The sequence below is a fragment of the Gallinula chloropus genome (genome assembly GCF_964237585.1).
Source record: "Gallinula chloropus genome assembly, chromosome: 6".
Lineage (NCBI taxonomy): Eukaryota > Metazoa > Chordata > Aves > Gruiformes > Rallidae > Gallinula > Gallinula chloropus.
In genome coordinates, this window is record NC_140091.1 from 17,468,033 (window position 1) to 17,540,121 (window position 72,089).

A 72,089-nucleotide genomic window follows, 5' to 3' on the forward strand; every position below is an offset into this window, starting at 1 on the left:
CATGGCTGCCCTTGACCATGGCTTTATTATTCTCACCTTCCCAGATCCAGCACTCGCCCCAGCCCTGATCTTCTCCTGCCTTGCTGTTTTCATAGCTTCTCTGTTGAGTAAGATCAAAATAATTTTGACTGCTAATGAAGGCAAAACATCGACGTGGTGAAAGGCCACACATACACCTATTGTTTTGCTGGGGTTAGGTCCTAGGTACAGTTGGGCCTTGCAAACTCATGCAGGCAGGGAGCACCTTGGGGTGGGATGTAGTTCAGACCTGCAGGGTAATAGAGGGTAAGAAACCTCTGCAAGGCTTCTGGAGTTAACATAGACTTTTAATAAGAACCCTTCTAGTTCTTACTAATGCTTCCCTCGAGGCAGGGGAAGGGGAGTGAAAGTAAAAAAACATTAGGGAAAGCACTCAGATTTTCTCTGGCAACAAACGAGCTCCCCACAACAGCAGCAAATCCGCGTGTGAGCTGCACATGCTGCCATTTGCAGGCAGCTGGAACATAAAGCAGTCGAGGCTCTGACTCCATCTGGTTGTTTTCAGTAACTACTCCATTTTTGGTTTGGGCCCAAACCGGTCAGAGCTTTCTCTCCACACACAGTAATAACAGCAGTGGGATGGATTTGCCCCTCACCCACCACTGAGGGGTCTCTCCGGGACCAGGACACTTGCTAAGTGCCTACCACTAGGTAGCCAGGATTGGCATTTTCAGTCTGTTAAGGTAGGGAAGACACTTGAAACCTGGAAGGTTTTTACCAAGGTAAGCCCATGCTGCCCCAAAAGAGAAAGAAAATAGATCACACACATCTATCCTGTAGATACCCCTGTATAACATACCTGCTGCTCTCAGCTTCCGAAGTAACACAAAGAAATCGTAGTCCAGACCAACACACAACTTCCCCAGCCCAGCACAGAGAGCAACTAGAAGGCAGGACTTCCCCCTCTGTTCCCCACCCCCGGGTGCCAGCTGCCACACATTACAAGAGATCACAGAAACCTGAAGGCCCCTGATTTTGTTTGCTGCTGGCAGTAGTGGGGGTGGGGGGATTGCTCACATGCTCCTGGCACATCTCTACATCTTAATCTGAAATCACAGTTTAATTTCCTAAGAATATCATTCTACCTATCTCATCCATCATTTGCCACTAAAAGGACTGAGATTCTTATCTCCAATATGTTTTTACCAGTTTGTAATAGATATCTGTTCCCCTTTGCTCAAGGCAGCCAGCCAGCTGCTTGCTAACAAAACACTCAAGCAAATGCTCCATTTTTGAAAGACTCGTACCATGCCAGTAAGGCTGTTGGGGGGGGTGGGGGAGAAAGAAGGAAAAATAGGAAAGACAGCAACCCACCTTTATGCAGAAAAAACTGAAAGAGGGCACAAGACATTCCCTTTCCCAGATGGGCTCATGCTACATGAGGTAATTGGTGAGGCAGGTGTTCAGCTCCCAACAGCAAAGTCTACTCCAGAGTCCTTGGTTTGGTAACAATGGTAGAACCTGGGATTTTTGTTCCACGTACTTTCTCTTCCAAAGTCACTCTACAATCTAAACAGCTCCTCCTCCCCTCACCTCTCAGGTGCAGACAGCTACTGTCTCCATGTAAAATAAACCAGGAATCAAGCCATTAGCTGTGTTTTTAAGAATACTAAGCAGTATTCTATCTGTGTTTGCATGTGATAAGGCTTGTAGGACTTCCCCCAAAAAGCTTCATCACTGGTAGCCAGCACTAAAATGAAGTCCTGCAGAACTGGAGAGACAAAAAATGAAGAAAAAGCAAACATGGATATAAGCAAAAGCTGAGGAAAGGGAAAACAAACCAAGCTAGGCATGAAGATAATGAAAGCAGTCAGGTTAGCAGCCCAGCGAGAGGCAGCTAAGCACCGTCCCCAGATGGGAACCTGGGCCTGAGGGCAAAGAAATGAGTTTGGGATCCTGGAAGAATACTCACATTCTGGGTCAGGGTCTTTCGTCATTTGTTAGCAGTCCTGATCTGCTGCAGCCAGAGAACACCAGGCTGAGTAGTGGAGGCTATTTCACAGAGAAGAGAATGCTATAAAACCACAGAGGCCAAAGAGTAATGAGAGGTTTTTGGAGGTGCTGAATGGCATAGCCCCACGGGAACAGAACCTGGAAATTCAGATTTTGGTACCAAATTTGTGACTGAGGCCATATGAGGGAAGCAGCTCACGCTCCTTTGTGACAGGAGCAAGTGTCTATGGATTTATATGCAGCCCTTAAAAAGCATTGGCAAACATACTTCAGATGGCAAAGGGAATGGCTACAGTTGACTTTCAATGCAAGAAGTTGGATTCAAAGCCTCTTTTCCCTGTCACCACCTATTTCCTTAGCAGTTTGGGGTTAAAACTTACTCCTTGGCTGTTCAGCTAAGGGTATTTGCCCTAACCTCCTCTGTGCCAGGAACCCAAACGCACCCCTGAAGATTTAGAGGCACAGCAAATGCAGCCATCAGCCAGATTTCAGGGACTACAAAACAAATGTCATCCTCAGGCTTAGACTGTCTTCCCCTGTTTGCAGCTTCTGCTTCAACCGATGGGGTTTTGTTTGTTTTAAAAAGATTTTTTTTCCCCCTGTGTCTTTATCCAAATAAGGTTATTTTCTTTCTTCTACTTTCACACAACTGGTTTTTTTTTTTGTTTTGTTTTTCAGGGAAGAGACAGATGAAAGAATTATTTCTTGTCAGCAAGACGTGTACCTGGGTGACACACCATTCCTTATTTGGTTAAAACACAGGTTAATGGTGCTCGCTTGCATCCTGCTTCATCAGTCACTTATTTTCTGAAGCCATTTCAAAGAGCACAATGGGATTCAAGGCTTCAGCATTTGCCACTACAGCAGTGAGGATGGATTTGGGTAAGTTTCCCAGCAAGCTACAAACATGCTTCACAGCTGCTGTAATCAAATGTCAAGGTGGAGCTTCCAAAGGAGAAAACATCTATGTTAAGTTTGATAAAATTTCTACTGTTCTGTTCCCCGAGTGTGCGTGGGAGAGGTTGCGGTGTGGCCCTGAAACCTTCCACACAGCAGCAGGCGGCTGTGGGAAGCACAGGGACACACCAGTTACATCAGCTGGAGCTTCAGAGTATGCCGTGCCCAGGTAGGTCCCGCTGTGTCCAGGTAGGTCCCACTGTGCCCAGGTAGACCCTGCTGCACCCAGGCAGGCCCTGCTGCACCCAGGTAGGTCCGGCTGTGCCCAGGCAGGCCCCACTGTGCCCAGGTAGGTCCGGCTGTGCCCAGGCAGGCCCTGCTGCGCCCAGGTAGGCCCCGCTGTGCAGGGAATGCTGCAGGGAAGAGCGGCCTCCAACTGGGACAGGAGATGGCAGCAAAGCCAGATTGTGCAGGGCGAGAAGTGGGATGACATGTGCCCAGGTCTGGAGCTGGCTCTGGCCATGCTGTCTCCATCTCAGTCCTCATTCTTGGCCTCCAGTGCCAGAAAGCAAATGCCTTCTCCCTGCCTCTCCCCTTTCTGAGTTTTCAGAGGGCTACAGCCAGCAATCTGCCCTCTGCCCTGCCACGCAGCTGGGAGCTCAACCTCCGATCGACGGGAAGAACACCAAGCAGCCTGCCGTGTTAAAAAGGAACATTTTATTGCAAGAGATTACAGACCCGGCACGATGGCCCAGAAGTTTCCATTACATCAAAATTGCTACCCCATGTATCAGGCAACAGCACCTACAAAGCACGGTGGATTGAAGTATCCGAAATCATAATGCAGTCAGGTTTTTTTAAGTAAGTACCACCCTAAACAGGTTTTTTTTAAAAAAAAATGAAGTCAAAACTATATAAACCAAGTTTTTATTTAGTATGAAACTGATGTTTAAGTATCCAGACCATAACCTACTGTGATAAAAAGTGGAAAAGTCTGTTAACCACATTGCTCAACTGAACAGCCTCGTCCACAGCCCTCACCATTTAGTTAAAAGCAAATACTTGTTATTTGCTGTTAATTTTTCAGCCAAAATTTATCTTCTGAGGGTTTTCAGAATCAGGCAGACAATGGAGCAAATAACCCTCTTTAAAGCACTAGTGACATACAGGATAATCTACACCCACAACCAGCCCAGGAAAAGCCCTGGTGTCAAAACAGCTTTGCAGAAACTCATCTCCCCATCTCAGTCCTGTGAGGCTGACCTTTCCAAACCCTGGGTAGATGCACTTCTCTGTGCCCCAATTCACAGATCTCAATCCTCCTACGACCCACTTACCTCAATGACCTCAGTGATTTCCCTGCACGAGGCCAAAAAGGCAGGACTTTGAGCAGGCACAGAGCTCAAACACGCAAAGGACACAACCCCCGGCTGTTACAGTCCCACCCCACCAGCTAGGGTTGGCTATCGCCTGCTCTCCGCTTCTCCCCACGGGGAAGGCTGCTCCTTTCCTGACACCACTGCCCGGGTAAGGTGAGCCCTGGGGAAGCACAAGTCGGATCTATGGGAAGAGCTGTGGATGCAGTCCACCTAATGCAACTTGCACCATCCATCCAAAGAGGCACATGGCAAACAGGCGAGCATGCCCCAAGATTTCTGTGAGCCAGGTTGTTCCCTGCTTGCCTCCATCTCCCACTTTACACACCTACAGCCTGGAGACACCACCACCTCGCAGTGGCTACCACAGGAACTTTACAGTCATCCTTCCAAGCTCCAGTAGAAGCTTCTTTCAATGAATTCAAACAAGAATTTTAATTTTTTAAGATGACTTGGAACTATCACTGGAATTTGGGGATATAGGCCATCAGCATACAAAACATGGGGGGGGGGTGGGGTGGTCTTCTACAATTTCCCAGGCTTCTCTAAGCATTCTGAGAAGTCCTTTGTAATTTTCCTGAGGCTGCTACTTGGAGACCTTCACCAGAAACCAAAGTAACTCCAGAAACATGTCAGGTTGTGATAAGGAACCAAAATGAACCGAACACGTATCACTATGCCACTGCAGCCTCTAGCCTAAACAATCTAGCCAAAGCAAACAGACCAACGCTTGTGTTTGCATGTGCAATTCTGGAAGTCCAGCTCTTCAGCAGGCTGCCAGAGCCTCTCAAGCCACACATCTCAAAATGAGACTGACATAATAAAGTGACTGATTTAATTAACTCTCTTCTACCAGATTATTTAGAATCTCTATAACTCTGGAAAGGGGATTTATATTCCCATATAGGTAGTGACAGAAGATCTGTACTTCCGAAAACCAGAAGCCAAGACAACAAATAGCCCCACTTGAGAACCAGAAGCTAAAGAAAGCTTAGGAGTACTTTATTATTATTAAAAATATGCAGTCCTTATCAACCATAAACACAGTTAATAATCAGAAGAGTTCACGGTTCAAGCTATGCTGCTGAGGCTCTGATGCAAGTAGGTCACACAGCTCCCGTGCACCCACGCAGAGCCTGCTGCTCAAACCTGCTGCTCCACAGCTCGAGGATCTCACGTTGGAAACTTATCATGCCCCGAGCTCCCTGCTCTTCAGACGCAACCCTGCATTTCAGTGTTACACCAAGCAGCTCGCTACTGGGGTTTAATGAATTAAATAGGGTTTTTTACTAATATTATGAACCTAATAGAGTTTTTTTGCTACTGCTAAATTCTGCACAGTATGGCTTTACCTTACAAGCATTCTTAACAATACTAGGTTAATATCATTTGCACTTAATTGATTTTGTCATCTGTTAAACAGCCACAAAATATGGTGCTCTCACAAGCACCTTTTTTTGGTGAGAAGGGTAAACAAGCACTCTATTAAAGCATTATAAACATTCAAGGTGATTTGATCACTTCCCTCTATCCTGTTTCACCACACTGCTGTAAGTTTCCATTTTCACAGCATATAAAAAAATTCCCACGATCACCCACAAATTGAGAAGTTTGTCAGTCTGCACACACACCATTTGCCCGCAATACACTTCAGTTATCCTTCCCCAAAGCTCTAAAGCATGTTTTTCCTCCAGCCTTTAAATGTACTGATGTTGATCTTCCAGTTGAAAAGGGAGTTAAGTTTTGACCAGAAAAGCTACAGCTACCTGTAGTAACCTGCACAGCCCTGCACCTGGCAGCACTAATTCAATGACAGCCTCGACAGAGCTAGGATGGCCTTGTCTCAGGACACTGTCCTGCACAGCGGTGGATCTTCTGCCCATGGGCTTGACCAGAACGTTAACCAGCCTCAGGCGTTACCCCTGACCTGCCCCACACAGGAAGACAGACACTGATCCAGATGCTCCACCAATCACAGGTAATGCATCGCATCTCTGAGCAACTCCGTTTATTGCAAGTAAATGTACTTTTACTTAAGATCATGAGAAGATTCTAATCTCAAGCAAGACAAATCAATTCCACAAACTTAATTCACACAATGCAAATAAATGCTTCACATTATAGACATTTAGATTTTCTTTAAACCTTTTTATTTAGAGATTTTTCTGGTAAGGAGATATACCATAGGAAAGCAATTTCACTGGCAGTGAGGTATGTATATACTCTACCAAAATACTCCTCTTGTTTTAACTGTTTTAAACTTTATTTACATATAAAGAAAATATCAATGCATATCCTTGGCTTAACTACAGTATCTGTTACCCTATATGAGCAAAATGAAATGTTACTTGCATACAAAATTGATTTGTAGAGGAACCTGGTTTGATTTAAACAAAAAATCATGTTTTGAAGACAGTTTAAATGAACAAACACAATTCATCATGACCAAGACACCTGCACCATATTTCCATCCTCACAGCACATTTATTTCAGTAATTCTGTAAGTAGGTCCTTAGCATGAGCATAGTGTTACAGTTTTCATACATATAATCACATCCAAAACAAGCTCTAAAATTTAAGTTGTAAACATTCTCTTCATATGTAGAAACATTTCAACCTGTGTTCGAATTTTCTAAAATGATCAATCTTTTAAACAGAATTATAAATGAAAAGTCTACTCTAACCGTGTAGTGAGCAATGCTTATTAGTACATTTCTACAGTGTTAAATAAAATAGTAGAGAGGCAAACTTCTGTAAGCAAGTCAGACTTTTAAGTAAATCATCAAAAAGAAACAAACTTGTTAACAAAAAGATGCTTTGTAATAAAGAAAGTTGGACTGAGTCTACTATGATACAAAAACGTAAGGGTAAATACCATCTTTGTTGACAAGTAGGAGGTAGCATGGATGCACCACTTTATTGTCAGTGAGAAATGCAACTGAAGTAAAGAATATTTCCTTACCACAAATTTCCAGTATTATGTACATATTTCTCTTAGAAATTTGTTTAAACAAGTTTCCCTCCACTGTTTAGTACAAAAAGCCTCATGTGATTTAAAAAAAACACTTACACACCTAGATAGAATAGTACTAATTGCCCTATTTGAATGAAACAGTCTCTTGAACTATGAAGTACATGATATTTAATGCCCTAAGTTGAGTAAATTGTATTAGCAGTTCTTGGTATTATACAAAACACTACATACATACAAACAAAATATAATAATATCTTATTTTACTATGTAATTCTTTTTGGAATAAACAGAGCCTTGATTTGGGTAACACTGAAGAGAACATGGTTTCTTTGTTTTATGAAAATCTGTTTTTTAAGTACCCATGTGCAACAATTTAAAAATGGCTGCCATACATGTAATGGTCTTGTACTGATAGTGAACACAGTAACTGACAATAACATAATAAACCTTAAAAACACATCTTCCACCCTATATAAAATATAAAGACTACTTACTGTAACTGTTAAGTATTCAATTTATTTTGATGTTACTGTAATCCACTTTCTCTATTTTTCCATCTTTAGCATTTATAAACATAATTTAGTGTAGCAATTTATTTTAAAAAATGACAAAGTATTTCAAATTTACATCCAATTAAAATTTAAAATGTTTCCTTGTTCTATGATGCTGCTTCTGCCATCAGTAAAGAAAATGAAGTTTCAGTAATTGAAGCAGGCTTTTTAAGTAGTGATGTGACTTCAACCATGCCAGCTCCAGTCCGTGGAAGATTTGCGTTGACAATGTGTCGCTGCAAGTGCTTTATCCAGTCTTCTTGAACAGACAAAGGTCCTCGAAAGACCAGACCACAAAACCTATGCAAATATTAAAGTTATTGCACCAAGATATATCTAGGTCTACTCCAACAACATAAAATAAAGACATTAAGTGCAAAGTCTTAATTTTCTTTAGGTTTCTTTCTACATATTTTACCTGAAAACTTCGGTAACTGAGTTAAATTATAGTAACTGGGAGGACAAAAAAATTGGCAGTTTATACAGTTTACCCTCTTACATTTTTAATACTGGCAGTATCAATCTGCTGTTTGCACGTGAACTTTCTTTTGAAGGGCTGAGTATTACTCAGACATGACCAATGAGATTTCAACTAAACAGCTGGCAACCTAATACCCAAGTATGACTGATTCAAGTCCTCTTGTTCAAATTAATTAAAATAAGCAACTGCTCCCCCCACTGTTACTCAATTTAATCACAAACTTGTTTACAGGATATGATCTTAAATCTTATGACTGAGATTAGCAAGTTCTTAAGAACACATTCTCTCAATTAAAACAACCCTATGTACCTGCATCTGAGTATGTAAACTTCATCAGCACTATGAGGTAATGGCAGCATTTTTTTCTTGCTTCCAGATCTTGACCTTGACTTCTTTTGCTTACAGTCTAAAGCTAAGAAAAGAGAAATTTCCATATGTGAAAGTGATACTTCAATGAGCGTTAACCAAACAGAGCTATTTAGTAAGCATCCCCTATAGCAGTAGTGAAAAGACATCTACCTCGTTATTCTACATTTAATTATAATGTAAATTCAAAACAATTACAGTGTACTCTGAGAAATTTATTGGCAAAACACATGAAGCTATTTTTTAGATCAGCACAGCGCCTGCTCTTTAAAAGACTACATAATTGACATTCAGCATTAAACTGTTGTTTTAATATCAGCAAGCACCTACTAACCTATGGCAGAATTACACAGAGGCAAAGCGCCACTGGAAATTCCCTTTCATGCATAAACTGCTGTCAAAATCTTGGAACTTCATTTGTAGTTCAAGTACCATCATAAAACCACTTATGTTCAACCAAGTTACAACTTCACAAAGTTGTAGCTTTCAGCTAATATAATCAAGAACCTCTAGTTTGAATAAACCACCGTCCGTTTGTTTCAACACAAAGCAGAAGTTTGTCCTCTTATTCTAAGAATTTTAAATGAAGCCTCCCCCTCACTCCTGTCTGAATTCTAATGCATCTTGCAAAAATTGTGTATTAACCCTTGGCAGTGGGAGCTGGTATCAGGACAATCAACAGGGGCAGCAAGGCCACTTCTTAAATTCAGCCTAAGCATTTGAAACGATATGAGAATAATGTGTGTGAACAGAAAACACATAGCAAATGGGTTCAGTTAGCACTGAGATCTGTATCCCCCATAAACAGATTTAGTAGGAATCTGTAACAAAACCTGGAGATTCTAAGCAGCAGCCAAAGTTGGAAGATGAGGGGGTTAAACTGAGTTAATATTGTTATGATGAAAACAGGTGAAAAAGCTCAAGAAAATCAAGAAGTTTGGGACTGGTTGGACGGAAAAATATTATCTAGCTACATTCCATTCCAAAACACAAGACACTGACACTATAACTCCACAGAAACCTGAAAGACAGTAACAAGTTGCATTATTGATTCCAAAAAGGCATAATGCTACACTACTGATGCACCTTAACAGTAAAATAAATATTAAAGAAAAAAAAATTAAATCGTTACACTTGTCTAAGTTTTGGCTCCTGTAATATAAAAAAGAATAAACCTCTTCGCATTCTGAAGCATAAGACATCATCTGGTGAGGCAATACCCGCTGATTTAAAGAACGCATAGTCTTGATTGCATCCTTCATTTTTCTTATGTCCTCCAAATGAGCACCTCTCAAGCTTTTACCCTGTTGCCAAACTTTTAACTTGTAGATACACCAGACATTTCCCAGTTCCATCCCCAGATTTTAAAGATTCCTAGAGTATCTAGAAAAAATAGAATGAGTTTTTGAGGTTTGAAGGTAACAGAGAACTAATCAAACAAGCAGAAAGCAGATACCAACCTAAAGAGACTTCTTTCAGAACCTGGGCCAAGCCATCATTAGGAAGATGAGGCCCAACAGCATGTTTTCTGATAGCAACAATAGAAGTAGTCTGGATATAAAGGCAGTAACCCAGGGTTGGGGGGTGTGGGGGAAGAGAAATGGCCAAGATAATTTGTGGAAAAGCGAATAGGTAAGGGATTCTTCATGCTTTATGCTCTCATCAAAAGCATATTTTTCTAATTAGGAAGAAAAAAGCTAACTCATTCATACTGTAGGAACTACCAAGTAGTATAAACATTTCACATACTGCAACATCAGTAACAACATTACCAGAAATATAAGCAGATAAAATACTGAAACCCAGACATCCATTCCCTGAAGAAAACTATTTGCATGAGAGGCAACTTATCCGAAGCAGTTATTACATCAGAAGCTTTGCCATTGCCAATTTCGCAGAACATCACGGGAAGCAGGGAAACAGAAGTCAGTATTATCCAAATGCAAACGCATCCATGAGTTGCATCTGGTGTCAGTTAGTTGAATGAGTAAAACAAAAAAAAACCCCCACCCAGTAGACAGCAGGGTTCTTCTAGAGAAGCCTACATGCATTTGAAACAAGAACTAACTAATTTCCTTCATGTTGGCAAACTTAAGACATTAATTCCCATTATGAAATTTGATTCTACTCACATACATCCCAAGCATTTAGGAGATCTTTCACTTTCTCTCTAGACCTGAATTGGTCTACTGCAACAGAGGTTCCTGAAACCTAATGGTTTTGTGTGTGACTGATCTTCTAGGACTCCCTCTCTGAGCTACCATGCAATCAAAGAGCAACACAAACTGCCATAATGTACCAGGAGATGTAGTTTCTACTTCCTTGAAAGGTACCCATTCCAAGAACAATGAGAAAACAAGGAAAACAAAACAATGGGCATCTCCTGAGCCATTTACAAGGGGTGCTCTAGACAGAGATATTACAAAACAAAGAACAGAAAATATCACAGTAAAAGACATCAAGAAAAAAACATTCAGATCACACTGTGCATTCTCAGAGGAACTTAGCCAAGATTGAAAGTAGGTTTGCCCAAGCAAGAAGCTGTTACAACAGACAGAAAATACTATGAATACAAAACCTGTGTTTTGCAAGGTTTTTGGGGTTTTTTTTGTTCCCTTTGTCACTTGATCTAGTGAATATATTCCTGTATGTTTTATGGGGCACAAAACAGCACAAGTACATTTTGATGCTACTCCAATGAAGCAGGAAAGTAAGTGGAGAAAGAGTAAAACCTGGGTAAAGCTGATGAAAACCGTAATTCCAACACCAGTTACCAGAGACATGGATCAGTAACTGCTGCATTAATTTTGGCTTTGTCTACCCAGAGAGTTACAAGTTTAAATGAAAGTCACATGCACACTTAAGCATTCTGCTGATATGATGCTTACAAGTGCTTGTAAGCATCAAGTCAGTCACACCATTGTCTCACTCATTGTGGTGGTTTAGCCCTGGCTGGAGGCCAGATGCCCACCCAAGTCAGTCTATTACTCCCCTTCTTAGTTGGACAGGGGAGGAAATATATATTAACAGGCTCAGGAGTCAAAATAAGGACAGGGAGAGATCACTCTGTCATCAATGACGTGGGCAAAACAGACTCAACACAAAGTGAAGGAGAACCTACTCTATCACACTACACTACAAAGAACAGTGAAAAAAACGGAGTTGGGAGCACAACCAGATCTTAAAACAAACACAACCAGATCTCAAAACAATTTCCCTCCCCTTCTTAGCAGATTTCAGTCAGGATTTTGCTCCCTTCTTCCCCCCACCCTGTTCACAGTAAAGAGGGGCAGGGAGTGCAGACAATGGGGTTCTTGGTAGCACCTTCCCCCACCCACCCCTCCATTCTAAGCAGACTTCCCTTTAGCCATGATTTTGCTCCCTTCTCCGGTGGCAAAATGCAGCTGCTTCTGGGTTGTTTTCTCCTCTATGTGACTCTCAGAGGCGCTTGACTATCTCTTGGGCCGCGACTTTGGCCTTGAATTGCTCGTTGTTTATAGTTAAGGCTGGCAGAAAACTCTGCTGCTTAAAGAAACCAGCTCAGCAGCCTCACAAAACTGCAACACCCACAAGAAGCGTAGCTGTGTTCTGACCAAAACTCAGTTACTGTTTGTCCAATACCTCGTTGGAATAAAGCACGCCTACCTCAAAAAGTATGGTTTTAGCACTTTTGGGAAGAGACTGAGGATAATTCAGCTCTAGTAAGCTTAATGGAAATTGCAGCAAGTTGCCAGCAATAGGGAGAAACTACCTACCATTGAAGACTACTTTGTGGCTATCACAGCTCCCAAACTATCATCCTCCATTCTCCATAAATGTCCAATTCTGTTTTGGAAGAAGACACCTTCCTTCATCTTTGGCCACTTGCTGCTCCCTAGTTGCTATTTCAGAACTTTTCGTAAACAGTTACACCACTTCATCAAACCTCTGGTACAGCATGACAGAGAAGCAACCCATTTAAAAGATGGCAAACTTTGGAGGAATCTCGAGGCACTCAATTTTAGAGCATGCCATTTAGAAAAATACAAGCTAGGCAAAAAGTCAGCATATAAAAAACTTCTTTACCTCTGTGTGTCCACTTAACAAGACAGACTACATGCAGATGGAGATAGGAGGCTAAAATACGCATGCCTAAGATGTGAACTAGAGAAGTCACAATTACAGGTCCTTCAGGTCATGGAATTTGGTCGGTACAAAAAGTGCGTCCACTGTAATTGGCAAGCTCTGCAAATTCTTCGTGTCCCCCAACATGGAACACTCCCCATTTCAGGAAGACTGAAGCTGGGTCTTTATTCAGACTTCATTACTTTTGTCACAGCATATGTAAGCTATTTAACTGGCCACTTCGAACCACTGGCAATTAAAAAGTAAAACATAATACATTTCTCTCTCTTGTATATTTATTCACCAATTTTTCAAAGTCAATCACTTCTTATCTATCCTCATCATGATGGCAGCACAGTAAAAATGCATAAAGACAAACCCTCCAGTCATTTTCTCCCTGAAGGATTTTACAGGATACTAAAAATTAACTCATCATGCCAGTTGATCAGTGATAACCGTAGCAGCATGGAAAGAGACATACAAAGCCAGTGGATCTCAGATTTCTGATGTAGCCACATATGCTTCCACAGTGTAAACCTCCTGAAGCTACAATCTTGACAAAGCAAGATGAGAAATTATTTAGAAGCATAGTGGCCGCACATGAACTGCTACTTCAGTCATACCATTGGCTTGAAGGCCAGACTCCTTGTTCTGTATTTTACTGTTCTCTCCAAGACTTCCAAAAATCAGTCTCCATCTACAGAATCAAAGACCAAAGAAGAGTGTGGCGATTCCCAGAAGTTGACAGCTGGAAGAAGAGACTGAGTATGTGAAAAGTGTCAACAAAGAGAAGACGTAAAAAGCCAGAGTGCAAGAAAGAATCAAGATACTTTAGGGGGGGAAGAGAAGCCTAGAGAGAAGAAAAGGAAGGAAGCTGGATATACAACTGTACCAAGAAAAGCGAGATGCATTTTGAAGATACTGTGTAAGCCTGTCCAATGCTCTAAAGATAAGCAGAGAAAAGAAGCAAGTTTGCCACATGCTCTGAGAAACACTAATGCATTGCTATTTATCAAAACAGGTATAAAAGGAAATCAACATCTACTCAAGATGAGTGATTAAATCATTACATTGTCCAAAGTTAGACTGCACAAAACCAAAACAAAATTAATGTTCCAGTCAGACATCTGAAGGCCATCATGCAAGCAGTAATACAAAAGCAAGTAACTGTCCAAATCCAGAATCACAGAACCTTAGGGGTTGGAAGGGACCTTGAAAGATCATCTAGTCCAACCCTCAATGAACCTAGACAGGCATTTGCTAGACAGTGCATCCACACTGCGTAGTGACAGACACAAATTCAGTTTAATCAACACTGAACTTGAACAGTCGACAGCCTAGAAAATTCCACTTTGCGCATGTTTGATCCCATTCTCAAAATTTACCATAATGCGTAACTACATCTAATATGCTGCTAAGACTGTGTAACTGCCTTTGAGGAAAAAGGTAAGATTTAACTAAATGTCATCAAATTACTGACTGAAGAAGCAGGGCACCTGCTATATAAAGCAATATGACAGTAGTCAATACAAAAAACTCATACCCAGACAAACTGAAAAGCTGAGCAGAAGGCTAGTATGTAAGCCACCAAAGTGCCAGGAAAGGTCTCACTCTGGTGACACACAGAGACTACTGTATTTCTCTTACTATGCAGTAATGCCTATGTAGCTCCCGTAACAATGGCCAAATAAAAGACAACATTCATGTTTACACCCAATTATTTAATTCCAGCAAGAAACTGAGACAAGTTTATTTACAAGGTGTAAGAAAGGCTTCAGGAAAACAGGAGGAACTTTTACAAATGCATCCTCACTGTCTTCATACAAGTTCCAGGCTGAAGCCAAACTGAAGACATCTCAAAACTGCTCTCAACTGCAACCTTTTTTAAGAAAAGCTGAGATCTCCACAAGAGTGACACTCACAGCAAAATTTAAACCTAGTGCATGCTAGTGAAATCTTGCATTAAAATAATTCCCTTCACAAAAAATATCAAGTGAAATATCGCTTTATAAACCCACTGTTTAGAAGCTTTTTTATCTGGTCTACAAGCCTTGCAATGAGCTTGCTCGAAAAGTCAACGAGCAAAGTTTACAGGATCACAGAGTTACAACATTTTTAATGGTAACAACTGGGTTAATATAAAATAACATTGTGCAACCAATGTATAAACTAAAACTTAAGCTTAAGTCACTGGGTTTGGTGAAAGGCTTTTATCCACATTGTGCAGGCTATTTTTCTGGCTCAGCTCCAGCTACTGACATCAAATTTTTTTCTTTAAGCTTTGTTTTTAACCTATTATTTGTTTCTAACCTAATTTTAAACAAACTTCTAGGTCCAGTGATACAAGACTCAGGAGTCTTTTGGTCCTTGTAAATGAAAGTGGGACCTGTTCTGCTAAGCATACTACTACTTTGCTAACAAAATACTCTTAAAGACAACAAACAAAAATCCCTGAAAGCACCTTAACAAGCTACCTTCACTCTTCCCATTTAGCAAAAGGGAAGCTGAGGTATGAGGAGCTTCTCCAGAATCCAGTCTGTGTGTGCTATCCTGTTTGCGAGAGCACCTCCTCCAAGGAATTACTGTTAAGATTTCAACATGCAACTTATTTTTCAATAGCTATGTATTTATTTCACCAGTAGGTATATAAGCAAAGTATCTTACCACAGGGCAAGTATCAAGCCACAGTGGTAGTAAATTAAGTCCACTATTATCATCTTCTAGTGAGTAAATATGAAAACTTTGAGAATTACTAAAGGTATACACTCCTACACATCAGCTATTACAGAATCTGCCCAGTTCCTGCTAAATCAACTCTGTTACAGTACTAACTCCCTAAAACATAAGACCTGGTAGCCATAGGCTCAGTTTATAAAATGTGTCTTTTAAGCTTCTGCAGAGAAAGACTGAAACTGTTTGTCATTCTTAGCATAATTAATTACATCTGCAGATTTTAAAAAAAAAAGGTTGTTGACATAGAAAACTGATCATTTTCCTTCTTAATCACTGAATATTCCAGGCGTTGTATCTCCTCTCTGTATTTCATCTCTGCTCCCCAATTTGCTGTTTACCATACAAAGTCCCACTGATCTCACCAATAATCCAAGTAAACTCAGAAATTGCCCACAGCCAAATAAACTGCAGGTCTCTGGAAATGAGTAAAAATATGGAATATTAAAGAAATTTCAAAATTAAGTATGCTTTAATAAAAAAAAATTATAAAAACATGTACTACACTCACTCCATGTCAGATCAGAGTTTTTGGGTTGTGGGTCAAAGAAGAAATGAAACCAACTGCACACACTATGTTGTTAGAAATACACAAACTATAAAATAACTAGCTTTTCCTATTTCAACTCCAGTATTCTTTGTAATTATATTGACTAGATTGTAGAAATTGCTTGTCAGTTTGTTGTGTGGTTTTTTGGCTTTGTTTTTTTCCTTTTCTTTTCCCCTCTCTCATTTCTGAGGTACTTTAAAATACTTCAGTAGAAGGCCAGCTAGCTGAGTTGGAAGTTGTGATATTGTAGAATGAATTTAAGCAACCATCTCTTAGTTTTGCTTACATACCTTAAGTGTTGGATCCAAAATAAATGAGTAAGAATGAAAATCAGACATGAGAGTGGACAACAGCAACATACCTTTTCTTAAAAGTTGCTGAAGTTTTATGGCAAATATATTCTTTACCAGCAGAAGCTTCAAAATTATTTTGAATTAACATATGCTTTTGTCCAGTCTGATGAAGGAAATGTATCATAGACAGACTTGCTTTTACATCTGTAACAAAACATACCTGTCCCAGTCAAAAGTCCAGCACTCTTCTTTCGTGCATAAGCGCGTAAGTGGTTGGACAGGCTAACAGCACTTGTAAACGTCGTATTGCAATGCACACACGTTCTAAGCTTCACAGGCATACCTATCATTCAAAAGAAAACTATAATCCAGTTCTCTCTTCAAAAAATGAAATCTCAAAGCGTTGTAAAAAGTTTTCTGCAATAAAGATGGTTTAAAATATATTCACTGCATTGACGCAATTGTTTAGTATATTAGAAGGATCCAAGTTAACCGTTATTAGTTTTCCATGTAGTGCTTTAAGCCAAACCATGTTATTTGAAAAAGTACAGAAAGGAGGCAACTTGAGCCCATTAGGCTACTCTGCATTTAATACCTACTACCAAGTTCCTACAGGTCTCCACATTGTGAAGCTCTAATCCCAAAATATACTCTTGCAATTTGAACAGCACAGTTCTGTTGAGAAATTTCGGAGCTTGCAACATTTCCAGTAAAGAGAATTTAAAAAGTCTAGTTGACAAAGTGGTAATTAAAAGTGTTTTACCCATATGACTGAAGAGCTCAATACTAAATTAGGCTGCTGTTGAAGGCTCAGAGAAAAAGGTGGTAAAACACACCACTGAACAGCTGTTAGACAAAACATTTTGTTCAGTGCATTTTCTGTTCATTACTTTAGATGCGCAATCGATAATGAAAGTTAATGATTTCAAGTTTTTTTGCTAAAATCTTTGTGCTAAATAAATGATCAACAAAGCAACATGCTATTTATCACAGGAAAACAGTGAAACAATACTGAACTCCTCGCTTACCAAAGAAACCATTGTAACTTACTCCCTGCTCAACACTTCACAGTAATGTTTCTCCTCTCATTTTACTAAAGATGTATTCTTTTGGTCAACTATCATTTCAAGTTCTCTACTAATAAATTTTTAGAAGAATAAAAAAAGCTACTCAGTTGGAAAGCCTCTGTCTGCAGGAAAGAAAGAATCCTATTTCTCCAGCAGCCCACAGAAGACATGCTGTTTTTTCAGGCAAGTTACAGAAGAACCCCTGGGTTGGTAAAAACCTTTCTGAAAACTAAAACCAGAATTAGAAATATCTGCCTTTTTAGGAAAAACAGAAGAATTTCAACCTGATGTTAAAATATTTTCTTATTAACTCAACTGGCACAGTGCGTTAGTTGTCAAATTCTGTTACCTCAGCCACAAGATAATTATAGGGCCCCATTCGTAACTGTTAGTACTATGCAAGCATGTGTTTATTTTTACCTGGTTGCTCATCACAACCAACGAGGTGCTACCTAGTATTCAGCAGTAAATATTAAACAGAAAGCAATACACAGTGTCAGGTTTGGCAAGCTATTATTCCTTTAGCATTGTTTCTTGAATTGTTAAGCCTGTCAAAGATACACTTCCTTTATTAAGCAATCTCCTGGTTTAAAGGACAACCACAGACATCCAGAAGACATTAAACAAAATTCTGTTCCACCTCTACTGTGTCATTTTAGAAAGCCACCTTTGTTAAAAAATTGATTGCCACGCTTTCGGAGTCCCCTAAAAGAACATCTGAGCACATCAGACTGTGGTTTTTATTTGTTTAAAGGAAGACAAGAGTATAGTTGAAAAAGTACTAGGCACTGCCAGTTTTACTAACCTGCACTGGGTAATAGCAAGAAAACCAACAGAAGCAAAAAAGTCAGGGGGATAAAAATAAGATTCTGGTCCTCAATCTAAAGAATCCTGCAGCATTGTAAGGTGGTGTCCAACAAGAAACAGATAAATGCAAGCTCTACATACACATTAAAAAGGATGCTGTAAGAATTCACAAGACTAGAAATGACTCTTACGTGACATGTAGGTTAAAAACATAATTCTAAAAACCTGCTCTATTAGTATACAGAGTTATCCAGGAAGTTACTGTAGAATTGTTTCATTAGCACAATTCTCATAGGAGGGGCAATCTCTGTCTTTATGGGTCAGAGGCTGTGCATTAGAAACCTGCTGGCTACAACTGTATTCCAACAAAGCTTGAGCCAGCACAGGTCTTCACTCAGGATAGAAAGGCCCTAAGCAAGCATCAATTTCTCACAGCAGCTGCAATTTTGAAACAAACAAGAATTAATCTATGTTGTAAGAGTATGTTTGCCTAAGCCTCAAATTAGTTGACAGTGATTTACCAATCTGGAGTATTATGCATGTATAATGGTATCAACAGTTCTGTTAGTTTGAGCAAATGCTAATCTGCACAAAGAGATTTAAATGAATTAGTTCTGAAACCAGCTGTTTTGATGCCCAGAAACAGGGTTACAAGCCCAAACATTTCAGAACTGTTAGTCTACCAAATAGGCACGGACACTTCAACTTGTTATTGCACGATACGTCTTCTTCCTGACTGAGACTCATTTGTGTCCGCTTTGAATTTGCTTGCCCAGCCGTATGCAGAACAGGAACTACATTCAATGCAGCCCCCCACCCCTACCCCAGTGCTGCTCAGGGGTTTTTTCACTTTAGGAAAAACAGGTCAGAAAAATCTGCTGTGCTACCTCTTGCAGTCAGTGTCCTCTGGAAATGAAGCAAGAATTACATGAACAGAATCCCAAATAAAATACTCTGCCCTTGCACACTTTCTAGGAATTAAAGAATTCTTTGGAAATGTTGTCAAGACAGCTAGAAACATCTTCTTACCTGACTGCATAGTCAAGTCCATTTTTTGTGGCTGATACATCAATGGACTGTCTTCATTTAATGGAAGAACACATTTCTGAACAAACCTCTTTCTTGCAGTTTGATTATGAATCTTTTGAGGCGAAATACCAGGATTCCTTTCTTCTCCTAACCTCTTATTTTTCAGGAGTTCTATCAGTGTAAGTGACTGATTTTTTTTCCCATCATGTAGTACTGCTTTTGTTTCATCACATTCATTTAGGAAACTCAGCCCTTCTTCCTCCGACGCAGACACAGATGTATCTTCAGTCTTTAGGCCATTATGGTACGCTTCAAGAGGTATAACATTCTGAGATAAAAAGTCATCATTTGATGCAAATTTCTGAGCAACAAACGGTCTGGGAATAATGCGGCGACTGTTCAAAGCCTTTAGGATTTTTTCATACTTCTCTTCATTTTGCATCATCTCATTCAGAACACAGATCGGAGACTTGTGTGCGTCCCACTTGGTTTTGCCAAGCCTCTTCAGGTGTCCTCGCACATGATTAGACAGTCCAATTTTAGTATCGAACCAGCCCCCACAGAGCTGACAGGTATGCTCAGAGGAAGTTTCAGATTTCTCAATCGCTACAAAGAAAATAATTTTAATGTGTTTTGACAACTATATACATTTAATCATTACAACAGCGAATCACGAGGACAAGAAGAGAGGCTTTACAAGAAGATAAAGCAAGTCTTGTCTAGTGCTCAATAAATCTCTTTGTTCCCTTTAACTTACACCCAAATAAAAAACAAATAAGCAACAACTCACCTTTTCTAACACGTTTAACAGGAGTTCCTGTTCCAGTTCTTTTAAAATGCTGCATTTTGTCACTTGTTGCTATCTGTTCTGGCGAGACAACGTGACGGGCTTCATAGCTTAGGCCAGCTCTGTGAAGATGTCCTCTGACATGGTTGGACAATCCAACACCTGTTTCAAAGGTTGCTGGACAGTATGGGCAAGACTTCTTTTCCAGCGACAAATCAGTCCAATGGAAAACTGAATTATGCTTTGGCAATGCTGATCCCACATTTTCTAAATTCTGAGGATCATGCAAATCATGCAGGAAGTTATTATCCTCAGCATCTTCATAATACTCAAAATAAAAGCCATCATTCTGCTCATAACTAAGTGAAGATTTATCACCAGCTTCATGCTCTTCCATTTTACCTTTGAATATGGGGAATAGGTTTACATGCTCCTGAGTAATATCACTGTAAGATTCATCCTCCACAGACTGTGTAGTGTAATCACATAGTTCAGCATTATCCCATGAACTTTCATCCTCCGTTTCATAGCTGTCCTTTTTTTCAGCAGAGTTAAGTTTCTGTAAAACAACAACAGTCATTTTATGCAGAAAATCTGGATAGCAATCCAAATCATCTCCTGTAACAGAGCCTTCCCTCTTGGATTCTTTAACCACTCTTTTTACAGCTACATGCCTACAATCTTTACAGCCTTCTGCCCTTTTGCAATCAAGACTATTTGAATCCATGACAAAACAATTATTATGGGGTCTACTTGAAGAAGAAAACAAATGCAAAGAACTGACAGTCTTGGACTCTTCCTTTTTTAAATGCAAAGGGTAAGGGTCACTAGATTTTTTAATCATCCTGTAGTTTTCATATTTATGTCTATACAAATAATTACTGCTTGTTTTGACACTAGCTTTCTGCTTTGCTGCTTGATATAAAAATTTACGTTTCTGTTCAATGTTATTTCTAATCAAAAAGGTCTTGTTTGTAGAATTTAGATTGCACACACTTACAGATGACTGTGAAACGCTTTTCCGAGCCTTCTGTATCCTGTAGGGTCTCTTGTGAAGTTTTGTGAAGCTACTGGACTGCGAAGTAGAGCCAAATGATCTTTTTACATCCTGCTTTAAAACAGAGTTCTTTGGAAAAGTAGAAGATTGTTTCATTAACTGTTTTGTCCTGCTACCAAAGTCTAGAGTTTCTTCTATTATGCTGCCTTTTCTTTTTTCTAGTCTAAGATGGCTACCAAAGGGATCAATGCATGATGCTGGATGCAAGTATTCCATGTGTTTTTTTAAAATGCTTCTAGCTGAAGTAGTGAACGGACACATCTTACACATATATGTCGATGACTTTTTTGAGGATCCTAAGTAAGGATCTTTCAAGGATGCCTTTTTCTGTGTTTTCCTCTGGGACATGTCGCTACCAATAATTGAACATTTGACTACCGCTCCATGGGCAATCCCTCGATGGCATTCCAGTTCATTTTCTGTCACAGCCATGAAATTGCATTCCTCACAGCAATAGTATCTCTTATCTTTTTCATGGGTCTTTGCATGCTGCACAAATGTTTTGGGACAATTGGTACCAAATACACACTGTGGGCACTGTAACCGTGCACTCCTACCCTCATCTTGAAGCTCTTTCAGCTCACGGATTTCTTCCATCAGTTTCTGCCTTCTTTCCTGGTGAATTATCATATGTTTAAGAAGTGAATTACGATCTCGAAATGTCCTTCCACATTCCCTACATGCGTAGGGCCTGGGGACATTGAGATGTCGGAAATGACTGTTCCCATCTAAATGGTACATCATATGTCTATGCAGATGTTTCTTCTCTCTAAAATTCACATTGCACTTTGTACAGGGATAAAATGATGGTTCATCTGTACTGAAAGTAGATGGCGATTCAGAATCGTCCTGTTCACATTTATTTTTTAAAGTATTAGAAAGAAAAGTGCTAGTGTGAACTGGAGAAGTATCTTCTGCACAGTTACTAGTGGGACTATAAATGAGCTGCTGGATAGCATCAACAGCTTCTAGCTCTTCATCTGTGGATTCAGGCTTTACTTTACTCAGTGAATATTTCTGTGGTTCTACTATTTGTAGCTCCTCATTCTCCTCTAAGAAGTCAACATTTATTAGTTTTGATTTACTAGGAATACAACTGGTATCACCAAAGCAGTCTTCAGTATAGCGTGTTATTTTACTAACATCCATTTTCCTTTTCCGCTTTTTTTCTTTACAGTGAATGGGAGACTTCTCTATTGTCTCTTCATTTGTCATAAGAAACTGTATAAACTCTTTTTGTGGATCCCAGCTGGGATCACATCCCGATCCGAAACCACCTGTACCTGAGGAAATGCCTGTTAACGTATCGACACAATCATCTTTTACTAGTAAATTTTTATCATCCTCACAAATTTCTACTTGGCCTACTAAAGTGCTATCTACACTATTTCCTACTGATTTCTGTGAATCACAACCAATTGAAGCAGAGGTAGGTAGATTTTTAATGGAATGAGTCACGTTCTTAGCATGTGCTACATCAGGTAACAAAAATAAAACTTGGTGCTGATTTGATTTCTGTGTTGTACTCTTTGCAGGCAGCTGAAGATCATGAACCACTGCCAAAGTTGAGCAGGAATCTGTATGATGACCTACAGGCTGTCCAGTGGTTAATGAAACACTGCCTTTATTCATAATGGAAGTCTTAGTTGAGGTGGAGTGTGAAACTGGTCCATTAACAGCAGTTCCTCTAGACAAGATAAAGTTTTCGCTAGAAACAGTAGGAGCACCAGTGTGTATAAATAGAGAAGCCTGGCCTCCACTTAAGGCTTTTTCAGATCTGTCCCTTGATAGCTCCTCAGGCAAAGTCAATGTACTGTTCTTCTGAAATGACGTGTCGCTCTCTTGTGGTTTAGGAATGCCACATTCTTCCTCAGATATGAAATTATCATCACACAGGATTTCTTCTTTTTCTTTAGCACCAGTGACATCAGCATTTATCTCTAAATCATCCATATTGCTGGTCTGTCCATTAAGTACATTTACACTAAAAAAAAAAAGAGCAAGAAAACAATCAGGAAATCACAGAAATAACAGCAATTTTAATCTACAGTTTTCCTTAGGATTATCCTTCTTTACATTGCAATATAAACATAAACACATTTTGAATTTGTTAAAAATCTATTTATTTCAAGACAGCTTCTTTTATTTGAGCTATGTCTAAAATTAACCAAGGAAGCAATTTTTAAAAATTACACTTTTTGGCTATCCTGTGTTAATAACCATACAGCAAACTAGTCACTGCCCAGTCTCTCAGTTCAAAATTCACTAAAGACCCCCTGCCCCAAGCAAGACAGGGGAAACGAGATTGTAAAAAAACCTGTGCTAATACATTCACACAGCATTTAATCTTTGGTTGTTTTCTAGAAAGAAAACAAGTTAGGTGTAAAAGCTACCCAGACATCTGCTACTCATTTTAGGTTTTGGGTTTTTTTTAACCCATACTTCCTCCTTTTAGCATCTAAGAAATGAAAATAATCTTTATGTATCTCAAAGTATGATCTATGCAACTGAGCTGGTGCTATGTAGAAGGCTGCAGAAGCGTTTACTTTGTTTTTCAAGGAGAAAACACAACTAAGCTGATTTTGAACACCTGACTACCAATAGAGACACAGCAAAGGATCAAACTCATTGCAGAAACGTCTCCCCATTCCCTTCTTACAAAAGGACTCTACTTACTTTAAAATAAATAGATCAGATCCTGCTTATATTATAAGGCCATTTTAAATTATAAGCAAATAAACCAGCATCTTCTCAGAGGCCAAAAAACCCCACAACTAGAAAGAAACATTAAGTAGGATTTACCCAGCAGAGGAAATCACTATGTAGAATCCAGAGCATTACAATAATAGTATCTAGTAGTACTACCACCTATTAATTCCCTCTGTGAGGCTTTGTGTACATAAGTAAGGCTTTCTACATGTGACACTCGTACACAAAATGGTCTACCCAATGCTTACTGAGCATAAGTGAGTTTCCTACACATGAAACTCACTGAGTAATAAACAGAAGTGTGAACATAAGTCTGTCCTTGCATTTACCTCTCATACGGGTCCACAGAACACAGTAAGCATAAGACATTAAAACACACTCATCTATGAGCCTGAAACATCTATCTATGTTTTATAGAAATTACATATTTTACCATTTGATTTGGTCTTTTGGGAGATTTGATTCCTGCCATCACATACTTAGTTTCAGTTACTCATTAACATTTTGAATCAAGCTCAGTTAAAAGCAGTTATTACCTAGACCCTTTGAATTAAGATGTTATAACTCACAACTAATATCCATGGCTCCCTGCAATGGTCCTTCATCAAAATCAAGGAAGACCACACTTGACATCCTTTTTTCCTAAAGGGAGAAAACAAGTTGGTTAAACAACACCACTTCCATCTTTATACATCACACACTAAAATGAGTTCAGCGTTTCTGTTAGTTTTTCAATTCAACATTATGATAGCTATCTACACAATTCAAACCTAGCTTCGGCTCCATGGAAATTCTGTTACTCTGCTTCTTTTGTTTCAAAACAGCAACAGGACAAATATATACTTTAATCTTCTTTAAGACTGAAAAAGACCAAACATTGATGTAATGACTTGGTAGTTAATATCTTGAAAAGTAACTATATTTGGAGTACAAATGTTATGAAAAAAAGCCATTAAAGCCCACATTTTCTTTGCTATTTGATTGTCAAACTAGCTAATTTAGAAATACAGCAACACTCATGTCACTTGCATAATAAATGCTTCAAGTGTGTAAAATATTTTATTGTATTTTATCTATAGCATGCCTTTATGCAAAGGTTCTACTAGAAACCATGGTTTCTCATCTTCCCATTTCTTAGATTTTTACATTTCTTTGCTGTTTCAAGATGGGTCATATTCTATGATAATAAAGGCTTCCCATAAGATCACATTCAAACCTATCACCCTAAAATGGTGATAATGCACCACCCAGCAGGAGCCTTTACATCACATATGCTAGTTAGAAATGGGCAGTGCAAACATGTACTAAGAATCAGTAACTCAAAAGTCAAAAGAATCAAAGCACTTCAGCACCAAAAATTTTGCAACCTAAAGGTGTAAAGCTTCATACAGTATCATAGCGCAGAACATAGAAACGTTCAGAGAAAGTGTAGAAGAAATTTAGTAAGCCCATCTTGCTGAAAAGATGTGGGTTTTCTTCATTTTATTACTGCAGAGGTAGACAAATGTATGCTCAGTCAATTTGAGAGCCTATATTAGCTTTTCTCAACAGGAAGCAACGTTGCTAACGAAGTGGTAAATTCAGTGTTAATGAGTGGCTTCACTGTTACCACCTCTGAGGTAAAACCTTCCATGTTCCAAGTTCCACCCATCTGTTCTGGTGTGAGGGGTTCAGAGGAAGAACAGACGCTTCCCATTTAAAGCAACTTCATCCGTACCCCCCGAACAGCGGGGAGGCAAACTGAGAATATCGTGCCTGCCTGGAGACTGCAACCCTCATTATCAGAATGGCTCCTGAAAACTTTTCACAGGTTTACGCCAGGAAGACAAAACCATGTTGCTCTACAGACAAAACCTTACTGATGCTAAATATTAGTATTAAAGCTTAACTTCAAAAGGTGGCTGGGGCACTGTATCATCACCTTTAAACTGAGACTCTCTTCAGAGTTATTGTAAGTAATATCCAAAACATTACTGTGCCATCTTGTAAGAGACTCCTTTCCGTATTGTGTATTTATGGAGATGCTGAGCTATTCCATATGGATCTGATTAGAAGTCTTCTATGATAATACAGCTGTCCCTACAGATTTCAGTCTTTGAATCGAGCCTGAAATGCTTACTCTATCAATAATATTGTTGTTACATTTTAATAATTTTCTGCTAATTATCACTTCTTTTTCAGCTATCAGGGTGGCACAACTGACATGTGCAGGACAACATGAAAAAAGTTAGCAGTTGTAACAGCTTGGTAATAAAGAAAATATATAAAATATCTTTTAAAAATGTGGTAATTTAGAGTTGTGATGATACTGAGCCAAGATGCAATACTTCATTTATATTATGTACTCCATGTGTAGAAATTTATGCAGGAACAATGATAGCTGTAACTAGATATGCGCAAGAAAACATTCCTCAATGCCATTGTTTTTGAGTAAAGGTTATCATCTTAGTTGTACCACTCAGAAAGTGCAACACCCAAACAGAAGCACTACCTAATCTGAACACTCTGGGACAAAGAAGGAAAATCAACCATTACAACAACTAAGATGTAACTAAAGCTGTGCAATATTCTTTGTGCATTTCCAGCAGTTTTAAAATTATCTTCTATGTTATGTTAAAACCACACAAATTATTAATCCTGTCAAAATATACAGTAATTAATTTTTATTTATGGCATTTGAAAAAAATAAACATTGATATCAAACTTAAAATTTGTTGTAAATAGTGGCTGTTATATGCTTTACCAGGGCACGCACAATACAGTTGAGGTCATTTTTATTTAAGCACATGGTGCAATATACCTGGGAGATACAGAAGCATAGAAATGGCAACCCTCAAAGTCTACACAAGCATACACAATCCTGGGCTCAGACCTCTGAAATACACTTAGATAGATAAGAGGCTAGGCAAAATTCAATTATTTCAGTTAAACCTAGAATGACTGTAGTGCAGTTAACAGTGTTATTCCTAGTTTACATGATACGCTGTTTCTTACACAGGAATTTTTTAATACTAAGAAGTAGAAAACAACCAATTATTGAGCCAACTAAGCGACATTCCATCCTTATTTAAGTATTTCTAAATTTACATATTTTTAGTATTGTTTTTCTTAATAAAATATCAGCTTTTAAAATCATAATGAGTTCTGCAGATATGATTGCCTGTAGCCAGACAGTCCAAGAATTAAAAAAGCGTAAGGTCAGATTTATCTTCAAGCTGACAGATCATCATTTAAATGCCTTAAGCTAATCTTATTGTCTCAAAAATCTTGAACATCAGTATTTTTGCAAACTATCAGCACTTGCTATAACACCCTTACTACACTACATCTTGAGGTTACTACAGAAGAAATGAGGTGATAATTGCATATTAACATAATTATTCAGTAATCCCTCTGAGCAAGCTTCCTAGGTCACTCAGTAATTCAGGTTAGATGCAACCTTCCTGTCATCAGATCTATGCTGTCCACTTTCTGTTCATTAATAATTCTTTTTGATAGGAATGTACTTATTTCCATTGTTCTATGTACATTATTAATTGTATTTATTACCTGTAGGTTTACAACACTTCCAAGTTCTTACTTCATAATGACAACACACCAAATTAAGAGTACTGCCTCATGCAACAGTAGTTTATTGAAACTCACACTCTGGTGCTAAGTGTACTATCTTGTTACCTGCTAGTAGAAGTAGTAGTTAGAGATTTGCCAGTTTCTGTTAAGAAAACCCAACTTAATTTACCAGCATTTACAATAGATTTGAAAGCACACTGGAGGTGAAAAATTAAGGTGCAAGAATTTGGCTCAATTTGCTGAAAGCACAAAGTGCTCTTAAGTGTTTTAGTAGCAAGTTTCTCATTGAAGTCACATATATAAGCCGATGAGCTAAAATCACAGAGTGATTATAAGCAGTACAGAAACTTAGAAGCCATCCTAATGGATTGAATTTACTCAGCCTAGCCAATGTAAATGAAGGAATATGAAGTCTTTTAGCAGTGCTGCAAGGCAGGCAAAAACATACTTGTCCTGTGCTAAGTAACTCCTCATAAATCAAGTTCTTTAAGCAGATTTACGATTAACCAGAACAGTCAAGGGATTATTAAAAAATTCGAGAGATGTTTCAGGTTTGTACTGTTTCCATTTAGATTTTTCTTCCAGACTTTGTTATGTAATCACAGAAAGCTAACAAAAACATTCCTGTAGAAAAGCTTTGTCAAATGATAGATGAAATTAAAGACGGAACCAAAGTCACAGGTTTTTAAGCAACAAACAGCCCACACAGAACTTAAGTACATCATGGCACAGGACTAAAGAGACATCTCCTTCCATTTTGCCCCATTATGCAGTCAATTCCTTTAACTTCATCACAGCAAACATCAAGCATGGATCTTTTTCCATCATGTTTAAGAATCTTTGGAAAATGAAGTAATAGAGGTACTGTAAGTGTATTAGCATAAACCAGACGCATCTTCAGAAGTAACAACACAGTTACTTAGAGGACAGCGGGACAGTATTTTTCTCTCTTCTGTATAGTAATGCACACAGTTCATACCTCTTGAGTTTTGGAAGTGATCTAGCAATATGAATACCGAAAGCCTATAAAATCACAATACTTTGATCATTACAAGAATGCCTATTGCTCGTTTTCCATGTTATCTCTTCTTAAAAGCTACCCAGGTCCACTCACCCTCCAGATGGAAACAGAACCACAAAGCCCAACAACTTGAGGGCCAGTTGGTGACACACCATGCCTTCCTCCAGCTTCTATATTCTCAAACTAAGTCATTACAAATACATTTTCTTCAAAACTTACAAATTCAGCAGAACATTTCTGGATTGTTTTTCATCTTCTGTAGTGAAGAGACAGGTTGTTTAATATGCTCAACAGTGAATACTGCCCTCCTACACCTACTTTACATACAAGTTTATGGTTAATGCACCACCAGTCTGAGTTCCAAGGAAAACTAGTTATCTTCATCCAGATCCACAGCTGTTCACATAAAAACATGAACATCAGAAAACTCATGGATAATCAGAATCCCATACTAAAAATTAAGTTACCAATGAAAAATACTAACACAAGACTATGAAGCTGTATTATACTTCAAGAAATACAAAGTTATTGCAAGCCACAGTGAAAGCTTTTGTTACACTGTTGAAAGATTCACTGAGCTGAGGTTCCTCTACAGAAAAAGCTGATGAAAGAAACTCTGTAACCCTGTCCCTAGCAGGGAACCAGGTACTTCAGTCTCCGCAATCCTGCGGTTCTTTTTCTAGTTTGGATTATCAGTAACACGAGCATTTGAACTGCACTGCCATTAGTTTCTACTAAAGCTGAGAACTACAATCAAATATTGAACTGCAAACATACATGGGAATGACTAGCAGCATTCCAGTAAGACACACAGACGCTGGAAAAATACAGACTTAATGCTCTGGGATAATATATGCTATTTCTCTCCAAAATGGTTCCCTTCTTTATTTTTACATGTATACATCATTTTTTTTCCTTTATGTCAATCTCCCATGCTCACATATTTTTTGTCTCCAAGAACAAAATGTTTGAGAAAATATTATTGATCTTTCATCACTGGTGCTTGTGTTTTTCAGTCAAATGTATTTATTCTTAAGCCTCAAGTACGGTACCAAAAATTGCTTTTATCCAGACACAATGCAATGAACAGTTTATTTTTTATTAGCCACCAGCACTGAAAACAATATAATTTTTCCTCGTTCGTTTATAAATAAAAGCCATGCTCCCATCCTGTTTGTGAGAAAATTTATCAGGCTGCCAAAAAATTAAGGTTTGTGATCCATATGTTCAGGCTATCCACTTTTTCCTTGCATTTCAAAATATCAGCAATATAGGCATGAGAGTATTTTAATTAAAACAAACTAACAAACAAACAAAAAGAAGCCAATGTTTCCAATCACTGACTTCAGATTTATCATTCTGGCACCTTAAGAAAATTACACAAAAATAATCCGGCATACAGTAAAACTGCACGCCTCCTATCCTAAGTTATGAAGAACATATTCACAGCAAAATCAGTTTGATGCCCCTCTCCCTTCCAGAGTTACTGTTTTCCAGAGTTCTCTCACTAAATAAAATATTATCACACTCAAATTTTTCCTCCTCAGAGACCCCACCCCTGCCAGCAATGCTGCTGGACATCCAGCTACAGCAAGCATGACACTTCATGAAGAAGAGATCTTTAGGAAAGTACCTGCATTCTCACAAGCTCTAGTCTCCCCACTGCTGCCCTTACATGGGGGATAACAATACTAAGACACCTACTGTCATTGCAGAAGATTTTGGCTTGCAGAGAAGAGAACGTAGTCTCAACCTGGAGCCATATGCTGTCAAATTACTGTGCTGTATACTGGAATTATACTTTTCATTGCAGCAAGGCCAATTTAAATATCTCCTGCCTTCCCACATTGCTCCCTCTTCCCCACATTCCTCCTTTCACACTTTATGAACAATTTCAGTATCCAGATTAAAACACTGGGACCCAGCAACAACCAGGAGTAAGGGCACAAATTCTTACTAGCTTATTGACAGAAAAATCTACTGGAAAATCTCTTCCTAAAATTTCCATCAATAAAGAAGTGAAAATGCAGAGAACATTTCAGGAGACAAAAAAGTAGCTTTGGTAGTTCTGTGTTTAGCTGCAAAGACATTATGAAGAACACTACCACGAAGCAAATTTTTATCTTCTAGAATTACTTGAAGTACACTACTCAAAGTAAAATGCTAGAAGTAAATGCTAAAATAATTCAGCTGGGGAACATTAGATACATCTTCTGAGAATACTATATTGACACAAGAAATACTCTAAAATACACAGCAGATGATAGCTAGATTTTTCCAGAGAGACATACAAATGCAAATCTTTCTAGTAGGTTAAGTATGTACTTTAATTTCTGAAACACATTACTAACTTTTAGAATTTTTAAAACACATCTAACTCCTTAACCTATAGTTCTACAGAATCAAAGCCACTTCATCTGCTCAGAAACAGGTCCTTTTGAAGCCAAGTACTGCCACCAAGTGGTGGTGAAATTCTGTATGCAAATCTAATTACTCCCCATGTGCAGAGGGACCAGACTGAAAACATTCCCCCAGACACCCAAGATCAGCAGTGGTGTACTAACACAAGGACATTTAAAATGTATCACAGCTGAACCTTCAGAATTTTCCTATCCAAATCTGACCTTCAGTTTAAAACAACAAAGATTTTGCCTACAATTTTGTGAGCAGTGGGTAAAGAGCCTTTCTTTCAATATAAATCCAATATATATCAACTGACTAATTATTAGCTGTTTCCATAACTCTACACAAATCCCCACTGATTACAACTACATGGCCACAGAAGTCTTATTTTCGCCATAATCCCAAACGCCAGAGAAAGGTAAATTCAGTAACTGAAGCTAAAGGCCTCTTAAGGTATAAGCAATCCAGTTTATTATTTGGATAAGCTATTTGATGTAGTTCTGCTGATCTGCAAAGATCACAACCAGACTGGGAAGGATTTTTCTAAGTCAGGTATATTTAACTATTTTTACAGGGATTTCTCACGTTTGTTACACTCTGTTGTTTGATACCCACATGAAACAGTCCTGAAGCATCAGTCCTACAGATCACAGATGAGAACCTGCATGACAACAACATGATGCTGCGCAATAGATTTACAGTGCAACTTCCTTAAAGATAACAATAAGAGATTTTATTGAGACACATCTTTGAACATGACACACCTTACAACTTCAGAAAAATTCTGATCTTATTTCCTATTACACTGAATAAAAATTTTAATTATTTTTACCCAGCATGACCTAAGACACATATTGTAATTTCTTATACTTTTCTGGCTGATACTATTAAAATATGTAAAGCAAATAGTTATCAGAAATTTTAAGACTGTCTCTCCTGCTAATGTAGACGGCTTCTTAACTCGTGAAGTATGCTATCTTTTCCAGTTATAAAAAAACCAACTGAAATAAACGCTCTGCTTTTACTCATTTAATTTAGAACCACAGTGTAACAAATTGCATGACTGATATTCACTCATCCTTACCAGCATACTGGCGGTCTTCATTCTCCATTCTTTCAGTGATTAAGGATTAAAAAGCTAGTAAGACTGGAAGTAAGTGCCAGGTAAAGGCAAAACCCCATTTCATACCTTTTTAGGTTAAGAACACGAAATTCTGTCAACTTGGATAAAGTTCTCATCCCTAACAATAAACATAAGAAATGGAGAGATTTTTAAAAGACCCAAAGATATATAACTCTATAAATGACCAGATGAACGGACTAAACCCTGATATTCCAAGTGACAAGGAAAGATAAGATCACTCCCCATATTATTGGTTTGTGTTTGGTTGGTTGTTGGGGGTTTTTTTGTGTTTATGAACAAGATGAAAATTGTATGAGATTCCTGTCTGAGCCAAAGAAACAAAACCCACCTACTCAATCCTGTGCAAAATTCTGTATAATCTATCTATCTTCAACATCTGTGATGCTGTTATTAATTTATTACATCCTCTACTTTTAGGTAAAGCAACACTAAATATATTCAAGACAGTTTCTGGAAGCAACTCTGGTTTATGCCAAACATGTCACATGCTTAAAATCTGACCTCACTCTACACACTGTTACAGGGAAATTCAGCACAAGGATCTACCTTCTGTCACTTTTGCGGTTACACAGAAGCATAACCCACTACACTGTTAAGTCACTGAGACCAAGATTGCTTCTTCCTAACTTTCCCTCATATTGAAAACAAGATAGATCCTCCTATGGACCTCAGAACAGGCAGTCTGGAAGTCAGGAAAAATCTAAGAACAAAGACTACAGTTATCTCAATAAATTACATTCACCACTTGCGAACAGTATCTTACACCTGTGTGTTTTTAACTAGGAAGAGATTTTTGTTTTAATTTGTAAAAGTCAGGATATCCTTTTATATTTGCACTAGGAAAGCAAATTACTTGAAATTAGAAGAACAAAACCCCCAAATCCTTTACTCAAAGAAAACCTACATGGAAAGCACACTACTACAGTCACTAGGAAACTCATTACAGTCAAGAGTAAAAGAAAAATGTTTGACCAAATAATTAAATCACATTTTCAGCTATTGCTGTAAATGACAAATGCTAAAGGACAAGTCTGCACTGAGTTGTGGGAGTTAAGTTCATTGTTTAGGCATCTACAAGATGCTGTAACCACTACACTCATGAGTGAAGACAGAAGACTGTTGGGAAATGCAGGTGGTTCTTTAAAATGACCTCTTTCAGTCACCCTTGCTGCCCTCTTCTCTGAACCTTCTTCAGCTCTGCTATGTCTTTCTTTAGTCACAGAACTACACTAGCACTCAAGAAGCAGCACACACTGCAATACAACACATCTGTGGTACTCTACAGATCTGTATGACCAGATCTGGGTTTTGTTCTCTGATAATGTGGAATATTTTCACTGATTTTACCGACTGTTCAGTTGTCACTTTCATATAACCATCAAAACCTCAAGAACTCTTCTCCAAGCAATAAAAATACTCATCAGATGTCATTACACTGTTTCCATGCATTCTTTTACATAGTTTTCCTGTTATGCATGCAACACTACAGGCCATCTCCTCAGAGACCAGCTATTTTTTATTATACACAGCTAACTGCCATTAAGGAAAGGTCTTTGGAGTTCCATGCAGGAGGTTTTACGCTTAAAGAACACACTCAGTTCTCTAGACATTAGACTTCTCAACTAATTTTCTGTATTTAAACCATTCATGAGGTAACAAACTGAGACAGAACAAACTGTAATCCTTAAGTATTGAAAGCATTAGAAAGCAGGGGGAACAATCTAAACCTTACTGTGAATTTAAGTCCTCTCCTTAGCTATGATTCTTATTTTACACTCATCCTCAGATAAGAAGAGTATTTCCTTTTGCAAAGTTGTATTTATTCCTTTTCTCAAAGCAGCACATTCGAGAAACCTGCAAAGTCAGGCTACAGCAGTAAACCTTATATGTAAATATATACATACTAGAGTGATGTGTCTTACCTTAATTGTTCATAGTTCAGAATTCAAGTCATAATTGAAACCCTGAATCAGTTATACAACACTGAACAGAAGATTTATTTTAATTTTCACATAAAGCCTCTGCTATAATCAGTATTTTAAAGTTGACAGCAGTAGCTCTAAAAAGGTCTTAGCAGATCACAAGATACAAAGCAGGCCATGTCCATTTGAAAACACACAGAGCTACATTTTTAAAGCTACATTAAGCCTACATATTAAGCAGAGACTAGAAATCAAGAACAAGCTCATTTAAGCAAATGGGATCTCACTGTCACTTCTTGAAAGTATCAAGTCACCACCAGCAGCTGTATTCTGAGATGGCATGTTAGTCAAACAACAAGCAGGAAACTTAAGAATCCAGCTTTTGTTTGTTATGGGAGCCTGTGCACAGGAATTCATCATGCCCTGTCTCCACAGCAGAGAATGTACCGAACTGTGGCCCTTTAAGACACTCTTGAATCACTCTAAACCAGATTAAAGCAAATTGGTTTTTGCAAAACATTTCATATAATTTCACAAAGACGACATTAATTTTATAGTTCAAAGTATTCCTGGATGTCCTGGCTTTAACTGGGGTAGAGTTAATTTTCTTCCTAGTAGCTAGTATAGCACTTTGTTTTGGATTTAGGATAAGAATAACATTGATAATACACTGATATTTTAGTTTTTGTTGACTCATGGTTAACACTTAAGTCAAGGACTTTTCAGCTTCTCGTACTGCCCTGCCAGCAAGGAGGCTGGGGGGGCCCAAGTGAGGAGGGAACACAGTGAGGACAGCTGACCCAAACTGACCAAAGGGATACCCCATACCAGGTGACATTATTCTGAACAACAAAACTGAGGGAAGTTGGCTGAAGGGCAGTGCCTGTTGCTGTGGGCCTGGCTGGGCATCAGTCAGCAGGTGGTAAGCAACTGCATTGTGCCTCACTTTTTCTGCATATTCTTTTATCATTATTATTTTCTCTTCCTTTTCTGTCCTATTAAACTGCCTTTATCTCAACCCGTAAGTTCACCTCAGCACCAATGGGAGCGGGAGTGAGCAAACAGCTGTGTGGTTTAGCTGTCTGCCATTTCAAACCAGGACACTGAAGTAGAATATTGAGTCCCATGAAGAGAAACAAAATCCAGGCTTTACTTCCCCTCCCCCCCAAAATAAGGTGGGGAAATGCCAAAGTTACAGACACTTTGCAATTGCAAATGGACACTTAAAATTCTACAGCTACAGTACCATCTGTAAATCTTTATCTACTTTGTCTTTCAAGTAGCTCCCCAAAGGGCTCAGGAGGACAGGAAATGGGAAAAACCCCACCCAATAAATTTTCATTATTAAAAATTTGACATGCTATTCTGCTGGCTGGTCAAATCTCCCACCCAATTATTTATTAATAGAGCAAGTTTAACATGCTACTTTGACAATGTGAAGTAGAACTTTAGTGTTTTGCAACCAGGTAGGTAATACGCAGAGGATGAAATTCATTTGAAGAACTCACAGTTTCGGCTCTCAACAGCCAGTAGAATGCCATGGCAGCTTTTTCACTTCAATAGTTTATAGAATAAGTTAATTATTATAGTAATTTTAAATACACATGTAAGTTTTGTTTCCTATTTTAGTATCACAGAAGTAACACCATATTCACAAATTACAGGAGTCAAGATACAAATTTTCACTGACCACTTTTTCTGAGTGCTTAGCAGTACATACTAATGGATCCAAGGTACCTGAAGAAAAAACACTCCTACAGAAAACTTCTACTCACCTCTGTTTGTTTGATTTGCATTAAGCTGTGAGATCCACTTCCACTTTAAAATGAACCTGCAAAATAAAGCAAGAACTTACTGTACAGCTGTCACTGTTTTCTGCTTGTGTTCTAGACTTCCAAAGACGACAGAGGTAAAAACCCCACAGCTACAGAAGACTCAATCGGTTTTATTTCAGAGCCAGAAGATCAAAATTCCAGTGGTAGTCTCTCAAATACCAAGTGATTTGCAAACAACATAGATGTTGGTACTTTTAAAAAATCCAGCAAGAAATCATATCAAATATACATACATGCTATTAAACTAAGAGGGCAGAATAGGAGAAAAAAAAAAAAGATACATGGCAAGAAAGCTCTGCTCCATTTTTTGCTACTGTCCTCAAAGTCAGCTATCTTAAGTTCCCTGAAAGAACAATGAAGCACAGAACGGAAATGTTAACAAATGAAAGCTTAAAAAAAGCCTTTTTAGCAAAAATGACCAACATAGCTGAGATCAACTGTTGAAGTGCCTTAAGACTCACCTTTTCTAGGATGAGGTTGTGTTCATTACTATAAGGCTAGCTGGCCCATTTTAAAATCATAACTCGCTTTGCCTTTGTGAAGGCTGATCAATGTTAGATCAAATGCTCTAATTTCAGTTTTGCTCACAGATCTTTAACAGAACTAACTACACAAAGAATGTTTTCACTTCCTAGTTAATGATACCAGACTACATAACATTTGGAAGAGACTGAAAGTCACTGAAGCTGCACAACACCAAGAATGGATTTAAAGACAGCATCCCTACAGAACTGGGCCTACTTCAAATAAAGAAACAACAACAAGCATACAACTGTACAGAGAGTTATTCATAATTAAACTAATGTGTCCACCAACAAAATTAATTCTGGAAGAGACACCTACTCTCACATACTACCTAAGATTCCTCCCCTCAATTTGTACACACACAGCTTTTTGAATCTGAGTTGCCCAGTCAGTCTGTAACTGTCTGAAAACCACCTGCCCAAATTACAAAGGCGTGGAGTTAAAGACAGACCTTTCAAACAAGTCTTGCTGGGCAATATAATGCAACAGAAGTCAAGTTTCTAAGCACCTTCCCCTAGCCCAAGGACAATTTCCTAACTAATCACATCTAAATGTAGTCTTTATGGCTTAATATTACTCAAAATAGTGCTCATTTATGAAATAAATTGTATTGCAGGAAAAAAGATTATTTAGCCAGGATTGAGAGTAACACTCGTGCCTAGAGAAGCATTATTTACAAACAGCAGCGGAGCCCTACTGTACATTATAAAAGGTAAATATAAAGGTAAAAAATGTAAATGCCCATAAAATACACCTGTGACATATGAAGAGCCAAACCACCTTTCAAAAACATGGAAGTAGGTCTGTGCAGGCTTTACACAGATCAACCCTAAGATCAGCACTAAACCAAATCTGAGTAAACCTGTAAAAGCCCAGCACTTGGGTTTGGTCAATCCCAGTCTAACACATCTTTCACTGTAAGAAAGAGCTACATCAATGACACTGCTCCCCCCCCCCCCAACACGATCTCACAACACGACTGTAGCAATTCTCACATCTTCTGAACACTGCAATTAGCTAAACATCAGCAATGACTGTTCCCAACATAGATTTCATGGTTTGTGAATCAAGTGCAGATGGAATCTCTGCAAAGGATTGAGTCCAAGCTGCATATTGCCACTGCAACCCTGCGTTACAAACTTCAATATGCCCTGCACAATTAAACTCTCTTTTTGCAGTTTATTTCAAACCCACTGGTGTTCAGAGCTCCACCCAGGAGGAGACAGCATACAGTGGCATGCAAACATCTTCAGGAAGCCAATGAAATCCACACCAAGACATCGGCTTTTACCCCACAAAATTGATAGCATTGTGACTCACCATTTCAAGCAACTGAACCTATAGTACTTAACCAACACTCACCTCTCAAAGGCCTTTCTGCTGTCAAGAACATTCCTCTCACTCCAAACAATCAAACCCCTAACACCTCAGTTCAAGGATGCTGACAGCTGGAATAACTGAGTACCTGAAATTCTTTACCAGCAGATCTATGGGGAGTTATTGGTAGTTCTCAAAGACTCCTTACAGAAAGGCAAAGATTTCAAAATCACAAATACCTCGGCTCAGGTTTTCCTGTCTTAATTCCCATTATCAGGAAAGGACATGAAAATGAATGTCACTTGCCCCTCACCAGGTAATAAAGACAGCATCGAAAGGGACTCAGAAGCAGGGAAGAAATTAGCTACAGAGCATTCACCTTGAGGATTTGGCATCCAAACAGTGAAAAGGGGTCTGCAGCAGGTACAAGGACCACTGTAAAATGTTTCAGCTTCTGATCCCTGATAAGCAGATGCCTGCTCAGGTAAGTGCAGCAAACAGCAGGTGGAAGAAAACGGCAGCAGTGGAGATGGGCAGTATCTCTCATGTACCCCCAGTGAAACTACACAAACTCAAATGGATTCCAAGTGTTTGAAAGCACAAGCATTTCTCACTAATCAGCAAACCAAGGCTCTTTCTGTGCTAGTCATGACCACCTTACCTAGTCACAAAACTGCAGCATACCAATGATACTTGTTTTCACATAACACAAAAAATGCCAAAGTAGACACAAACAGTTCCCCACCCAGTGCAACAACGAAGTCACATCTGTGGGCACTGCTCAGACAGAAGTACAACCCCTCAAGTGCATCTGAGCTACAGACACAAAGAGATTCTCAAAAAGCCTTTGTTTGAGGAGTAATTTAAAAGGCAGCATATACAGGCTGTGAAATAATTGTTACAGATAATCATCCCAGGCTAGTTGAAAATTTTAATCTTTCTGGCTAGCTAGAGAACAGCTACAAAAGTTTCCATAATACTGCTTTCCTAAGTAAAAAAACTTGTTAGAGTTGATACTTCAAAATTCAGCTTCATCAATAACAACTAAGATAACTACTTCCTGTGGAGACAGCACATAATATCTTATCCATGACTCTTGCATCAAGGGCCTAACCATTCACAATACGAGACCTATAAAGACAATCTGAGTTATTACACAAAGCTTGCCGAACTACTGCTCTTGTCATTAGAGCAGGATCTTGTATTAAGACTAAATTTACTTTGATTCACTTTCTACTTATGTTATTAGGACCCTGTTTCATACAGTGAAACATCTGTAACACACCCCTCTCTGAGGAAAAAAAGGTTGGGAACACTAGAATGCGATGAATAAAATATGCAGTAATGCTGATAAGAGTTTTGATCTGTTTATCTACAATTTAGCTCTTATTTCTTAACAGATCTGTGATAAATTACATTTCTACACCTATTTGAGAGCCATCTTAACCATCATCATCTCCTGGAACGGTTGCAGGCAGGAATGTAACCCATAGAGAAGTGTAATGGTTTGTGGGGTTTTTTGCATGTTGAGTTGTTGGTTTTGGTGTTTTTTTGGCTGGCCTTTTTTTTTTTTTAAAGACAGTTACAATGTAATACAAAACTAGCTTTTGCCCCCATAGCTGATTATGCATGTTGGAGAAAGAAGGAAGAGGAAGAAACAAAGACTAGAACAAACTATATGAACTGGTTTGTTGGTATAAGCTGTGGCTAAATAGTCTATCTCACCAGCTTAACATAAAACCACAGAAAAAGGTTTTCAACTGTAGCCTTCAAGTTTTTTCTGGGACTTACAAAACATTTTAGTTGGTTGAAAGTTGATTAAAATACTAGGATTTATTAGGATACTGCTGTCTTAGCACTAAAACATGCTAAATTCAAAATTTGGAGCAAGGTGGTAGAGATTTCCTTCCAATATCTGATGCAGCTCTGAAAAGTGTCCATAATCTTACAGAAATCTAATAATCCTAAAAAAACAATGCAGGAAACAACAGCCAGTAGAAAGCAGAGGTTAAGAAAATGCTATTATACAAACAGCCCAGAAGATGCTCCAGGTAAAACTGTACACAACTACCTATGATAAAATGATTTCAGAAGAGGATTGAAATAGCAAAAACTTAGCTGACAATAGTATCTTAAATCAGTTAATACAACTGAAAAGCTCTTCAAATACAAGCCTATACTGCCAGTTCCCCAAGCAGCACACAATGACCTTGTCTATACAAAATGTAGTTCCCTGCTTTCTGTTTGCACAAGGAGCTTCGATGATCTTTGATTTCTATTAAAAAGTATAAAAATAACTTATTCTACATTCGGTACCCACAAATACATAGAACTGGCATTTAGTGTAGATTAATTTAAATAATCACTTGAATTTAAACATAAGGTTTTCTAAAATCACAGAATTCCCTTTAAGAATCTGTAAAAGTCTAGGTTATTCCAACCTTAGTTTAACGAAAGTGAATTATGCATGCCCTGATTGAATATACCAAAATTAAATTTGTAAAGGAAAAATAACAGTAACTTCTTATAATAGTTAATGCAAAGCAATAGTTAGATGCAGGTACCCTACTGAAGCTTGAATTATCCAGAAGGCAAATTAAGAAAAAACTTAACATTTTATAACATGAAGAGAGAAAATTTGAATCCATATACTGGAAGTGCTTCTGACTCCAAAGAATCTGCAGTGACTGAAGAAAAGTGAGCAAGCAAGGGACTTTGAGAGAGTGAGCAAGGGACTGCAAGAGAGAAGAATGCCTCCTGCATTTCTAATCTCTGCGTAGATTTTGAGAGTTATCTGAAACTTCAAAGAAGTTACAGTTCTTCCTTTGTCTCTTTATCACAGTAAAAGCCACATGCACAGTTCCCAAAGCTGCGGCGCAGCTTTCACGTGGAAGTGTTGAAATCTCTCATTTTTCTACTCTGATAAAGTTTTAGTTTTGACAACACCCCGTCTGGGATGGTGAAGCACTTCAAGGAAAAGTGCGACAGCCTAGGAGATGAACACAACTGATCATACCTCAGACTGTGAAGCTACCTCAGTGCAAACAAGATTACAAGTAGATGAATAGAACATTAATACGAGTATCACAGCAGTGAAAAAGGTACTCAGAGAGTGTAGCTTGAATGGAAAGAAAGAACTTGTGGTTTTACCACTAAGTCAAACAACAGATTCAATTATTATTTTTAAAAACCTGTATTATGTAAATCAAGAAAGCCATTAGAGGGAGAAATATTCTAGGTAGACTGGAATTTGGACTAACAAAACGTATTGGTCAAAAAGGTTGCTTTTCCTCTCCATCACTAAACAGATAAATTAGGAAACATTTAAACATGTACACAAAAAAGATGTAAAAATGTCTACAAAGAAGCAAGGGGAAACAATCTAAGAGCTGTTTACTTTGAGTGTGCATTATCCAGTAAGCAAATATGTAACGATCAACATACAATGCAAGCTTCATAAAAGCACTAAACTGAAGCATCAGTTTAAAGATGTAGTTCTGAAAACATTTAGAACTCCAAGGCCTTAAGAGAAAATATAAGTATGTCATTTCCCTTCAGTGAAGATTAGTGTAACATTCTAAGTATCACTGACATTTAATAAATAAGTTTACAGTCTATCAATATCCAACTAAACTGAATGGTATTCTTCACAATGAGAATCACCACAAGCAAAAAGCTGCAGAAAAATAACTCACCTTCTGTCTTTACAAATTCTCTACGCTGTTCAACATGCCATTGCATAATGAACACCTGTACATTTTCAGTTCCTACAGCCTATTTATCTTGACCACATAAACTGGCCCTTCACTTGCTGCATTTAGGTACCTTAAATATAACAGCTTCTCTCAAACACAAAAAGCTTCAAGCACAGAATGGTATCATCACTCCATTCTGCTCCAAACTGCTAATGGCACTGCACATCACCTTGGCATCACCCTTGACATTGATCACTTTTCCTCTCGTTATGCTGGTCTGCAAAATCTCATCAATACGTTACCTGTGCAGGAACTGCCTCTACCCTTCAGCTACAGAATCACTCCTCAGTAAACGTGTTTTAGATGCATACTTTAAGTAAAGGCCTTTTTATTTTTTTCAGTGACTGCTGAATAAACTTTCACAAGTCCCCTGAACAGAGAATAGTTTTCCAGCTCCATGTCTACTGAATTAATTAAAGTGCCTTTTCAGCCAGGAAGTCTGACAGAGAAGTTTACTAAATCCACCCCTCCCTCCCCCCGCAAAAGAAAGAACTACAGAAAAATGGGATCTGCTGTAGGTATACAGGACACATCACATGTACAAGCTTGATGAAGAGCAGAGGCAAGTTTACTGTCAGTCCATTCCTACCATCAAATCTGCCACCTGTGGAATCCTGACAGAGAAATGCATCAGTCTTCACACATTCACTGCACTTCACATATCCCTTTCCTGATGCACTGCATTACACACCACTCGAGCTATTCCCTATTAACAAAAAAAAAATCCTGCAAAAAGTTTACTCCACAATACACAAAATTATACCCTTAAAAAGAAAAAAAGCAATGCAGATCCACAAGTAGCTTCCAGTCTAGAATCAGATCCTTGTTTCTAAATTTTCAAACAGGATTTAGGTTAGCCGTGATTCTTAAATTTTGAACTCAAAACATAAAAATATCTTTAACACAAGCTTCGGTGCATTAAAAAATTAAAATAACTAGAGTCAGAACTGTGTTACCAGATACCTCATACTTTGTGAAACAGTATCAGTTGGTTTGTTTTTATTTTTTTAGAAAATATTGCCATAAGAGATCAATACTCTGTACAGTTTTTTCTCCCTGCAAGTTGTTTCCTTAGTACAATTCAAAAATATTTAGTGATTCTTTTGTGTAGAAAAAGCTGTAATTACATTCAAAAAATATTTACTAGACATTACCTTTTTCAAAAAATAGATTGTTTTTCTTAAACAAGAAGCATGATTATATACATTAACATTGAAATGGATTTAAATCTCTGCTTCCATTAGGACACTTTTACCTAAAAGCAGTATCTCACGACATTTCTACCAGTAGTTAAAGCAGCACATTAATAGTCAAGCCATGTTGTTACTGTAGCAACAATGATTTCTGGTAGCCATTTTCTTTCCAGCTTTAACACTGTTCCAGAGCCAACAGTCCTTACTGCAATCTCTGTTTAAACCCAAAGGCGGCAAACTGCTCAGCAGTTTTCTCTGGCTGCATACTTCAGATACCTCCCTCTGGATCACCCTCCTCCATCTAGTATACTTACCTCAGAGGATTCTCTGAGGCTGGGCTCGACACAATTTCAGTTGACACTAATGAAAGTGACAGTACAGTAGTCCACTTTTTTCTTTATTAAAAGATAAAGAATCACCTACACTTAAGAGACTGAACAGTTACAGACATGAAGAACAGCCATGCAGTTCATTATTTTAACCTGCAGGCTCCAAGAACATGGCCCAAGACAAGATTATCAGGCAGAAGGCTTATAGCCTTGGTCATTACACTGACAGCAGCCACAGAAAACCCCTTCTCAGGTCACACTTACAAAATCAAAGCAGATGCTGTAGCCAACATCTCTCTGAACTGTTTTAAGACAAAACTAGCATACAGATTCATTTCCAACTTCTCTACATTTTGCATTCTTAAAAATGACAATGCCTAGGACACTCTCCTGGCATTCTTAAGACTGCAATGAGGTTTTTAAAAAAGGTTGAACCTAAAATCCTACAGCTCCAAATTAGGGATGACACTATTTCATCTCCTTCCTTTAAAGAAATCTCCCTTCCTTGTATCGTAACAGTTTGAAAGAAAGCAATGCTGGGATGGCACTAACAGGAAACTGAAATATGTAACAGCAATGGAAGGAAATTGTGAACTGGTATCAGCACCTAAGTACCCCCTACAAAACAGGAGCCCAAGTCTGTCACAAGTTTGTTCCAGTTGAACGGGTAGCTATGCTGGGATCACTAGCTCTGATGCCTGCTGTTGTCTGTCTAGGCCATGTTTCTGACACTTCCCATAAACTATGGCAGGAAAGGGAATCTCTTCTTCATAGCCTCAGCAAAAGAGGAATTTTCTATGTGTGTAAAAAGTAATAAAAATTTCCTGGAGATTTCATGCACACGTTAACATTTCTGTGATTATCTGTAAACTTCTGCTTAGAAACTAGCAATAAATATTCAGTAAGGGCTTGAGGTTAAAATGAAGGCAGGTTTATGGCGAACTCGGAACTCACATTTTCCTGTGAAGGTAACCTCCAGCAGAGGACAGAGTAGACACTGGTGCATCAGTCTCTTTCAACACCACTACCAACTACCAAAGAGCCTGACTGCTTATCAGAGGACTAAGCTGTCACTACAATGAACGTTCCAGCATGAAGAAAATAGCCATATAATATATTCACCTAAAACTCCAGTATGGGCATTCTTCCTGCCATAGTTTTGTCCAAATAAAATACACACTATATAATCAGATGCAATTGCTGCTTATCAGATTTTAAATGAAGCTACAACATACTCTGATAACTAGGGTTGTATACACACCATTATTTATAATCTATGAAAAATCACTTTAGGGAGTCACGTATAGATCACCAGTAATGTAAAGCCTTTCCTTCATTTTGCAAAAGCCTGCTTTTGATGACAAAGGATTAGTTTTGGTGAAAGAGTAAAGTTAGAATATCACCTCGATAGCTATTGAAAACGTTTGGAATTTTTCAAATAAGAAAAAAACCATTCCTCACTAAGCTACTTGGTTTGGCATCACTTCAAGCTTCCAACACTGTCCATCATCTACATAAATAGGAAAAAATTATTTCCTATTTTAGATAAGCTATAGCAATGTGACATAATTAAACCATTTGTGTTTTATTTTTTACACCTTCATGCTAGATAGTTTCATTAGCTGGGGTTTTTGTTAGTTTTGTTGTTTTGTTTATTTTTTAAACAGGAACAACCCACATATAACTTCAGTTACACTACTACACCTGGCAAGCAAACAGAGGCAAATGGCTCCACCCACCTCTCTGAAATGTAGTTCGAGGCCACTGGCTACCACTTGCAACACACTGTTGAACCAGCCACACATCACCAGAACCACAGATCAGCTCTGACACAACACCCATGCCTCATTAGCAAGCTCCTATTATTCACAGCCCCCGTGTTCAATCAGACAGTGCCCACAAGTTTTATTACAAACACCATTCAACACCACACAGTACTGTTTCCTACAGTGTAACTTCCAAGTAGTTTGTAAAGTTACTAACCCATTGCTCAAAAACTGTTCAATGAAAAGCATTTTGCTATCAAGCAGATATTCTCAAGATCCACCCCAATGTCTTTCTATTCACATTATGTAGTGTCTTGAAAAGTACTATCTACACCTCATGGGCTAAGGCTGTATCAAATTAAGAGTATAAAACAAACATACACACAGTTGTCTCAAGTCATTCATATAACGACTGTTTCAGAATATAGACAGAAATTATAGGTTTTTTAACTGAGGCAAAGAACCTGTATGTTTCCCACACCTCCCCACACTTTAAAAAGCACATAACCCTGAGACAGAAATATTTTCTTCTAGCAAGTAAACAGCTTATGTTATTTGCACTAATAACAAAGCTTCTTAACGCAAATGAAAGCAAGCACCTAAGGTAAAGGAAACATTGCCATTGTCTTGGTCACCCACAGTTAAAACAAAACAAACACCAGAATACCTCCTGCAAAGTCTTCATAAATTCCTATCAATACTGACTAGCACATCCAAAAATGTAGTCACCTCTGTCAACAGAGGCTCTGTGCCTCCATTTAGGCCCATAAATAGGGCTTATTATTTGCCCACTAACTACCCCCAGAGCTACTTTCTCAGCTGGCTATTTCATAAACACACAAGTTAGATTAGCCCCAGTATTTCATGCTTGGTTTTGTCTGGAACACTGAAAAAACTATTATCAACACCAAATGCTTACAGGGTATCTTTGAATGTGAAATCTTCTGGTTCATATGGATTAAGAGAGAGGCACTTCTTATGTTCATGGATAACATACAGAAACATACTTAGAGCAATTCTGATAAAAATGCTCAGAACTTACTAAATCCCTACCTAATCAATTTTGAACAGCTTCAGAGAAAGCAAGAGCCATGAACTGTTAGAAGTGCAGAAATATGTTACTACAAATTTAATTTAAGAAATAACTGCCCCAGATATATGTGTATATCCACAGATACACAAAACTAAAAAAAATCCCAAAACCAAAAGAGAAAACAATGTTATAGCACAGAACTTCTCCAAAATCAGACTTTAGAATACCCTAACCAAACCTATTCCTTGACTATATTAAAGCCTCTGAGAAGACTGGTGCAATTTACAATATTTAGAAGAAAACAATGTGGTATTTGTGTCTTTTTTTTTTTTTTTTTTTTTAAATGAGGTACAGGCAGTCATAAAAGAAATACAAATTTATACTGAAGGCAAAACTTAAGAAAAGGCAAGGGCCTTTTGGGGTGGGTATATTTTTTGTTGTTTTCTGTTTTGGGCAGGGGGAGTTGCTTGGTCACGTTTTTTACACTAATATGGCTGTCCTTTTAAAAGAAAGTGTGAATTCTGAATAAAGAAATATTTGCAACAACAGGTAACACTTTAATACTTACCTGTTCTTTCAAATAAACTGTTGATTAACATCATACAGCTTCGGGTTTCATTTCTGAAAGCTCATTTAAAGTAGTAAGAATTTCTAATGAATCTATAGTGACAAAAAACATGAAGAACAAGGACAACCTTGAGAACGTCAAAGCCAGTGTGCTTTCTCCTGATGAAAATGGCATTCCATGACTTAAAGTTAAGGTAAAACCTTTCGGCAGAATGAAAGCAAAGTCACAAAATCACCCTGGGTCTGAGTATTGATATTACAAAGTTGGAAGAAGTTTTTGTGTCAAGCCAACCATGAAAACCACAACACAAGGTATCACTAATTAGTCCCGTCTTATATTTATATCCTCTGAAAATAATATGTATCAGCATGCTTCAGGACCAGCTTACTAGATAGACCTAGAGTCAAGTTTTTTGAAATATATTAAAAAGAACTTAATTGAAAACAGCACCCACCATCTTTAAAATCAAAATAATCACCTTGCAGAAGTCAAACCAGCCAAAATGGTTTGGTTTAACAGAAAAAACTCCAACTCACCATTAATGCTTCAAATGACATGAAGAGATGGTCTCTTGGGATAGTACTTTTTATGTAGAAGTGTAAACCCATTTCTCTAATTTCCCAGTAAAACTACAGAATCTGAATGTCTTCAGAGAACTGTACTAAATGCTGTTACCTTAAATACAGCCTTAAGTTAGAACTCTATCTTGTTCTATAACATAGTACTCTTATTTAGAGAATATAGATCTTAACTGTCTCTCTCTAAATGTCTATGAAGATCTATCTGGATACATAGGCAAAGGAATACAACATGTGTGCGCACACACACACACACACGAAACTCCTGCAATGATTACAAAAAAACCTCCAACAACCTCCCACTACAACACTGCATTTTTTGTGTGTTGTGGTTTAGCCACAGCCAGCTTCTGAGTGTCACATGGCCACTCACTCGCTCCTTGCCTCTGTGGTAGGACTGGAAGGAGAATCAGAAGATAAATGTAAAAACTCATGGGTTTGGGTAAGGACAGCAAAGGAAGAGGAAAAGACTAGCAATGGTACTTAGAATATACCAAGTAGGTGGTATATAACGCAATTTGCTCACCACCTGTGATGATGCTCAGCCCACCCAAAGCAGCAACAATGACTCCCTTTCCCTGTTTGGCAATGCCTTACAAACTGAGGATGATGTTATGGAACATCCTTTTGACTAGTTTGGGTCATTTGTCCTGGCTGTGTCCCCTCCCAGCTTCTTGTGAAAATTAACGCTATCCTAGCTGAAAGCCAGGGCAGTTTGTTTTTGACATAACCCCCTTGCTAGACCACCTCTTGCACATCATCTTCTCTGCTCACCTCTGCTAGAACTTCACCAGACTAAAAATGGAAGGCAAATTCCCACCCTGCTTTTAGTGTCTAAATAACATTTCTAAAAATGAATTATCACAGTACCTGCATGTTTTTTTTTAGAAATAGTGTGACTCTTCAGTCATACAGGAACCTGAATGGCTTTCTCCCAAATATCCTTTCTATTTTTGGTTCTCTTCCTTGTGCAGACATATGTAATGCCTGTTAATGCACATCACTGCTGGTGAAATTGTGAAAAGCAGCAGCAGTCTTACAACTGCAGTACAGAGATAGACCCGCATAAGAATTTTTTTGCTGGACCAGCGGTTCCTCTCCTTCAGCAGCACTTTCAGCCACATCTGTAGCAGTGAGAGTCACAGTGAACTTGGCCAGTCTCACCACCTAGCCATTCTGGGAACACGGGCTTGTCTTTGACAGGAACATGGCACTGAATACTACTGATACACCTACCTTACTTAAAAGCATTAACAAAAGGAAGAAAGGCCTGAGAGAGCCAGTGCTAAAGCAGCTCATCAGCAAGTCTACCACTTCTCATCACAACAGGTTGTTGTGTGTATGTCCGGTACATTAAAGGCTTTAACAGCACACAGAAAAGGCAATCGCTATCCCAATACATTTACAAGAAAATAAATCAGAAAAAACAAACTTTCAGGGGTTTCCCCAAAACAAAGATGTAGAAAGAGCATACAATAGACAGTATATATTTGGTTTACATAACACACAAGCAACCTTTCCAGCTCAGTTTCATCAGCAGTTCAGTCTACATACTAGACATGCAAGCACTACTCCCTCCTATCCTGTAAGTGCTCCAAAGTCTCTGGATTTTTTCCATCAAAGCCTATCTAGGTTAAGTAATCACCCCATGTACCCCCAACTTATCTTCACTCTTTTCCCCCAGAATAAAACTACCACAGCAAGGGTTTGGGTTTTTTTGTCAGTAAGTACCCGGTACTGGAGTACCCAGAGCGTTAACGGGTATTTTGTTCTCAACTTCCCCGAAGATGAAAAACTTTTTAAAGTAACTTCAGATTTCTAATATTCCTTGTAATCTGTACATAATGCAGCTATTTTCTGTTCTCAGTTTTTAAGTGTTGCTGAAGAACAGAAAAAGATAGGTGATTTCACTGATGTCAATATATATATTAAAAAAAAAAAAAAAAAGGAAGTATGAGAGGACAGAGTACCCACTTCACTGTGGGAGAGCTGGGAGAAACCAGCTGCAGAACTGTCACTTCCTACTCCCTGTGGTAGCACATACAATCAAAACTTTCTCACAGAACACACACTCCTAACAGCTATGGTATTAAAACAACAAAACCCAGCGCTTCTGAGTGAAGAAACGAAGTTATTTATATTGGAACTTTTCAGGCAAAGGCTGTCCTCAGTTGAAAATACAGTTTCTAATACCAAGCCAACTTAGTAACAACAAAACAACTTCTGGAAAAAACACTCCTCTCTCCTCCCCACCGATTATCACAGGGGAACACAGAATCTAATGTCTTTGGTGAAGGCTCCCAAGAACATCCATAAGAACACACGTTTATCTGAAAACAAAATAAACATAAATATAATACACACTTCAGTAACCTCTGTTTTGGCGGTTGGGAGCCTAATTTCAGGCCATAAATTCTATAAAGTTCCAACATTTTCTGACTGAAAAAGATAAATTTGGAAAATCAGAGTTGGTTTCTGAAACTCTATGGCCACAAAACCTCTGTATGTGCCTACGTCCAAAGAGGAAAAGAGGTATCAGCAACAAAAATTATAAAATTAAGGGCTTTTACAAAAAGTGTCTTTAGGAACTGTATCACCTTTACAGTGCTCCTAGGAGACCTGAGTGGAATCAGAAACAAACAGAAGAAACATTCAGAAGACAGCCACTTAAGGCAACAAAACCTGAAGTTAAAAACCCAACAGCCTACCAACACAACAGTCTATGAAAAGCAGCAAAATAAAACCCAAACAAAAAAACCCCAACATCATAACCGCCACCCATCACCCCACTGACTGCAGCCAGGCAAGAAACAGATACCTACCACTTCCTACCAGCAGTAGCAAGGAGCAGCTTCAGAGCTGCCACGCTTTAGAAGCAGACATGAGGAACGGCTTTCCAAAAGCTTTTCCCATGAGCTGTTGCATGCCTTTTCTGGAAAGAACCCATCCCTGTCCCCAGAGAGCCACACAAGGAAAGCAGGTGGGATAAAGCACAACTCATACTATCAATGCACCATGTTATTACTCTGTGAAGAGGCAGGCAGGAGGAATCCATCACTGCTTTCCAACATTAAAATGATCACATTTGTTAAGGAATTTCTCATTTCTTTCACTCAAACTCAAAAAGGACACATCAGGTAAAAGCCAGTAAGGAAAGGTAAACTATAGAAAACATGTACTTTGCACCTTGTTTTGCTTGCATTCTATCACTTTGCTGTGGAAAGTATTTTTACAAAGGAGTGCTAAAAGTTGGCTCAAAACCCCAGGAAAATTACAATGATCTTGATCCCCGTCTTCAACTACAACAGGATAAACCAATAAGGCACTTGCAAATACTTCCATCCTGTTTCCCAAGATGTATTCTTTCCCCCTCCAGCTGCCTTGCAAAAGCTATACTCAAGTACTCAAAGGCAAGCAAAAAATATAATCAAATACTCAGCAAATACTGTTCCTTTAGTAAAAAAAAAAACACCCAACAACAAACCCAAATTGCAAATAGCTAAAATGGCAACTTCTACATTTTTATTTTTACTAAGAATAAGACTGTATTCCAAACAAGTATCCAAAACCCCATAGCTTTTGTAAGTGTGGTAAGTATTTAACTTGCATCATTAAGCATACTGAAAATAGTTGTTGCACGCTAACAATAGGCCTGAAATATTCCGAAGCCCAGCAATATGACCTTTATTCTGGTTTCAGCAAGAGCCTCACATCCTCTGGATAAAGTTTCAAGAAATACTGAATTGCTAAACATCCTATCATGCTCCAACTAGTCGATTATATGTAAGATTAAGCACTCTGTATCAATCGATAAATGTCAACTAGAGATTTACCATTTCCAGTAGCTGGATTTAGCCATATCTCAAACCAGCAATTCCCATGCCAGGAGTATCACAATTACAGCTGCAGAAGTGGGAGTTCTCTGTATTACCAAGTTTGCTCAGAAATATTAAGTCAGTTAATGTTCCGTGTAACCAAAACGAACAAACCCAACAACCCAAAACAACAAATGCTAACTCACTGTTGAGGCGCTGTCATCCTTGCCCCCCCACCCCGTCCCCCACCCTCACTGGCAACTAGGGCCGTTGTTGCAACATTTTATCAATCTAACAGCTGCTGAGAACAGTTGAGCAGGGACTGAAACATGGCATAACTAGATACACGTTGATATTTGGATTATTTTATTTCCCTACTTCTACATTTAAAAAAACCTTGCTCTCCTCCAATGAAGCATCACTACTTATGAGAAAATACCCCAGGATTCTAGGTAAGCTCTGTAGAAGAAGAAATACCCTACACAACACTGCACTGCATGTTTGGTAACATGACTGATCCTGTGACTATCACACTCTTCATTTTCCAAAAAAACCACCACACATTAGAAGTTTATGCAAAATCATTGCACAGTTTTTATTGACAGACAGCTGTTATTTGATCATCATGTTACATCTCACAGTATGGATGCACTGCAGAGATGCACTTATTTGTGTCCACTTCATACCCTTGCCTACCTGAAGAGACGCCTTTCTCCCATTCCACGAACAGCGCGGGCACGGCTTCTCTACTGTGCCACTCGTGTGAATGGTTCCTTTGATTGACACAAGTTTTGATTTAAGGGACACAATGTATAAGAGCACAAAAGTGTATGTGCTTTTCTTTATAAAAAAAAAAAGTAAGCATGAAAACTTTATTTTTGCATGGTTCTACAAACTACATGAAATCCTTTAACCCACAGGAGTATCTTTGGTGTATCGGCCAGAATGACCCACATTCACAATTTCCTTGGTAACAAGGTCTTTTTCCAGCTGTATGAAGTTTGCATCTACATTGGTGGAAAAAAAAAGTGGCAAGGAAAAATGTTAAAAATGTTAATTACTCAAAATCAATTTATATTTAAAGTGCTTAAGAAGATAAATGGATATATTTTTAGAGAAGACAAAATTGTTTTGGTTTATTTCACTAGGGATTTCTTTACACGCTGAAGTTGGGTGGACGCTATATTCATCTAAAGGAATCAGGCTTTGGAGGCTATACCAACTTAAACCAGTCTCAAAGACAATTTAAATGAGTGCAACATTGTTGAGATATAACCTAATTTTATGAAATTATTTTCCTCCCCATCTCTGAATACATAATACAGTATAGGCACAATCCAGAGCACAGACAGAACTAATTGAATCTGGCTTAAAATAACTGTAACGTTAGCGCAGTGCGTTCTGTATTAACACAGAGGGAATAAAACAAGTATCTTAAGGCAGTCAGTCCTCTAGTAGCAGCATCACTTGAACCTGGCTGAAGACAAAAAGTTGTTCAAAAAGTAAAAACACGAGGGAATTGAATTCTCAACTACCCAAACAAAAGCAGCCAATCAGCAACTGTTCAAAGACCTTTAATTCAAACCAGCTTCAGGTGAAACTGCACAGCAAGTGACACAAATATTCTGCATTTTTTTCAGTTTTAAGTTCTGTTTTGCAAGTTGGTAAAAAAGTCTCAAAGTGTTTGAAATTAGCATGTGTTTGTGAACGTGCCAGTGTTTTATCACTATGGAGAATTTTATTCCCTTTCCAATCGCATTTTCTCCGTAAGTGACTTCAAAAATCTTTTAGTTTGTATGTGCTAGTAGGTTCTGCTAATACCTGCAAGAATCAACACTAACAATTCCACAAGGAATTCCAGGAGACAACCCTTGAATTTAGTGTCCATATTGAAATTCAGCCTACACTGTTATTTTAAAGTGGAAAGGCACTGCCACTATTGTTTAACATCCTGCCTATTCAAGTGCTGATCCTCCTATTTCAATCAACTGTTGCTGTACTAAATACCCTCACAAGGATGCTTTAAGTGATCGGGGCCTTTCCCTGCTGCTACTAGCCAGGTCACCTGTTGAGTCTGAAGACAGCACTATTCTCTTTTAGCTTTCACTTTACTTTCGTACAAGTTTTCCTACGCATATGACTTCTAGTGCTACTCAGTATAAACTAGATGCTGGATTCCATGAAACTTAAAAAAAAATTCAGATTACTATACCTTTGCTCCAATTTGTTAACAATGACATGTGCTGAGGAATTATTTCTTTTAATATAAAGAAATCATATAGATTACAGAAAAAATAAGAATATGTGCATAAAAAGATAAGTTTCTCTGGCGACATTAACTTCTTTTCCCCTCAGCAAAACTCCTACTCCTTGGGTACCTTTTTAACTAAGAAATTCAATTTGAGTGAGTGCTAGACATCAGAAGAAACTATTTTAACAGCATTTTGAAGATTATTAGTTTAAATTCTGATTGCAATTCTTTTATAACTCTGTACCACATCCCTCTGCAGTTATGTTATACAGGTCTGCAACATCAGCTTTGATTATAAGTCAAAGTAATAGGATTGTCACACTGCACTGCTCCTCCATGCACTCCAAACTCCTCTCCAATAGGAAAATTGCTGCATTTACTCTGCACCTAAGTGACCCACTAAAAGCTTCCCCAGACCTATTCTGCACTGTCTAATCAGCCCATTTCTTCTGCCCTCAAATTACCTGTCTTGCACAAGTCAGGTAGTGAAGAATTCTACGTGGAAGAATCGCATCAGGTTACCAAAACTCTGAAGCACTTCACTCTCAGCTGTGAAGAATCTTCTCTTTACAGATTTGTCTTATAATTTGAATGAAAATTTATTTTACAACTTGTGTTAAAAAAACATAATGCACAAGCTTCTCAGTAAAAGGTAGGATTCTGTGGTGGAATTCCAGAGATGCTTATCAGCTTCTTAGGAGTGTTTGCCTCATGTGTTAATTTATTAATCTATACAAAACGAAATGGCTTCTTACTCTAAAATCTGGTGCACATTCATTCCCCATATGCATCTGAAAGTGAAGTTCCATGACACAATCCTCATAATTAAATTATGTGCTAGAAGGGACACACACACACAGAGGAATCAGAATATCACTGCAAATGAGATTTTGCTTAAAGGGCCAGAGCTGTACAACACGGATGGAAACCTACTTTGATGTATACCATGCTTATTTTTTTCATTACCATCCTGATTTGTCAGTTTATAGCCCACACTATCCCAACAAAAGTATTTCCAACAGACTAAAGGTTCTGTACGAGACACAGGAAGAAAACTTTCTAGACTTCAGACAAATTACATTGGTCAAGATGATGCTCACCACAGAAACCCGATGTAATACAAACTTTGTCAGAGAAAACGCCAAACCCTGCAGCAGCTGGGAGCCCGAACACACACGGTTTTGATACCTGAACTGTTAACTTTTCCTTCGCTGTTGTAAGCCGCCCCGGGAGCCCCGCGCACAGCAGACGGCGGCACTGCCCCGGTACGCAGGACACACCGGCCAGTCCCACGGCGGGCCAGGAACTTGCCAGCCCTTTGTAACAGCCCTGTACGCTTCAGAACCGCCCTGCTTCATGCCAAGAAGGAAGAGAACGAAAGCGGGGGGTGCATCACACGTTAATCGCTGACCTAGGACAGCGGCGGGCAGCCGCTCCCCGGCTGACCGTGAGCCCGGGTGGGCATCACGTGTGGAGACCCCCACTAGGGAGGCGAGCGGCAGCGAAGCGGCGGGCGGCAGCGCGCAGGTCCGCCCGGCAGGACTCGCTGCGCCGCCTTGGCACGCCGGGGCAGGCGGCGGGAGGGGACCAACGCCTGCCGGAACCCCCCAGGGTGACCCCAGCCGCCCCCGAGCCGCGGCATCCTCCTGTCCCGGCCGCGGAGGCACCGCGCGGGGCATTACCTGGCTCCCCGCGCTGCCGGCGGCCCGGCCCCGGGCGGCTCTCCCCGCGCCCTAGGCCCCGCCGCGGCGGCACCGGGCTGCCCAGCTCCTCCGCGCCTGGCAATGGCGGCGGCCCCGCTCCCCCCTCCCAGCTCCGCGCTCACTGGCTGCGCCGCTTCATGTGACCGAACAAAACCCTCCTCGGCACAGCCCTTTGTGTCCGGCCCGGCCGGGGCACCGGGGAGGCCGCTCGCCGGCTCGGGAAGGGAGCGACGGCGGGGACGGAGGGAGGGCAACGAGGAAGGGCGGGGAGGGGAGCACCTCACCCGTCCGCCCTCCGCCCGCCGCGCCGCCGCCGCCTCGGCCCGGCCACTTACCGCGGCGCGGGCGGTTGCGGCCGAGTCGCGGTGCCGCACCAGGTCGGAGGCGGCCGCCATGTTCCCCGATGCGGCAGGATGGAGGCAGAGCCGCCCTCCCCGCCAACCGCCGCTAGGGCGGCCGGCTCGCCACGCTCGCCTCAGCCCGCGCCGCCCCCGCCCCACGCGGCGCCGCGCAGAGCCGAGCGGAGCGGCGCGCGCCCCCTCCCCTCCCCTCCCGGCTGCCTGCGGGGGGCGGGGAGACGGCATTAAGGGAGGGGGGGGAAAAGCGCATAACGGGAAACTCACGGGCTCGTCGGGGTGTGCGTCACGTTGGGGTTACGTCCAGCGCGGCGTCATGACGTCACCACGCAAGCTCCCCGACCCCCGCCACTCCGCGCGCGGCTACACACACACAGAGAGCCCCACACGCACACACGTCTCGGGCGACGGAGCGCGCATGCGTGCGGCCTTCCCGCGCCGGCGCTCCCCAGCCCCCCTCCCGCGTGGAGCCGCTCTGCCGGGGGCGGGGGGGCGCGTGCCCCCTTCCCTCCGGCGGCAGGTGTGCGACCGTTACCGCCGCGCGCGGCTACCCCGGGGCGGGCTGCAGCCCCGGTCCCGCAGGCTGGCTTCGCCGCGGGTCGCCCGCAGCGGGGCTCTGAGGGCAGGACGGAAATGCCTCCCGCAGGCGGGGGGTCGATTTCCTAAAAGGCCCTTCTTCGGAAGGCGGGCTGCCAGCGCGGCCTCTGCCCGGCCGGCCGGCCCGGCCTCCCCTCACCTGCGCTAAGCCACTCGGGAGCGGGAAGCCGGAGTGTCGGTAGCTCGGCGGTGCCTTTCCACGGAAAGTCGGAAACTAGGTCAAGTGCTGCAGGAGCCGTACAAAGGCGCCGGCCGTGCCAGTGGGAAAGGCAGGCTCCTGCGACGAGGCGCGGCGGTGATGTGAGGGGGAGACAGGGAACCTGAAAGGAGAGAGGCGACGTGAGGAGAGGGAAGAGACCAGGGGGTCATGAGGACACTGGGGAGGAGGGAAGTTCTGCTCCACTGCTTTCTCGGTGTCACCTCATTCGGTGCCATTTTTCTCCAAGATGAAAGCTTCTGATGGCAAACCCCAATTCCAAAGGGCATGGATTCAGGGGAGACTAGTAAATAGGTAGAGACTGCTTTGATAAATTAATTTTTTTCCGTCAGATTTGCTAAGCCCAGAGGATTTCACACTGGAGTGAGAAGTTGATTAAGGCAACATTAAGAGGTGTGAGCAATCGTCACTGCAAGCTCACAAAGACAACTGAGATTTCAAGAGAGAGGAAAAGGAAAAACAGCACATATAAATCAAAAGAGGGGAACAGGTACAGCCAAGAACTGTCAATCATTCTGGCCTCTATTCCCAGAAAAGTATTGAAGCAAATAATCGCACATCGTTAAGTACATGGTAGCTTATTAAGTGGTAAGTTATAGCCAACATGGATTTGTCAAGAAACTCATCTCACACCAAACGCATCCAATGCTGTGGCAATGTAACGGGATGTGGATGGGAGTAGCAGTAGATCTGTTACAGCTTAAGTGAGGCTTTTGACACCACCTCAACTGAGTAAGCAAAAGATGTACAATGTGGTCACGGCGGTGGTGCAACGCTATGTCAGCAATGCATCGCTGTGAAACAGCAAATATGGTTCCTTGGAGGTGGGGGTGTCCTGAGCTTGATACCAAGTCTAATTATGTGAATGACAGTTTACACTGATGGCATCTGCCAACAATGGCAAACTGGCAGAGCAGGAAGCATGTTGCAGGACAAGAAAAGAATTAAAAATGCTCCTGACAAACTGGTTGCAGAAATAGGATGCAACTGAACCAAGTGCCAACTTCAACATTAAAGTAGAAAATAACAATTGCACAATTACAAGACTGGGAACAGACAAACACTAGGTCTTCAGAAAAGGGGTTGGGGATCAGAGTAGATCACAAACTGAACACGCATCAACAATGTCACACTGTTGTGCAAAAAGCTGCAGTACAGAGAGATGTGTAAACAGAACTGTCATATCTAGGACATACAAAGAAATTCTTGTTTAATACTAGTAAAGCCTCAGCCGTAATACCATGTTCAGATTTGAGCTCTGCATTTCCAAAAAAAAAATTCAAAAAAGCCCAACAGAAGGGATTACAGGGAAGGGAAATACAGTAGTTTTTTAAAAGACATGACCCTAATTGGAAATAGGAATGCTTGAGATCTTTTAACCTAGCAAAGGGGAAAAAATACACTGTTCACTAAATCCACTGCAGGCAGGGCAAAAATTAACTGTTTCAAACTGCAATGGAAGAAATTTAGGTTAGACATTAGGAAAAGCTTCATTATGATATGAATACATAAAACTAGCCTATATTCTCTAGTGCTCTGAAAACTTTGTTTTTGAAGTTAAGTATCTGCAAGAAAAGATTAGAAGCATTTGATTGCTGTGAAGCAATGGATGCAGACTAGGCATTCATTGTTCTCAGCACCATTTTCTGTAACTGCAGTTACTACCCAGATATCTGTTCTGATCCTGTTTTTTCTCTGGTAGAAATGAATCCCAGAGACATTTAAACATTTCATGTATTGGTGTAGTAGATATCCCCTTTGTGAGTCTTTCTCATGGTATAGCTAACATACAACAGAATCACAGAATCATAGGGGTTGGAAGGGACCTTGAGAGATCGAGTCCAGCCCCCCTGCCAAGGCAGCTCCCCAGCTCATATTGGCATCCAGACGGGTCTTGAATATCTCCAGAGAAGGAGACTCCACCACCCCCCTGGGCAGCCTGTCCCAGGGCTCTGTCACCCTCACTGTGTAAAAGTTCTTCCACATGTTGGTGGGGAACTTCCTGTGCTCCAACTCGCAGCCATTGCCCCTTGTCCTGTCTCCACAGGCCACTGAAAAGGGGCTGGCCATTTCCCCTTGCATCCCATGCAGATATGTCACATGCTCAGCTGATTTGCTAATTTATAGACTTTGTACATCACTGTAAATTCTATGTTTAAAAACAGTGTGAATCAAGGACTTCGCTTGCTTTTTCTTTTATTTCCCATGGTACTAGAGATTCATTCTCTCCAGAATCCATTAAATTGAGGGATTTCTCTGGACCTTGCCAGTTAGGAGAAGACAGTGTGAGTGTTTTGTTTTCTAGGACTGAGGCCCATCAAACTCATCTCATTAGAGATGACTAAAAGGCCATTAAATAGGCCAATTTTTAATCTCCACTGAGTTAGACTGAATGCAAACTGATAACCCACAGGCAAAAGGCTATGAATTTCATTAACAGTACCCTAAAGCACTCAGTCCCCTAATGAGTGCTAATGTTATTCTTCTGAGAATTAAGCTTGTTTTCTGAAAGATAAATTTATAAAATCAAGTTCTGGTATTTTGGAGTATATATGGACAGTTTTTCCCTGTTCTTATACAACAGGAAACCTAATCTCATGCAATCCAGAGATTTCTTCTAATTAGGATTCTGGGTCATATGTGCTGCATGTTAACTAAAATACAAACAATAAAAGCATATAAAAGCAAATATTAATACTAACCCTATGCTTCTTGCTCAATATCATATAATTTATTATACCCAATTATTTTAAGGTCATCACACTTGCTTACGTATGTTTTGTCCCCTAGCAGATAATTTTTCAGCAACCGCAATTCTTGGTTCAATTCTGCTATTACTTGTTGAAGGAAAACACTGAATTCTATAAAAGCATTATCATTTTAAAGACGATGCAGTGGTTTATGATATGTAAAATAGTTAGTGTAAGGAAATCTGAACTTTAGTTAGGCTGCCAAATTTCACAATTTTACCAAGAGTTTAAGGATATCTAGCACTTTGTTCAATGCCTCAATTTAGTACTTGAGCGAGAAGGCCCAATTCCATAAGCAGTAGTGGACTTGCTAAAAAATGCTTGTGATCCACAGAATCTATGGATCCAAACAAAAATCCCCACTTGGCGTGAATTCATGGAGGACAACGCACATTCCATCAAAACGGTAATGCAGTCCAAAGGCTGTGTCTGCCCTGTCAGAATCCTTGCTCTGATTTTGAATTCCACCAGCTTTGCCACTTATGCTTACAGTATGTGAAAAGTAATTGATGATGCTAAAGACTGTATTTTGGATTAAGAGAAATACACACAAAATAAAGCAAATACACACAAAATAAAGCAAAATTCATACTGTACATGTGCATGAAAATGAAATTCTAGGACCAGCCTCCAACAAGGCGCCCTAAGATCTGTGAAGGAGCAGTGTGTGGCCAGTAAAGGACTGCATGATGCGGTTTTTGAAAGTTAAGCCAGGTATTGCACAGCTGCCTTTTTGTTTCCAGGCATCCTGGCTCTGTCCTGCATTACAGAGAAAGCCTAACAATGGTCAAAACTGCATTTGAAAGCCTCCTGAGAGAGAAGGTGGCTACCTAGTTCCTCTTGGTCTTCAGAATGGTTATAAAAAGCTTAAACCAAGGCAGGCTCTTTCATGTGAGCAGCAAAATATAATTAATTGAAACCAATTTAGGAACTGTTTCTTCATATAAACATTTTTGTAGCTGAAGCTGCAGAGGGAGAGTTTGAGCAGGTCTAAGCTGAAGCATTTTGAATGAAAGAAGATTGCAAACGCCTCCTTGTAACACACACAGCAAAATCCCAAATGCCTGGAGGGAAAAACTTTTTAATGATAATTTCTTACATTTATATAGCACCTTTTATTCCCTTGGACCCCAAGCACTTCATTAACTCTATGCAAAAAGCTTCACCATGGAAATAGAGCCACTGTATGCATCATTCTTTGAAAATTTCATTTTCAGTTGACACATTTCTTTCAATAACAAAATATTCTGCTTAGCCTGTATATACCATCCAAAACAACAGGAAAAAAAAGATTAAACTATATAGTTTTGAGTTGTAGAACAATTTAAACCTGTACTATTTTCAAACCAGTAATGGATATATTGCATTATTCTCATCCATGTCCCCTCTCCAGTTACTACTTTGATCTCATCTTTATACTGTAGCCTTTGGTAGAAAATTTGTCTTCTGTAGCATTTTCAAAATTGAGTGATCCTTGATGTCTGCACTTCAGACAAAAATGTGGTGGTTTTTTTTTTTAAAAAAAGCAGCCTCTTTTCTTAAATCCACTACTATAAATTGAAAAAGTGGAGAATTTTTTGAGTACCCAAGACACAATGCTTTTTTTTCAGCTAAGATGGTTGTTTTAATAAAGTATCTTTGCCTATAAAGTTTGTCATGTCTTTGCCCTTGGATCCCCCTAACTACAAAAACAGCATCTCAGAAACATGGTGTTAGTGCTATCTGTGTGTTACTGCTCACTTGCCACAGAGTTTTTCCTTTCATCCTGCAGAGACATTTCTCATTTCTTGGCCTTTCATACAAAGACACAGTACTTATTTCACCAATATAAACAAATTTAGGAACTCGATGTACTGGTTGTTTCAACAAACAGTAATTATTTCCACTGCAATTTTAGAATAACTAATAGCAGAATGAATTGGACTAGTTTATTTCAACATTGTAAAAACTGAAAGAGTAAAAATTACTTTTCGTAACTTATTTTTTGTTTGAGCTGTTGATTTGATTCATGTTTTGCTGGCTTTCTTGTTTCACAGGCTCTTTTGAAATACAGTTGTCAACGTTAATTAAAGAGGATTGTCTAGTCTTGTCTATTTTTCAGACAGAACAAAAATGTATTTCATTTCTAATATAAAGTTAGTTTCTGCTATAAATCAAGATATTCTATTCATCTTTGTCAGTACCAATTAAACTTTTAGAACTGCCAGTAAAACAGTAAGAGGGCAGTAAGAATGTGTAGGTAAAATTAAACACCATTAAAACCTATGGCTCTCCTAACAGTAATGCCAGTGTAAGTTTAGTCCTGAAATAAAGTATTTTGCAATGGAAGAATATTTACAAACTCTACTTAGGGAGATATTAGTGCTTGACACTGCAAGTTGTCTACAGAACTGTCATACTGTTACAGGGGTTTTAAATCTCCCAGCTAGGGAACATTTCCAGCACTACATAACAAAGACAACTGGCACCCTGTTCTCCTGTTGCCAGCCTTCTGTCCATAGGCACTAGTAGGAAAACACCGTGCCTGTTGCTTCAACCTGCTCCCCATGGCCTAGGCCTGTGCTAGCAATTACAAACAGCTTTTGTCAGGAGGGCAGCAGCTCCATACCCTGCCTCCCACAGTTGTCTCCTCTTTTCAGTCTCACCACTAAGGAGTGTTACTGTCATTTGCCACTGCTAAGAGAAGAGCAGCTGCTGGGGCAGCACTGTCTGCCTGGCACACGAGGCTCCATTCTTAGCTGCTTCTCAGGTACCACCATAATAAACGTGTTCAATTAACAATCAACAGTAATTAATTAACTTTGGTCTTTATTCTTATTTTCTTTTATCTTGTGTTATTCTAATTCATGCCACAAAAAAAGAGATGATAGTTAAACCTACATCTTTGTTCCCGTGACATCTCTCTTCTTGTGTCTGAGTTACTGATCTCAAGTCTCACAGAATTCAAAGATCACAAGAAAGCAGAATAGTGTAGGAAAATACCACCATACAGGATAGCACCAACCTTCTTAAAAAGCAACAATGTGCCTTGGAGGGCTGCCATTTGCAGCAAGCACAGGAAGTATTAATATATGAAAATAGGCTATGAGCAACATAACCATAACAAATTTCTTCCTGAGTCTGCTGATGAATTATAATTTAGTGGGAGAGGGAGAAAGCTGTGACAATAAACTGGCCTTCAACAGATGATGGAAAGGACCTAGATATAATAGGTACGAATTATCATAGCTCTGCTTAACCCAGTCTGATGATTCAGTTCACACCACAGTGCCAAAATCACACACACACAGAAGACAGAGATAGTTATTTCAAGATCCCCATTCCAGGTGTCACACCAGTAACCTTAACATAGCCCCGTAGAGGACTGGGATAAAAGTGTCCAGCTGTTGACCACCTGCCTGACCTTCACCACCACTGCCTTATGCCAGCAAAGTGTTACTGATGGGAGGGAAGTTGCACTATACCTGTTAAGTGTCGTGTTCTCGTCTCCTTGTAGTTGTGTCACACCACACCTACAGCATATATTGGGAGACCTGAGCAATGCTAATGTGAGGGATTAGGACAATAATCCTTTCAGGCACACCGTCTCCAAATTTGTGACTTCTACATGTCCCAGTCAGAGACCTGAGTAACACAACACAGGGAAAGTCACCTTCCTCAGCCGAACGCCATTTCAACACCCTCTCAAAAACGTTTTGGCAGCCAACCCCCACCATTTCTGGATGACTATGGTTTTAGCAGCACTGGAAAAATGAAGAGCATCCCTCAGTTGTCAACATCATTGCTAGTGTATCAGTATAACTTCATACCAGGTGGGATTTCAAACCCCTGCCTTTCCCCCTCAGTTTCCCACTGTTCTGCCCAGTAGGCAATTGTTATGTCAGCAATTGCGATTTCCTTCATGGAGTCGGATGGACATACACCCTCTTGTCCATATGCCTGACACAAACAACTACGTAAATCTTTATTACTGTTTGTAAAGCACCAGAGGTTTGTATACAGGAAGACATAATAATCAGTTTTAATGAAGAAGTAAAGAAAGCAAAAAAAAAGCAGTTTATTACTATTAATGTGGAAGTACTGAGAAGCTTATTTTGTGTTTAGGTAAGATCACAGCAGCAGAAAGTCTGTTTGATATGCCATACCTTCTGTTTGTTTCTTAATTGTAAGGAGTTTGGTTTTGATCAAGACAATTAATTATGAATATAGCTGAGTTTTCTAACATCAGAGATAAAGCTTAAAAAAAACTACAAAAGCTTTTTTAGAGTATATTGTACTGTATAGATAAGCATATATCTTCAGGGCATGAAAACAGACATCTTTGTAATTGAATCCTGAAAAGGAGGGGGAAAAGTATGTAAAACTGATAGTTTTACACAGTGTTAGAATTAATACACAATTTTGAAAAATTATTTACCAGATTCTGTGGTTGTACAGAATCAGTATATGGATGGGAGGCTGACAAATGAAAATAGTAAGTTAAAATCTAGGGCTATTACAATGCGAGTTTTGCTACCCAATAACTTTTTTCCTCCAACTTCCCTGACTCTATGCCAACAAAAGAGAAGCATCTCCTACCTCTTCAGCTTGGCCACATCCATTGCCACTCATCTGCCAAAAAGCATCTTCAGTGCAGTGATCAAAGCTATGCTAAAACTTCTGCTTCTTTCTTGTTCATCCAGTATTTCCAGATCACATCCTGACTAAACTCTCAGTTGAATTATTTTGAACAGCAGTTCATTTGCCATTATCCCGTTCAGGAAATACTGTCTTAGTTTTGGGATTTGCATGCAGATCTTTTATTGTAACACTACTGCTTTTAGTGTGAAGCTCATAGGAACATAAAATGTCTCATTATAAACTCAGTGAAATAGCAGCAAAGACTTTAATGAGCCTTCAACCAGGCTCAAAGAAAGAAAATTCTTGCACTAATTTTCCTAGTAATAGAAACCTACATATTTAAAATAACTGTAAAATAGAATTTCACTCAGTGAAGGTCTCTCGGACAAAAGAAAGAATGAAGACACTTAGAAGAATAGTCATGTTCACTGTTACAATCTGTCCCAGTTTCACAGCCCTTGGCTCTGGCTTCCAACAATGAGTTCATAGGTCAGTGTGTGGAAATGGACTCCAGTAAGGCTTTGGAAGTGTATTTTTAGTTAGACCATGCAGAAAATTCATGGAGTATCTGGAAAAGCAGAAAGTCAGCAGAGTAATTTGATTTTGGGAGTTTCAGCAAAAGAAGCTATGTCTGAACACCCTCAGGAAGCACTAAAATCTACTAGTCTATCAAATGTGTCTGATTTCATCCCAAACATATTAAAATTCCTTTTAAGAAGTTACGTGTGAATTGTCATTCAAAAGTACCTCTGGCTTTGAATTACAATATTTATATCTGCTTTAAAGCAGAACAATTTTTACTTCTCTGGCAAAAGAGAATCCTGATTTTGAATTTTAACAGGAGACAGATAATGGTGGTTTAATATTTCATGTAGACATCTTAATAGGTCATTTAACCCAATCAATATAAGACTGAGAGTACTTTTAAAAGAAGTATCCCATTTATGAATAAGCAATAACCATGTTTTTGTCACATTTTATCAATTTTGCTTTCTAAAAGAGGAGGGTGTCATCACTTTTGTGATAATATATCAGCTTTTCACAATGACTGTTGCAACGGCACAATCTGGGGAAAACAGTGCTTGTTAGACACTGGGTACTCACTAAGCATCAACTGCATACAGTAATTTCCATCGCTAATGTGTAATAGTTTCTCTCATCCTTTAAAAAGAAATGATGATATATTGAGAATTCTTTTTTGTCCTGACAGAGCTGACAGAACTTAAATCCCAGGCCCAAGGAAGGAGGACAGTGGCTCAAGGTGTGTAGCACTCCAGTGCTGCAGCAGGACAGTGCAGCAGGCAATTCAGGCCAGCAAGGGCTATGAGGGACAGCGACAGCCAGTTCTTTCAGGATTTCTGAGTAGTAGTAGGCTGTGGAAAACTAACAATGCCTGACTGTCAAAGCTTGTACTGATCAAACAGCTTTCCAGCATGCTGACAGCAGAGGTGCTGAAAATGCCATCTGAGAGGACATACTGCTTTTGCTGTGTAGGACACACCAACAGGAGACCATAGTGTTTCACAGGAGTTCAGGAGGCTGACACCTGATGTCATCAGAAGAGCAGAGCTGGAAATGATGGTGAACCTTTAGGACACGGAGCCACCAATTCTAACCTCAGGCATATGTTAACCTCATCCCTTTCATATTCCTCCTGCTGAAAAGGGTCACTGCAAAGCACAGCTTGGGGGAAACAGCTAGTTTCCTTGAATGCAGAGTACTTGAATGCAGAGATGCTAAGATCAAGGTAGCTCCACAGGGGCTGTCCCTACAGACTGTGTTAGGTCTCCAGGTCTCTTAGGTGCATCTGCGTAGGGCAGCAAATGAGGCACATCTGTATCACCTCATCAGCAGAATACCATGTTACTGCCTTTCCAGTACTCATGAGACATCAGCACATTTGTACCACATACAACTCACAACCTATGCTACAGACTGTAGTGCTCTTCTTTTTCATTGCAGACAATATAGAGAAGGGTGTCACACTTCCTTCTGGGAAGGAGTGTGACTGCTCCTCCTCTGGGTTAACAGCAGCAAGAAAGGTTTGGCCTGTAGCTGTGGCCTCCCAAATGGAGGAAGACTGGCTGTGAGAAGGGCAAAGTGTTTGCAGGGAGCAGCCCAGGGCCAGGTGGAGGTGGCCAGGCAGGGGAGGCGATGAGGTCATGTCATCGTAAACCAGAGGACTGCATGGCCAGATGGTGCTGAACAGGTCTGGGCAGTACAGCACACATACAGGTGCAGAGCTGCAGTGCCAGAGCCAAGCCATATGGCTCTGTTGGACAGGCATGAGGGTGCTCCAGGGAAAGGCACTAGGCAGGGACATTCCAAACTATATGCATGTGCGGGGAAACAGAAGTGGTTTCTGAGAAGCTTTTCCCCAGCATACTAGCTGGGGAACTCCCAGGGAGCTACAGAGGGCACATGATGCTCAGGCAATAGAGCCTTGATGGTTGCACAGAACTTCTACTGGACAAAAGGACAAAACTATCTGGACAGAAGGACAAAACTATCTGGCTCCCTACATTTGGCAGTTCTTTTGTTCTGAGTGGGATGACAATATTTGACTTGAAGGGAGGCTGACTGAACACACCCCATTTCCCAGGAGGAGTGGGAAAATTGAAGGACTTGGGGAGTTCCCCACACCTTATTTGGAAATGCCATGAGAGTGATTATCTGTGCACCTAAAAGGAAAAATAACCTAATGCAAAACACAGTAATTGTCAATGTTAACTGCAAACTGCAATGTATCTTCACCATGGGATACTTTGTGAGGCTGTGCTGCTGAGCTGGTTTCTTTAAGCAGCAGTTACAGTTTTCTGCCAGCCTTAACTATAAACAACGAGCAATTCAAGGCCAAAGTCATGGCCCAAGAGATAGTCGCGCGCCTCTGAGAGTCACAGGGGAGAAAACAACCCCGAAACAGCTGCATTTTGCCACCGGAGAAGGGAGTGAGAAGATGTAACGAGCTGTGGAGACACCAAGGCCGGGAAGGGCGGGGTAGCAGGTGCCTCAGGTGCCAGAGAAAGATGCCCCTTGCAGCCCGTGGAGAAACCCATGGAAAAGGCCGAGACCCCACCTGCAGCCTGTGGAGGAGCTCCACGATGGATGGAGCAGGTGGAGACATAGAGGAGATGCTGTGACCCTACGCTGGAACAAGCCCCTGCCAGCACTTGCAGCCATGAGGAGAAACAGAGACACAGAGATTTGCATCGGAACAGGTCTGCTGGGGGGAGGCTTGGAATCCTGTGGAGGACTTGGACTGAAAGACATTGTGATAAAGAGATAAAGCCCTGTGGGAAAGGCTTCATGTTCAAGAAGTTCACAGAGGTCTGTCCCCGTGGGTGAGATGCAAGTGCAGCAGGGGGAGAGTGTGGAATGAATGCCCCCACCCCGGCCGAGAAGGAAACCAACTTGCAAGGGACTGACCGAAGCCCCCATCTCGCAGTCCCTGCCCCCCTGTGCTTCGGTCCAGGGGAAGAAGGGAGTGAGATCATCACTAGAGTGAAGTCTGCTAAGAAGGGAGCTGGGGGGGAGGTAGAGGTGGTTAAGATATGGAAAACAGCTCATGAAGAAGTAACTGAGAACCCCATTTTTCCCGGTCCCTGTCCCCCTGTACTGCAAACAGGGGGGAAGAAGGGAGCAAAATCCTGACTGAAGTCTGCTAAGAAGGGAGTGTGTGGGGGAAAACGTGTTTTAAGATCTGGTTGCGTTTGTTTTAAGATCTAGTCCTGCTCCCAACTCCGTTTTTTTCACTGTTCTTTGTAGTGTAGTGGAATAGAGTAGTTTCTCTCTTCTTCACTTTGTGTTGAGTCTGTTTTGCCCATGAGCTGACAGAATGCTCTCTCCCTGTCCTTATTTTGTCTCCTAAGCCTCTTAACATATATTTTCTCCCCTGTCCAACTAAGAAGGGGAGTAATGGACTGACTCTGGTGGGCGTCTGGCCTCCAGCCAGGGCTAAACCACCACAAAAGTTTATAGGGTTTTCAAAAATACACCTTTGAGGCAGTGAATGAAAAAAATCTCAAGTCCCGTGTTTCATTTCATTTAGAAATTGCAATTTTCTTTTTTGTTTCCTTTTTGTTTGTTTGCTTGCGGTTTTTTGTTATTATTACACTGGGTTAGGTTTGAAAATAGAAACTATCATGAAAGAGCTTGTAGAAGAATCACAAATTTCTCCTTTTTATTTTACTCCAATAGAACTTCAAGTGTAAGAGGACTGGCTTGGTCAAGGTTTGGTCATTTTCTTCTAGAGACTGGGAGACCTGCAGAATGAGAGCCTGAGCTTTACATTCTGCTTTACAGAAATACTATTTTGGTTTTCATTTTACTACTGTTAAGAAGTACTAGAAGTTCCAGCAGCTGCTTGGTCATATAATAACAGACAGACTCTAATTTCTCATGCATGGCACCCAGCATGGTGTATCACAAAAAAGGCCCCAAACCTGTTCCTGCATTCTAATAAGTGTGTGTGTCACTTTGTAGAAGACGAGAATCCAGTCCAAATTCTGCAAAGTCTAGTAGAACAACAGTTGCCAAATGACAAAACCTATCAGAAGAAACAGAGTAAAAAGGCACATCTTTGTTTCTGATCTTCACAGCTTCAGTAGTGGCAAGAGAATGTCAAGGTTTCCAAAATAAAGCCAGTTAACCACTATAACTGCTATTAAATATAAACAAAGGCATAAAAATAGAGATGATAGAAGCCAGGATATGAACATTTGAAACAGCAGCTATGTATACAAGTACAGTTCTGTTAACATCACCAGCTCCCAGGGCTGTGAAGCTACACCGGCTGCAGCAGTGCTGGAAACAAAGGCATAGACCTCTGGGGCCTACAGCATCTCACCAGCAGTGAGGAATCCCAGAAGCAAAATGGTTGTGTAGTAATACTGTGGTGTGGTGGAAGGAGAAAAAGGGCTGCAGAGTGGCGCAGCTTCTGTCACACAGGACACACTTTACACAATGAAGCAGCAAGAGTACCTTCGCTGTCCTGCCCAGTACCTCTCCTCATCTTAGTAAAGACAAGCAAACTAAATTCATTCAGCAGCTAGTTGATTTATGGACTCATAGCCAGAAAAGAATGGATTGGATCTATTCTGCCACTGTGGCAGTAAGACAACATGCACTGACATCCAAAACCAGGTAAAATCACTTGGAAGGTAACATAAAAGCAAGAACTTAACGGGCATTACTGAGTTAAAAATAACACAATTTTTCTTACATAGACACAGCTGTTGAATAAATGCACTGCTCAGCACTGATCATCCACATGACATGGTAAATGAAGTTGGCATATTCCTAAGTAAGAATTATGGTCTTGCCTGTACACAAAAACTGCACCCATTTAACTTAATCAGTAAAGAAATGGATGTGGCACAGCCAACACGGAGACAAAATGCTAGGGGTAAATGACATTGTATGCAGCTATTCCAGACTTACAATTTTAGCAGCCTTGCTTTCTGCAGGTACAATGCTGGCATTTTTTTTCTGAGCACAACACAAAACGATCAAGATTCTGGATGTGGGGAAGCAGAGGAAGAAGACTGTGATCCATGACCTGTTGGAGTCTATGTTGGTCTTTCAGGGAGCTGCTAAAAGCAGCCAAACCGGACTGTTCATCTGCAGAAGTGCACTGAACTGCTACCTAAAATGGGGCCATTACTGGACTATTCCTGGTGCTTCAGTTACACAAAAGACAGAAACTAAAATAATTAATTGATGTCATTAAACTACTACCGTGTTGAACATATATTGCACTTGAACATAATGAATGTTGACAATTCATTATTTCAGGTTTTATGACAATACACCTGTAATAAATATTTATACAAATCCTCAAAGTCAGATATAAGAAGGAGAAGTCTGCACACTGGAAACTGCTACAAAACCAAAGACTTGTCAAAACAACATGAGCCATAAAAACAGTAATATTCAGGCAACGTCACTCTCATTAAACACCTAATGATGCCACAGGCATATTAGTGGGGAAATGCTCATGAGGACCATGAAGAATTAGAAGAAAAAAAATAAATAAAACCCCTGCCCCTAAAACTGCTTGCCAAGCTGTTTGTGCGTTCTGCCGCAGGCAGTTTCTTGAAAAAGATGGAGACGTGAATGGAGACAGGCAGTGACTATTAGATGCTGATGATGGCAAGGGCAAGCAGGAGAATTGATGCTAGAGATTAAGGGCTGCATTTTGCTTTCAGTTATGTCTCACATGTCTCAACATTTCATAGTATTTAAATGAATCTGTTACATAAGGCGTTTCTGCTGTCTACGCCGCTCAGCAGCCATATTCTCCTTTCTGGTATGGATTGTCTTGGGAAACTTGCCAAGCTGTGACAGAGCAGTGCATCAAAGGAAATCATGCTCATGAACTGGGGGTGGGGAGAGCTGCAGGTGAACAGATTCAGTGCAGCAGCATATATACAGCCTCCTGTCTCAAAACCTCTGGGTTTAAATCAAATAGGAGCCAGAATACTTATTTTAAAGGTTGCTAAAGACCCTAAACGATCCTATTCATTTGCTCCAGGGAGGGTGTGAGCACAGTGCAGTAGTGCTTTACACTGCACTGGCTGCTGCTTTAGCAAACTGGAGTAACAAACAAGTATTTCCTCTTAAAATGCTGGAAAAGCCCATCCAGCTTTGGAGCCCATTCCTGCCACATGCTGAACACCTCCCTTGCACTCAGGAAGGATCTGGACCTTTTAATAAAGACAGAGGGAAATGAGGGTGGACCCAGCCTCCTGTAGGACTAAGCTATTATCTGCCTGCCATGACCTGCCCTAAAGGTCTGCCATTTCCTACAGTCAGAACTCAGTGAATGCACTTGTTGTTAATATTCATTATTTTATTTATTAAGAGCCAAGCTCTGGGGTAGTTGTTGGCTTTTCATCGCTAGACCCCAAAGTGCTTTACAAAGGACATAATTATCAACAAAGGAGCAAATACATCTACATTTGGGCTTTGGAAGGTTAAGAGCATCTCAGTTCACCGCTAAAGTACATTTGCCAGTTGAGCTTTACTCTGGCCACCTACCCTGGAAACAATCTCCAAATCTTAAATGATTGCATTAGGCAATCCTGCACAATGCTGTGCCTGGCTGGAAGGTGTGGAGGTCACCTGAAGTCTATGACACCAGACCAACCTCCAGGCATCTCCAGCTCAGACTGGGATTCATTACTACACGGCGCTGCTGTGGATTACAGCACTGAGCACTTTTAACTGTGCCATCCCTGATGACAAGAGGTACTGTCCTTTTGCCATCTTCAGTTGTTAGAGTAAGAGACAGGTGAGGAAATGTGCTTGGGCTGATAAATTTTTTGGCAGTTTTGCACTGCACAGAGACTAGGATTTTTCATCTTAATGACCTGCAGCTGAAACAGATGTTTTGCTTTAGTGTTTTAAAGCACTTCACAAAACTTAACACTAATTTATTCTTTCACAGTGCAGGGGAAGAAAAAAAAAAAAAAAAAAAAAGAGATGTTTGATATCATTACTCACATAACAGAACAATGTGAAAAATGGAAACAGATGTTTCTCATTTAAGCATGAATAAGAAGGAAGTGAAAGAAAAAGATGATGTAGTAGTGATTAAGAAAAATATGATGGCTTGGTTAAGTCAAGACAATTTCTTATGGACCTCCAGTCAGTCCTGAAAGATCTTTCTAACAACCTGGTCCCTGATTCAGCAAGCATGTGGAAGTGCTTAACTCCAGCTGTGGAGGTTCTCTCACATCCTTCATTTATAGGATTTTTAAAAGCTGTATAGCCAAATGAATGCTTTACAGTTAGGAGCTGAGGGATCAGTGGCATTGTTCAGTAAAGCACTATTTTCAAACTACAGACATCTAAATTTGAATATCAGACTAGAAATAAAGTCAAACTGAAAATACATTGTTTCCTGAAACATGAAGAAGTGTTTTGATTTTACTACAACACAGACTGAGCCTTGTGAGACCCAGCAGCAGCAACCAGGGACCCATTATGTGAGTCCCACTGGCAGCCCTGGCTTCCCCTGAGGGGTGCAGCATCTGGCAAGAGGGACCTGCTCTGCTTTGGCAACCACCTCTCACCTCTCCCTGTCCCAGCAGTAGGAAAGGTCTGACTTCAGCTGCAAATCCCAGTAAAAGTCTTTCTAAATACTCCAGTAACATGGGTTTCACCAAGGGGAATGCAAGCCTTTACCCAGCAAGAACAAAATTACTTGCTTGGGGGGGGTTAACTGAACCTGGGGAAGGGGTGTATTACACCAGTATTTCTGTCTGGTGGCATCTAGGTGCAGACCAAAGAATCTATCTTTCACTGTTGGTACTACTTTTTGTCTTAAGTCTGCTTTGGAAGGTGAAGGATCCAAGCAGGCCAGGGCAGACAATCAAGCTTAGACAAGATTGTTTCCATTCTTCCTTCCTTCTCTCCCAGTCCAGAGTAAACCCTGGGATAGGTGACTTGTCCCTGGTCCAGGCCATCCTCCTTCCACAAGCCCTAGGGTTCACCTCTGAGGAAGGTAGGACACCCCTACCCTGCCAATGCTTGCTCGCAGCCAGGAGAGAGGTGCAGAGATTTTTCCCACCACAGGAGAATCCTGCTGGTCACTCTGTCTCACAGTTTTTACTCTTTGTTACCCCTGAGAAAATGATGCTCTCTCCAGCCTCACTGAACTATTTTTGGTATACCTGCACCAGGTATATTCTGCCCTTTCCAGCCAACCTAGCCTCCACTAGCAGATGTGCAGCTACTCCTGGAGTTCCCAACAAGGAGGAAAAGCAAAAGAACCATTGAGATTCCCCATGGGTTACAGTGCTGTTAAGAAAAAAAAATCCCCTTTGTTTCCAGACTGTACTAATTTATTAGAAACCATCTGACAGAAATATAGAACAGCTTAAAATTCCTTTTACAGAGGAATTCTTAGAAGGAAAAATTGAAAACTAAGTTTCAAATCTCCGTGTTTGAGTTTTAAGGACAACACCTCAGTTCTAAGAAATCGTCACTTTTCACTCAGCATTCTTGATATGAAAATAGTGTTTCTGAAATCGTCACTGATTTCAGCAT

General features: G+C 40.0%; 1 protein-coding gene across 2 annotated transcripts; it reads right to left on the reverse strand.

Moving 5' to 3' along the window:
• Positions 1–7,779: 7,779 nt before the first annotated feature.
• On the reverse strand, positions 7,780–54,586 carry ZNF644 (zinc finger protein 644). Of its 2 annotated transcripts, XM_084266133.1 has the most exons (9): positions 54,478–54,586; positions 35,606–35,661; positions 24,340–24,412; positions 21,005–23,045; positions 20,008–20,563; positions 19,218–19,823; positions 16,535–16,657; positions 8,581–8,683; positions 7,780–8,090 (listed from the first exon to the last, which is right to left on the reverse strand). In XM_084266133.1, the coding sequence occupies exons 4-9, from the start codon at positions 23,012–23,014 to the stop codon at positions 7,898–7,900; spliced, it is 3,591 nt and encodes a 1,196-aa protein (XP_084122259.1). In that variant the 5' UTR covers positions 23,015–23,045; positions 24,340–24,412; positions 35,606–35,661; positions 54,478–54,586; the 3' UTR covers positions 7,780–7,897. The 2 variants fall into 2 exon arrangements, with proteins under 2 accessions (XP_084122259.1, XP_084122258.1); XM_084266132.1 differs by lacking the exon at positions 16,535–16,657 and having other exon boundaries at positions 20,008–23,045.
• Positions 54,587–72,089: the final 17,503 nt, after the last annotated feature.

Coding starts and splice junctions, on each gene's coding strand:
- ZNF644 (XM_084266132.1), bottom strand. CDS start 23,014: ATGGATGATTTAGAGATAAATGCTGATGTCACTGGTGCTAAAGAAAAA. Junction 8,684..19,217: donor GGACTTGACTATGCAGTCAG/GTAAGAAGATGT, acceptor CTCTTTTCTTAG/CTTTAGACTGTAAGCAAAAG. Junction 8,091..8,580: donor GTTTACATACTCAGATGCAG/GTACATAGGGTT, acceptor ATATTTGCATAG/GTTTTGTGGTCTGGTCTTTC.